The following is a 72089-nucleotide window of genomic DNA, read 5'->3' as shown; positions in this document are numbered from 1 at the left end:
TGACAAGGATAAAGGACTTAGCAGCTTATCTTGATATAAGCCTTGTAGTAATCTTTAATGGTTGGGTGAACACAAATACATTTGCCTTGATAAACACATACACAAAAAAATAATGAGTACAATAGGGACCATCACTGAACACAAATGCTCCAAAGAGTGCCCACTGATTATGTAATGATTCGCATGCTTGGAATTCACAACCTGTTGACAAATGATGGAAATATTGCATAAAATATTGGTTGGTTGGGTGAGGTGCAAAGAAAGTGTTTTATATATCAGAAACCAAACCTAGATTAACAAGGGAAGTATATCCATCCCAAAACTTTTTCAGAAGATCAGGTTGATCAACTAAAAAAGATTCCTTATCTGACAACTGTGGAGCATCTTGTTCTTTGGCTGAAGCAAGGAGAAGTTCATTTAGCAACTCCAGAACTTCATATTCCTGAGGATTTAACACTTATAGGTTATATATAGCTCACTTGCTAGTAACAGGACAACAATACTAGTGAAATTGTGCAAAAAAATTTGGTGTTTCACTAAAACATTTGAACTAATTAATATTAGTACATCAATTTTAGTTTAGGTTAAAATCACGAGAAACATAAGAAAACATAGACATGCAAAGGAAGATAGTTGCTAGCAGATTATCAGTATTTCAAGGTCAACTTAGAAAATGCATAACTAATGCATCTGGGGTCCGATTGAGGTGATCTTGGTCTTGAAATAACCATTAGGATGTCTAGTTTATGCTCACCAAAAATCAGCTTGAGACCACTTACCAATCAGTACAGAATTCACAAAGAGTGTCATGGGGTCAGTGACTACCAAAACCAGAAAAGTGAGATTTTGTGTAAAGCTCAAGACTCAAGACTCTTTTGCCAAATGAAGCATCATCAGTACACACAAAGCAACATTACTAGGGTCTACACAGAGTTCACAACCAAGTTTAGACTTTCCTTACCAAGAATGCAACTCGGTTTGGAGAAAAGCTCAAGGACTGCCCTGTATGAAAGCCACTTACTAAATATTATTTAAGGCAGCTTTTTGTAAAGAGAATCAACCTAAGCACTCACATAGTATACAAAAATGGCACACTTACATAAGAATATAAGATATGAGATATGAAATTAAAATGAATAAAGGACTACAATCAAACCCTAAAACTAAAATTTAGTTCATCAAAAAGAAGCAACAACACACTAAATTAGATCACTCTCTCATAGTTAGATTATGCCACAAATATGAAAAAGCAAAAATAGAATTTGAAAAAAAGAAAAGAAAAAGGAACATACTTACTTGCTGAAGAAGATCTTCTTCACTTGAATAAGGAGACCACGTACTGCACTATGGTAGCTAAGTTTCTCTTCTAATCATCTGGAGAAGCTTGTCTCATCTTGTCCCAACCTTGACCTTTTCTCTCATAGTCAATCTTGGAGTTAAAAAAGAAAAGTCACAATTGAGAAAAGTATTGTTACCATTATTTACCAAAAAAAAAAAAAAAAATTGTTCTTACCATGGGAACCACAAATACAACAAACATCAATGATGATGCTTTATTAGTAGTCTATAACACAACCCACTAATTTTCACTTTCACCAAGATGATTTCTGACAAGTAGACAATATACAACTTTGAAACACAACTTAAGCGTGCACAGGTGGAATAAATAACTATGGTAATGTTATCATATAAGGTTGGTTTCAAAAAATATCAAAACTGCCAGATAAGGCTTAACAAAACGGCATGGCTAAAATATTACATAAAAAAGTGCATTTCCAATATGCTCTCAAAACTTTAAGCATCTAGAGTTACACTTCATTTGATAAAGAATGCAACATATGTCCATTTGAGCTTTAGATAAATATCAATTGAAAATTAGAATGATTGGAATACAAAGCCCCTTACCAGTTCTTGTTGAAGCCTGCTATTTTGCTGAATAGCATCCTCAGTCAATCTCACAATAAGAGTCCTTGCTTGAACTTACCATTATTTACATAAGTAAGAAATAATAAGGGAGAAAGAAACTGAGATAGAAACCAACCCAAAATACCCATGCTCTGAATTTCCATGTGAGAAGAGCCACATTACATTACAAAACAGATATTAATCAACTTTGGAGTAAGATGGCACTCAGGGCTCGTTTGGTACGCCTCACTGTTAAAGATCGACTTCACTATTTCCTGGGACTGTCTCGGATTCTCTCGAACTGGCTTAAGCTGTCCTAAGCTGGACTAAGTACTGTCCTACGTTTGGTGCTGCAGCAGACTAAGAAGATGGACTGTTAAAATAATGATGACCTATGTTTGGTGTTGTATCGGACTAAAATATAATTTGTTTTAAATAATAAAATAGAACCATAATGAATTTGTCCTAATGCTTCAAATAAGTCTATGAACAAATCATGTTTGCTCCATTTTCCTAGTGCCCAAATTATTATTTGAATAATCATGCAAACTTTAAAATTTCATTATGATCCAGCATTCAATCCCACAAGAAATTAGAATACAAAGCTAGGTTTGAGGTCCGGACCTCCAATAAGATTGGATTTAGAAATTTAGGTTTGAGGTCTGGATCTCACCCTTGAGGACTGGACCTCCAGTAAGATTGGTGTTTAACACCAAGGCTTGAGGTCCGGACCTCTCCTTTGAGGATCGGACCTTCAGTGGTGAACTCAGTTTTCTGTCAACATAAAGCTGAGCAACCAAGACTAAACAAAAGGAAACAACATTTTGAACAACCAAAATACTGATTCAACTAAAACCAAATCAATAAACAAAACCCATATCGGTAAACAAAATCAATAAACAAAACCCATATCAATAAACAAAATCAATAAACTCATATCAGTAAACAAAATCAATAAAGATCAAGCAAAATAAATAAGCACATATCAGTAAACTCATATCAATAAACCCATATAATTTACCAAATCAATAAACAAACCCCATATCAGTAAAACCCAATCAAAAATGTTTTGAAGGTACGTTGCCAATAAAATACAATCAGATCAAAAAGATATGATACAATAAATCAATTCAGATTTACAGAAAACTAGTTCCAAACATCATAAAGTAATAGGATTATTTAGGCACCTTACCATCCACTCCAATTCTCAGTCCACATTTTGGGACTCTTTTGGGGTGAATTGATCACAGTAAAATCCACTAATGCAAGTGCTGATCTGTAAGTAGATACAACTCAAGAAATAAATAACAAATATTAACAATAGAAACTATGGTGAGCTGGCATGAGAATAGAAGCTTCCGTTTTTTGAGTGTAGAAGGCATAAAACTCATACCTCAAATAACAATTACAACAGTTAATTCTTGCACCAATGGAGAAACAATTCCAGTTTAAAAAACCTTATATGGCTCTCTGAAGATATTTATCACAGTCATCAAAGAAGAAACCAATACCTCTAGAATCAAAAGTAAAGTTCAAGAAATAAAGATATATCTTAGAAAAATGAAATAAAGAAAAAATCAACCACAGACCCATTCATCAGATCAACAAACCAAACCCTAGACCCGCCCATTCATCAAATCAACAAACCAAACCTAAACCCATTCATAAATCAACCATAGACAACCAAAGAAATGCCCAAATATCAACAAGATCCAAGACTAAATTAGCTAAAACAACAAAATTAAAGAACCCATAGAACTTAGCCAGAATGATGCGCGACAGGATCGATCTAAGGGGAGAAAAAATAGGAAAATTTTGGATCAATCTAAGGTGATGAGTGAGTGGAGTACGCAGCAGAGGAAGATGGCAAGAGAGAAGCTCATGAGGTTGTGAAAACGCAGCTAGGGCTTCATGAAGGGGTAGAGATACACCTCAGAGGAAATAAAGGGAGAGACTGAGAAGTGAGAACGAGAGACTGAGAGACAGAGGAATTAGTGAGACTCTAAGAGGGATTTGGCTGGGAGCTTGGGATCGAGGGACTTTTGTCTAAGTTAGAGGGCTGAGAAGATGAAGATTGAATAATTTGGGTTAAAGAGCAATGAAGAAGGAGATAGAGAAGTCAAAGGGGCTTTGACCAAAATGGGAGTTAAGGCGCGATAACTTTTTTCATTAATGCTAGCGTGTTTTACCAAAATACAAAGACCCGCAAAATTGCCAAATTTTTTTTAACTCAACCAACACAACGGTTTTGCCTAAAACTATTGTGTTTAATAAATCAGGAAAACCATAAGAACAAAAACCATGGCATATTATCATTTCATATAACGGTTTACAAAAAAGCGTTGTGTGGTAAATTAAGATAACGGACAAAACAAGAACCGTTGTCTATTGACCGATGTCTATTTACTATTTTGTAATAGTGGGAGCAGTGAGATCGACGGGCCCTTCGTGGCACAGAGGGGCTCCCAGTACTTGAGGAGGGCTAGACTACGTCATCGGGACCTGACTCCATTGTCTTCCACCTTATAAAATAAATTTTAAAATACAACTAATTGTTACAACAAAACTAATTTTAACATACAAACTAAATTATATTTCTCTAGCTAGATATATTTATCTAGATATATGTATATATATATATTTCTATCTCATCTAAATACATTTAATAAGTAAAATACATTTATAATTAATCTAAATTTAATAATTAAACTAAGAAGAACAAGTAAACAAAATTTTATAATTAATCTACATTTTGTAATTAAAATAAATTTTATATTTAAAAACTAACAAACTAACTAATTTACGTACAAACTAACTAATAAATTTTATAATTAAAAAACATATAAAATAACCAATTAATTTTAACATACAACAAACTAACATAATAAATATTACCTCGAAACTCCGCAATTTGTCAAATAAAATTTTCCTCACAATCCTACAAATGCACAACAAATGCAATCCACGATCCTACAAATACAAAATCCCCAATATTTAAAACCCAAAAATCAGAAAATTACACAAATTAAAAAGAAATAGAAAAAACCACAAATTAAAAAAAAAAAAAAAACACACACACACAAAACCACAAAAACAGAAAATTCAGAAAACTCACCAATTGCAATGGGGTGGTTTTCTTGCAGGTGGGTTTCGGCTTTTCTGCGGTGGGGTGGGATTTCTAGTTTTGGGTGGAGGTTTCGGTGAGAGAGAGATTTGGGGTGGGATTTCTGGGTGGTTTCAGGGATTTTTGGGTTGTGGAGTTGTAGGGGTCGAAGGTGGGTTGGGGTTTTCTAGGATGCGGGGAGAGAGAGTGAGGTAGAGAGACAAAGTGAGGGGGTGGGTTTCGGTGGGCCGGCGACGGGCCAAGGAGGAGAAAGGAGGGGGAGTTGGCGACGGGGAGGAAAGGGGAGGTGATGGGGAGGGAGAGCGATGGGGAGGAAAAGGAGGAAGAAATCACAGAGGGAAGGAAGAAAGGGAATCTATTGGTTTTAATTAAAAATCCCTAGGCAACGAATCCATTTTCTCGCCCAAAGGGAACTTAAGCCAAGAAATATACATTTTGTCACTTCAGGTCCCTTTTGGCGACGAAAATGGATTCGTCTCCTAAGCGAGTGAAATTTTTTGCGCAAAATTTACCAGCCTATTTTTCACGCCTTTGGGTGACGATATTATTTCATCGCCTACGATGCTTTTGGGCGACAAAATAGCCATTTCGTCTCCTAAGAACATTTTAATTACATTCGTCCATTCGTCCGCGCTCCAATACCTAACTTTTACATCTCTGATTGACCTAATTTTTTTGAGAGATGATCTTTGAGTGAGAAATGAACGGTTCAGATCTTTGAAAACATGATCGAGATGTGACTTTCTACATATAAATGAATAGTTTCAACACTTGAAGAGTATAATTCTATGAACTCTTTCATTAAAACCTTGTCGTTTTAATAATTGTGAAGACCACAACGTGATTTCAATGATCGGAGCCATTTATTTCTATGTTCATACTCAAAGATCATCCCTGAAAAAAATGGGCTAGATCGAAATTTATCTACTCGTTCGATTAGCATTAGAAAATCCACGATCATTCATCAATTCACCACTGTTATCTAACTTTTACATCTCTAATTGATATAAATTTTTGCAGGGATGATCTTCAAGTGAGGAACTAAAAAATGAATGGTTCGGATCATGAGAAACATAATTGAGATGTATGGTTGTACATATATAAAAATGCACACAAAAATGCACTTAAGACCTTTAGGCGACGAATCTCTTTCGTAGCCCAAAGTTCCCAGGGGCGACGAAATGTTTGGTTTGTCACCTAATGTCATTTTAGGTGACGAATTTACTTCGTCGCTCAAAGAGACCATGGGCGACGAAGGGCTGTCTCTTTGAGCGACGAAGGGCTTGTTTCCTCGCCTAAAGTGACTTTGGGCGACAAATCTATAGATTTCTCACCCAAAGTCTAGTTCCTTAACCATTTTAGTGCGTAACCTTAGGTGACAAACCATTTTCTTGTAGTGGACGAAAATGAGAATTCGTCGCCTAAAGTTATTTTAGGCGAGGAATTTGGGTTCGTCACCCAAAATGTTTTTTCTTGTAGTGGTAGTAGTCTTAGTCACAATCTCAATCGTCTACCTTGCCAGCAATTGGGCCTCACATTATTAACAGTCATCTTATGATCACTCGCTCTAACTACGAAATCAGTAAAAATAAGGCTCTAGTTAGTACTAGATATCCATTGTCCACTATTCTCATGGCTACTGTTGAGCTGGTTGAACCTACCTCATTCTCAGCAGCAAAAAAATTACCAAAATGGCAAGCTGCTATATTAGATGAATTCAATTTTCTTCAACGTAATGGCACATCTTATTCTCCAGATATGAACTTGGTGGGGTGCAAATGGGTTTATTGCCTTAAGTGCAAGGCGAATGGCACTTTAGACAAGTATAAAGCAAGACTTGTTGCTGAAGGCTATCCTTAGCAGCCGGGAATTGACTACTTTGAAACTTTCAATCCCATTGTAAAACCTTGGACAATTCAGGTTGTTCTTGCTTTGGTTGTTTAGTTCAATTGGATTCTTTGCTAACTTGACGTGAACATTGCATTCCTTAATTATTTCCTTCATAAAAAGGTTTAATTATATGCGCGCAACAACCACCTGAGTTTATTGATCCTCAATTTCCCAATCATGTATGCAAACTTCGCAAAACTCTCTATAGTCTCAAGCAAGCACCACGCTCCTGGTATAATCGTTTATCAGAATTTATTCTCACTCTTGGTTTTTCCAGAACTCATGTTGATTCTTCTCTTTTTATTCGATGACACAACACGTACCACCATTACCATCATATTGATTAATTTATGTTGATGACATTGTGCTCACCGGCATTGATGCTTCTTATATCTCACATCTAATTGGTCAGCTTGACTCTCAATTCTCCATCAAGGATCTCAGTAACCTTCATTATTTTTTGGGTATTGAGATTACTCGCACTGCTGATGGGTTATTTTTATCTCAGTAGAAGTATGCTATTGATCTTCACCGCTGGGCCTCTATGGATGGTTCTAAAACTTGTAGCTCCCCATTAGCAGCTTCTCAAAAACTTAGTTCTCTTTCTGGTGAACCATTAAAGGATCCTTCTCACTATCGTAGCATTGTGGGTGCCTTACAATACCTTACTCTCACTCGACCAGATCTTGCCTTTGTTGTTAATCAAGTTTGTCAGTTTATGCATGACCCAAAATCCACTCATCTTGTTGCAGTCAAGCGTATTTCGCTTTCTCAAAGGAACGGTAACTCATGGTCTCCATTATTCTCGTGGTGCCTTAGCCCTTCAAGCCTTTTGTGATGCAGATTGGGCAGGGGATACTGATACACTGTGTTCCACTAGTTGTGTCTTTCTCGGTCGTAATCCTATCTCCTGGAGTGCTAAGAAACAGCCCACAGTGGCTCGCTCATTAACATAAGCTGAATGTTTATACCCCACAGAAAATGGATAGCCCACATTTGCTTTTGTTTTAGTTCAAAGAAATCTTGTTCTGGGGTCTTAAAATATTATTAAAGTCAGCACTTGCATAAGGCTAGCAAGTTGAAATGGAAAAGAAGGGCTATCAAGCATCAAACCAAATCTCAGTTGAGAATGTTTTGATGCCTCTCGGCTCAACATAAAGTAACTCCAAAAAGTGACTCAGCTATTCTCTGTTGGTGTGAGTCAACACATGTGATTATTGTGTAAATATTAGAATTAATTAGGTGATTTATTAATTCCTGTATTTTAGTAATAGGCCCATGTATATAAACCACACTTTGTGGTCTTATTCAATTAAGCAAGAATATATTCTAAAAACCCTAAACCATTCTCTGTTCATGGTATCAGAGCCAACCTTAATCACCTCTCTTCTCACATAGGTATTAAGGTTCGGTCATGGTGGTTCTGAATGGCTTAAGGGTCTATCTTGCTCATTGACTTATTTAAATATATTACTCATCACTTTTCTTTATAGAGCCAACGTCAAAGACATAAACTTTTTTTTGTTTCTTTCCGCTGCGACTAGTTCCCCTTCCTCGATCGATTGGTTGATCTCACTAGCCAGAAGATTGCGTGAGTTCTCTGTTTCTGTTCTGTTCAGGTTGGATTTTGTGTTGCTGGTTTTCTGTTTGGATTGGGCGTGGCTGCGACACGGCTGGGCGACTTGCAGTGAGACACGACTGGCAGCGACGCGACTGCAGCGATGCTGCGATCTCTGCGGCTGTGCAACGCGACTGGGCTTCCTGCTGTGCGACGACCCGATCGCTGCGGCTGTGCAACGCGGTTGGGCTTCCTGCTGTGCAACAACCGGCACAGCCCTTGTTGTGCGATCGGTGGTGCGGTTGAACAGGTGGGTGTGACGCGCGGTGGTGTGCGTGCGATCAGTGGTGCGGTTGGTCAGTGACCGGAGGTGAGGGCTGTGCGGTGGGACTCTATCTGTGCAAGAAGAAAAAAAAAAAAAAAAAAAAGAGGAAAAAAAAAAATGCTGCTTTCCAGGGTTAACTCTGTTAGTTCCTCCAGCTTTGTTGTCAAGTCAGGTATCTCTAACTCTGCTTTGAGTACTTCTGCTTGTACTGGTAATGGTGCATGGATAATTGATACAGGTGCTACGGATCATATGACTTCTGATCGTTATGTTTTTAGTCATCTTTCATCTGTCTGTCCTAAACCATTTATTGTTAATGCCAATGGTGTGTCATCTCCTGTTCTAGGGGGCGGCACGGTATCCTTCTCATCTGATTTGTCTTTACATAATGTGCTGTTTGTTCCTTCTTTAAATTGTAACCTTATTTCTGTTAGTCAACTAACCAAAACTCATAATTGTGTGGCCACATTCTTTCCTACCCATTGTGTTTTCCAGGATATTCATACCAAGGAGAAGATTGGCAGTGGTAGAAAGAGTGGTGGATTGTACTATCTGGATAGTGGGGTTTCTGCTTCAGATAGTCGTGGCATTGTGAGTCTAGTTAGTGATAGTTCCTCCGAAAATCAGAAGAAGATTTGGTTGTGGCATCGCCGACTTGGTCATCCGTCCTTTAGTTATCTTCGGCGTTTATTTCCCTCTTTATTTCGTGGATTGAATATTTCCAATTTTAATTGTGAAGTTTGTGTGTTGGCCAAAAGCCATCGTTCAGTATTTCCTTCCAGTGCTACACGTATGGATGTTCCTTTTGCTTTGGTCCACTCGGATGTTTGGGGTCCGGCCCCGTGTGGTACACATAAAGGGATGAAATGGTTTGTGACATTTATTGATGATTGTACTAGAATGACTTGGGTTTATCTTCTGAAACATAAAAGTGATGTGTGTGCTGTTTTTCGCCTTTTTCATCATATGGTCCTCACCCAGTTTGCCTGTCCTGTTAAAGTTTTGCGCTCTGATAATGGCGGTGAGTTCGATAATACAGAGTTGACTCAGTATTTTGCTTCTGCGGGGATCCTTCATCAGACTTCTTGCGCTCATTCTCCACAACAAAATGGGGTTGCTGAACGCAAAAATCGACATTTATTGGAAGTCACTCGGTCCCTTCTTCTGGGGGGTCACGTGCCATCTCTGTTCTGGGGTGATGCCTTGAGTTCTGCCGTTTATCTGATTAATCGGACCCCATCTAGTGTCCTTGATTTTCGGCGACCTTTGGATGTTCTCTCGGATTTTGTCTCTCTACCAGGTATCCTTCATTTGGAACCCCGGGTTTTTGGGTGTGTTGTTTTTGTGCATTTACATTCTCATCAGCGATCCAAGCTCGCATCTCGGGCCTTAGAGTGTGTATTTGTTGGTTATGGTCCATCCCAGAAGGGGTATTGGTGCTATCATCCCTCTACTCAGCGCTTCTATGTTTCTATGGATGTCACTTTTCATGAACATCAACTTTTTCATTCTCCACGTCCACTGGATTCCACCCTTCAGGGGGAGGTTTCTAGTGAAGTGCAGAATCGAGATGATATGTTGTTCTTTGATCAATTTGCTTATGGGAGTAGTAGTGAGGAAGGGTCAGAACAGACTACTGATCACCCAATGTCTGAGTCTGCGGACTGCGGAAATTACTGCGGATGATACTGAGGATGCGGAAATTACTACGGATGATACTAAGGATGTGGTAGGACAAGAATCCACGAATTCTGAGCTTGAGGAATCACCACTCCATGATAGTACCGCCATCTCTCCTACTCCATTGAATCAATCTTCTTCGTCTATTGGGGTAACCGACAATACTCTTGATTCACATTCTGGTTCAGATCTTATTTCTAATGCTTCTAAATTTACACTTCCTCCTCGGTCTAACCGAGGAAAACCACCAGCTAAATATGAGCCAGATCCAAATGCCAAAGTTAGGTACTCAATTAATAATCATGTGTCATCTGTTAGGCTTTCAAAGTCATATGAATCGTATGTTCTGCAATTATCTTCTGTTTCTATTCCTAGTAGATTGCAGGATGCTCTTACAGATTCTAGATGGACCAAAGCTATGGCTAAAGAAATGGCGGCATTACAGAAGAATTCAACCTGGGAGTTGGTTTCTCTACCTAAGGGGAAGAAGACAGTTGGGTGCAGATGGGTGTTTGCAGTCAAACACAAAGCTGATGGGTCAGTTGAAAGGTATAAGGCAAGGTTGGTAGCAAAGGGTTATACACAGTCCTATGGCATAGACTACTTGGAGACGTTTGCTCCAGTGGCCAAGTTAAACACAGTACGGGTTCTGTTGTCTTTGGCTGCTAACAAAGATTGGCCACTCCTTCAGTTTGATGTAAAGAATACCTTTCTCCATGGTGATTTGACTGAAGAAGTATACATGGATCCTCCTCCAGGTATACCAGAGTTTGATAATACAAGATTGGTATGTAAACTGAAAAAGTCTTTATATGGTCTTAAACAATCTCCGAGAGCCTGGTTTGGGAGATTTACCCGTGCAATGAAGAACTATGGTTATCGGCAGAGTAATTTTGATCATACTTTGTTCCTAAAGAAAAGGGGGAAGAAAATTACTGCTCTTATCATTTACGTTGATGATATGGTTCTGACTGGAGATGATTATGAGGAAATCTCTAATTTGCAGAGGTACTTGTCTCAAGAGTTTGAAATGAAACAGCTGGGGGACTTGAAGTTCTTTCTTGGGATAGAAGTGGCTCGGTCTAAACATGGTATATTCCTATCTCAAAGGAAATATGTTTTAGACTTGTTGTCTGAAACTGGTATGCTTGGGTGTAAGCCAGCTGTCACTCCTATGGAACAAAATCATAGACTTTTTGAGTGTTTGGGGGCTTTGCCTGCAGATAAGGGGCGATATCAGAGACTTGTTGGAAGATTGATATATTTGTCTCACACTAGACCTGACATTGCTTATGCGGTTAGTGTAGTAAGCCAGTTTATGCATGCCCCGTGCAAACCCCATATGGATGCTGTGGAGCGAATTTTACAGTATTTAAAATCTGCACCTGGTAAAGGTTTGTTGTTTGCTAATCATGGTCATGTAAATGTTGAAGGTTTTTCTGATGCAGACTGGGGTGGTTCAGCAGATGATAGAAGGTCTACCTCAGGCTACTTTACCTTTGTAGGAGGAAATTTGGTGACCTGGAGAAGTAAGAAGCAATCAGTTGTATCTAGGTCGAGTGCAGAGGCTGAATACAGAGGTATGGCACTTGGAGTAGTCGAACTTTTGTGGTTGAGACATTTATTGACTAATTTAGGGTGTCCACCTACCAAACCTATGGACTTGTTTTGTGATAACAAATCTGCTATTGATATAGCACATAATCCTGTTCAGCATGATAGAACAAAACACATTGAGATTGATCGACACTTCATCAAAGAGAAACTTGAAGCGAAGATTATTAACTTTCCATTTGTAAAGTCCGAAGATCAGCTTGCAGATGTGTTGACCAAGGCTGTAGCAAATAGAGTGTTTTTGGACTCACTAGACAAGTTGGGCATGTGCGATATATATGCACCAACTTGAGGGGAAGTGTTGGTGTGAGTCAACACATGTGATTATTGTGTAATTATTAGAATTAATTAGGTGATTTATTAATTCCTGTATTTTAGTTATAGGCCCATGTATATAAACCACACTTTGTGGTCTTATTCAATTAAGCAAGAATATATTCTAAAAACCCTAAACCATTCTCTGTTCATTCTCATCATTCTTATCTCATTCTACAGCTGTCACCACTAAAGCTAGCTCACATACAACTATCTACCTATTCCCAAAAGGCAAATTATTCTCAGTCACACAACAAAGGAAAAGGCTGAATATAAAAATTAAAGGACAAGGCCTTTGAGAGAACGACAATCAAACCCCAACACAAACACCCAAAAACTCACACAATCTGAAATTAATTCTCAGCAACCTCTTTGCTCACCAAATCAGCCTAGTGGCTTTTGTTTCCCAAATCTGTCTTTATTTTCATTTGTCTAGCTTTTCAAGTTTCTTTTAGTTGTATTTTTTTTTTATGTTTAATCTAATTTCCTTGTATTTGGATATTTCAAGAACACCTCTTGTTCTTTGCATTTATTTTAATGTCATTTTCCAGTGAGCTTTTTTTCAAATTCATGTAGCCCTTTTATTTATTTTTCGTTGTTTATTCTCAAAGTCCTAGGCTATCTAGGCAAGAAAAGAATCTTGATAGATTTTTCTCGTTCCTTTCTATCTTTCGATCGTTTGTTAGAAGTTAGATTCAATTTGGTGCATTTAATTTAATTTCTAATTTTCGCATTTTATTTTATATTTTTCTAATCGGCTACTCCAAGCCGATTAGTGGCACGCCTGCACCCGCTCCAAAGGTCAAAAACGCAGCAGTCGCATAACGACGAGGCGTGTGGTGGTCCATCTTGGCCCTCCACGTGGCCGGGGTAGTTTTTAGGCCTCAACACTGAATATCGAGTTTTATGTCATGCTACCGCTAAGTTATTTTGGCTGCGTCAATTGCTCACATACTTATCTGTATTGATTTCATCTCCTCCTGTGCTATGGTGCGAAAATATTGTGACATATCTCTAGCCTCTAATCCAGTTTTTCATGCTCGCACTAAGCATAATTAATTTGATTAGTACTTTGTTGAGGAAAAGGTTCTTAGCAGAGATGTTGATGTACGATATATTTGTTCTCAAGATCAGCTTGTAGACATATTCACTAAGGGACTTTCCTCTCCACGTTTCAATCTTCTGAAAGACCAAGTTGATTATCTTGATCGGCCCATCAATTTGCGTTGAAGGGGGGGGGGGGGGGGGGGTTGTTGGACAACTCTCAGTAGCATGCTCAGAATCTCTCAAAATCAATTTAGCGTAGATAGTGTGATTTGAATTTTGAATATTATGTCAATTACTTAAATCTCTCCTATTGTTGTATGCAAATCCCTATAATCACTCTTTGATTGTTGTATCAACCCTATAATAAAAAGGACATGTTTACCAATGAATGAAAACACAAAGAAAACACTTTTCCTCAATTTTTAACTGGTTCATATATTTATACTTGACACTTGAAGAAAAGCTAGCTATATATTTTGGAGAGTTCGGTTCGCAATCTTTTTAGCCCAAATGATTGGCTTTTTAACCAGGATAATTGCTATTTCGTACGACAATCAGATAACTCAAATAATTAGAAACTCTGGGATGAGATGTGGAATCTCGATACGAAGCGTTCAAATCTTTGATGTGGTCCATCTCCAAATTGACTTGTTACCCACTTGTGACCATTTGAGAAGGATGTTTGCATCTCGGAAATAGTCGACGCAATATTGGTTTGATGTCAATGATGATATGATGGTATTGGTCCTAGTAATTGGTAGTTGAAATTAGAAGCAAATGTAGATGGAAATTAGAAATGAAATGGAAATGAATTCAAATGCGGATGAAAATGAAAAAAAAAATAAAAATAAAAAATTGTTGAAATTCACTTGAAATGAAATGGGAATGAAATTGGAATGTGGAGATATTTGACAAATAACTTATTATATATTATTATATATGGATGTAAAACTGTTTTTGGGGTCTTGGGAAACTATATATATATATATATAAAGAGTTGGTTGATTAATTTGTGCAACTCATTAGCTATATGCATTAGCCCTGCAGCTGCTAAACATCAATCAATATGGCACAAACAGAGATCGGAGTTGGAGATGGAATGAGGTGGTCTCTCAAGGGTATGACTGCGCTCGTCACTGGTGGTACTCGAGGCATTGGGTAATGCATGTTCATCCTCGATCGATGGTTTATTCTTGTGATTATATGTATATGCTCCATTAACTGTTTGTAAATTTTCCCATCCTCCATTACGATTAGGCATGCTATTGTTGAAGAACTCGCACGCTTTGGAGCAGTGGTCTATACATGTTCACGCAAACAAGACGAGCTTGATGAATGTTTGGAGCAATGGAAGAGCATGGGATTTCAAGTAGCAGGGTCTGTGTGCGATGTATCTTCAAGACCCCAGCGTGAGAAGTTGATGGAGACTGTTGCAGGTTATTTCAATGGAAAGATCAATATCTTGGTTAGTAAAAAAGTGGCAATGTTTGATTTGATCCATCTCCAATTTGTTTTTGTTTTTGTTTTGTTGCTTAAATTACGGCCTGAAAATAATGTTTTCTGTGAATTAAGGTGAACAATGCAGGTATATGTATACTGAAAGAAGCTATAGAATTCACAGCGGAAGATTACTCGATGCTAATGAGTACCAATTTTGAGGCTTGTTTCCACTTGTCTCAAATTGCATACCCTTTCTTGAAGGCATCAGGAAATGGAAACGTTGTCTTTATATCTTCTGTATGCGGGCTTATAGCAACCTCTTTACATTCCCTGTATTCGGCAACAAAAGGTAATTAATCCATATATGCAGAGATTCAAGGAAATGAATTTGCAAATCGTAGCAATAATAAGTACATATATTATCCTGCTGGCATGGAAATGTGGACTAATTCTAAGTTTCTTCTTCTTTTTGAATTAGGTGCAATTAATCAAATAACAAAGAACTTGGCATGTGAGTGGGCTAAAGACAATATCCGTGTTAATGCAGTCACACCATGGGTCATCAATACCCCAATGGTCCAAGCCAACGCTGTAAAACTCTTCGCTCTGTTTCTCTTCTTTGTTGATAATTTGTCATCTTTAATTAGTCTGTGTATCATAAATTATATATTATCTTTTTCTTGCAGAGATCTGAAGGAAAAGAACTGGTAGAAGGCTTTATTGCTCGAGCTCCAATGCGCCGTGCAGGAGAGCCTAGTGAAGTTTCAGCACTAGTGGCATTCCTTTGTTTCCCTGCTGCTTCATATATAACTGGACAAACTATCTCTGTAGATGGTGGATATACAGTTAATGGGTTTCCATGATTTTTTTACTGTATTTTGTCTCTTGTCCCTGTCCCATTAGTACTACTATTTTGTTGGGAATTTGACTAATTCAAGCCTTTACTAGCTGTTTACTCGTGTTTTTTTTTTTTTTTTTTGTTCTAGTTTGTTCCAATTGTCTAGAGATTTTGCAGTTGAACAAATCAAGAATTCAAGTTGTTTTGCTGGTCAAAGTTGTTAAGATTTGTTAGCATATCATATCTCCTATTTGTATGGTCCAGACCAAAAGTCAATTTAAAGGGCCAAGTGCTAGTCTTTTGTTTCTTTGGTTGATAAGTGCTAGTCTTTTGTAGTCAATTGAATTCAGAGTATTTTCCTACTCAAATCAATAAAAATTCAGAGCATATTCAATCCATTGAGAGTTATTTTCAACAGAGTTCGAGTTATCTTTTTAACATATTTCACATTTGTTGTGTCTATGAACTGTCTTTTATAATAAAACTTACTAGCTAGCAGCGTGCGTTGGTTTTATAATTTGATGATTTTAGCAAATTTAAGGGTCTCTCTTGTAACGCTTTTGTTTTTGTTTCTATTTTGATAATTGATAGAGGGTCTGACTGCCCAGGCCCATAAGTCATGTGAAGCCCGACCTTAATCGCTTGTCATAGCCAGTAAGAGGCCGTGGTGGCCCACCTTAGCCCATCGCTATTCCAAGTTTCTTAAGATGATTTAAGCTTGTTTTTTGAAAAAATACAGGTTGGATCAAAAAATAAAATGTACAACGAAAAACATACTTCAAAATATATTTAAAATAAGCCAACCCAGTAGGATACGAAGTTTTACAAAAATAACCCTACACAACATGACACCAGTAACGGTCATGTTTGAGAAACAAAACCCAAAATAGGATACCAACCAACTACTTGAAAGATGTTTCGAATATTTACAAACTGGAATAAAAAGGATAGATAAATAAACGGGTAGAAGACCCAGCAAAATAACAAGCTGATCATAGTGAAGAACAACATGTAGAAGACCTGAGGATCCCTAGCAAGATATACGAGTGCCTCGCCCAACAGGTTAATCAAGATCGTCAACCGGAACTTGATCTGCAGTCACAAAGAAGTGCAAAACAAACAACGTAAGGGGTAAGCATCACATACGATCATAGCTTCCCCTCAGGGGACCCTGGCTGAGTTTGAAATAGTAAGTAAAATACTTAATAGATATAGCCAGTGATAAAATAGTTCGAAAAGATTCACCAACAAACCAAAATCAGAGTTTAATCGTTGAATTCCACGAAATCTTTGTTGATGAGCATGCAACTTCTTAAAACGTTTATGGGTACCCAAAATATCATACCTGATGATCGATCACTAATGGCCAATTACACTTACCGTATCCACCTTGGTAATGTTGCGAGAGTATCCTTAACAATGGTAGTACCCCTTAAGCCTAGCCTCCCTTTAAGGACAAATCGACTAGCTCGTTCGTACTTACCTCTTCCGGAAGTTTAGGGGATTGAAACCCAAGGTCATCGTTTTTCATGACCCTTACTCTAAGATCATCATTAACAATATCAAAACCATGCAACAAATGCATACAAAAACGATGTAGAGTTCATAGGAAACAATATTTATTATCATGCATACATGCACAAAATAGTCCTAATAGTCAGGGTGTGAGAATCTCCCTACCTGGTGTCCAAGCTTAAACTTGCGCACTTCCACAGCACCAACATCCTTAAATCCTTCTTTGGGAAACGGGAAATCCAAATCCGACAAAATACTGACTTTAGTAAAAAGGCAACTTCAGCAGAGTTTCGGCATAACCTTTCCTTTCGGTCATATCTTCCCAAAAAATTCTAGGAACTAGTCTACTAAGACTAAGTCTCTGTATTTTTGGGACTTAGGGTTTTTACTTAAGTTCAATTTTATTTATAAGCTAGTCTGGAGGTTAACCAATTAACACTACTACAAAATAGCAATCAGACAACGGATATTCACCGTTGTCTGAGTTTATAATTTACCGTCGTCTAATCGAGTGTTGTCTATTCATACCCCCAATAGACAACGGATAAAATCCGTTGTCCTGGTGCACCTACACAACGGTTATAGATGTACCACCGTTGTATATACAACCATTAAAATCAATGATTTGGAGGATACCGTTGTTGAGTACCAATTTAAACATCGGTTTATATTTAATAACCGATGTGTATATATATGTTAAACAACGGTTATGTTAAGTAAAGAATTGGTTTTACAACTATTTTAGGTAGAAACACGAGGTGAAATAGTCATTAAAACAACGGTTTATTGTTAAAAACCGTGGTTTAATCTATTGAATAATATGTGTATTGCCATGTCTATAGGTTTTTCAAACTACGGTGTTTTATATGAAACCGTTGTATTCATGCATTAAGAAAATTGAATATTAACCATATAACCGTTGTATATACTTATTTGGTACATCGATTTTGGGTTAGAAACTATTGTATGAAGGCACTTAGCACAATGGCTTTTTGAGATTTGTGTGGTATGCTTAAGAATTAGACAATGGTTTATGATATTGAACCATTGTATGTTAAAGGTTAAGACCACGTTTTGGAACAATAAATTGTTGTATTATGTGCATGTTTACATCTGTTTTTAGAAGCTCTCAATTGTCTTTGATATATTACCACAATGCAATTATGAACATGCACAACCTGAGATGAGTTTTTTTGGTAACATCTAGATAAAAAGTAATCAATAATATTATCAACCTTGTCAATTTACAAAGTTAGAATGTATCAAAGAAATACATGTATATTATTCCTCCCTCACAAAATAAAATGTCTTGATGCCCTAATGACTAAGTCAATATATATACAACATAGATAAAGTAAAAATACGAGAAACCATTGCTGCCCCCAAAAACCTTCCATGAAGATAATAAGAGAAAAATAGACCGAGAGAGCAAGAGACTACTCATTGTGCCTTTGGTGCAGATGGACCGACAACCAAAGCATTTTGAGCTCCTTCCGTCTTTGAATCCCTACAAAAAAATAGGCAAATGGACTCATTAATTAAACAAAAATCAAAGTCTGTGAAAATAAGACACATCATTGAAAATTTCATTATAAAATAAATCATATGTCACTTGGGAAATGTTAAAACTCATGGCTGCATGAATATAATAGTCATTTAAATTTAAATTGACAAGGATAAAGAACTTAGCAGCTTGCCTTGATATAAGCCTTGTAGTAATCTTTAAGTTAGGTAATCATAGAAATCTAATAAATTAACCTTTATTATGAATCCTCACCTCCAAAACCTGGAAGCCTTTAGTTCCAACACAAGGACCTTCTCTAATCTATTTTCTACTATATATTCATAAAAAATTAAATATGGCAAACTGAAGTAAAGGCATTGTTTAGTCCAACCAGATTGTCCAATTTACTAAAAGGAACAAACCCCTGTTTCTTATCAAGTCTGCACTACTAACACCATTTCCATCAATTGAAAATATGGCATGTGTTCCTACAAGGACAAGAAACACAGAGTACGTTGAATAATATGAGTTGACAGCTACATGTGTTACCTCAAAGTCTCAGAGAGGAATGATTCATTATGCAAGTTCTTCCTAGAAATTTAACCAGGTCCAGGACTATTTCATTTAATAGCATAATACTACTGACCAATTATTTATTAGGAGAGGTAAAACCAAGAAAACAGAAGGAAACAAGGCCAAGTATTTTCTGCCAAGAATTATGTTATGGAAGAAGAACAACATACTCGCAATTTGCCATTGTCAATGTTTTGAATGCAGGTCCAGGCAAATAAAAATGAATACTAGCCTACCATGGTTCTTTAACTTGAGAGACAAAATATTATAAACTTGCAAGTGCCAAAGCAACATAAGCATATGCGCCTTACCTGGTTGAAACAGAGCCCCAAGCCCCTGCTATAAAAGTTAGCATATATATTTAACCATAAACATGCCATAGTCAAACCTGTTATCAACAATTAATTGAAGACATTTTAATTGAGGTACATATTTCACATATACATATGAGTAAGTTTCTCATCATTGATTTTAATTAAATCATATCCCACTTTTAATTTGCCTTCAAAAATATGCAAATTAGCTTCATTATTTTACATCTTTTCCCTGCGATACTAGTATGACTATAAAACTTCAGACAAATACATTTAGCATGTATAAGCAAATGCCGTTTTTGTTCTCTACATGAATGTTGTGTGAACAAACAGAGTTTAATGAAAGAAAAAATGTATCTAGGCGAACAATCAACTAGTGACCATCCAACAAATTAAATAAAATCTAGGTTCAGTATACTAAAGCATGCCAACATGCCGTAAATCAAGATGCTTGGAAGAGATGAAAAGCTTACTAGTACGTATTTCCATACTTCTTATGCATATCCTGTCAAACATAGAAAAATAAAATAAAAATAAAAAACATGAAACAACCAGCAGATTTCAACATGTTGAAAGTAGGTAAATAAATCAATGAAACAAACGAAAAATATAAGTTAGCAGGTTGCTGCAATGCACTGCTTCCATTTTCTCCTTGATTCATACAACTAACACCAAAAGCTTTTTCCAGATAGATTAAAACATCCTGAAAAAGAAGAATTGCAATGAGAATCAGTCGGGAATCATAAACGGAATACAGACATTGAACTAAAATAAAGGAGACATGTACAACTTCAAAGTCAAGCATCAAGAAATTTGAAAATGAAAACAAAACATATTTGAAGGATTGCATGCCACCTTGGTTAAAAACTAAATTTTCCATGGAAAAAAACAATCAAAGCCAGTGGGCCAGAACAAGTTCCAGTCCAAATAAGAACAAGTTAACAGTTCCCCAGTATGTATATATAAGCATGGATTTGGGTCCCCCAGCATCAATGACATACAGGTTAAAATGAGTACACATTTAAAATCAATCCATTAGAGTTAAAAAGCCAGGAAAAACTCAAATTAACACATACACACAAGTTCAATGTGCACAGTATGCTTATTTAACCACACAAAAATGACTACTTTCCGCATGCTACAGCATGAGATGCAACACCCACCACATTTAACAGGCTGCATATACTTTAGGTATTTATTAGAGCAAACTAGCGCATATGGCAAATTTAAGTTAGTTAAATTCTTCCCATAAAACAACCTGGAGAAGCATAAGTAGATCAGTATACTACAAGGCTAATGGAATGGTATCACAAACTAGGGACATGTTCATCAAATTGGCACGATACCCCAATGTGACAATTTGTGATGTGAGCTTCCACACTTAATAGGACATTTTACATGATGTCACAATTTGTGATGGGTTCAAACTTTAACCTCATCCAATCAACAAACTGCATTGCAAACCAACAACATTTATAATCTTTGACAAAAGGGGTTGATTTATATTTGGTGAAGTGCTTGTTCACCTATATTGTACTTCGAACCTTCCATTTGTTTTAGCATAATATTTTTCAGTTTCTTCAAAAAATAATAATTTACATTAACTAAAACATAAATTTTGAGAAATAAAGCAAAATTAAAATATACAACACAAATTTTCTATCATAGATAAAGAGCAAACAACAAAAAAGTGAAGCTACAAGTTAGATTAAACTTGGACCAGAAAAATTATCATCCTGAATTCTACAAGGAACATCTCCCAATGTTCACCTCAAAACAGGCAAGTTCAACTCTAACTCAAATATCTAACATCAATACATCATCACCAAAGAGTGCTGGTCCTTGATTCAATAAAATGAACAAAAGCAACAACTAATATACTTAAGAAGCTTTATCGCGAACAATATTTTTCAATATACACTAGTCAGAGAAAAAAAAAGAAAAAGGATCACCAGCATGACACTAAGGTTCAGGCTTTGGCTCATATTAAATTCTAAAGTACCATCCCTAGACAACAATGGTAGAATTAAATGGACATCATGCAAAATTATAAACAGAAGCAACAAATTACACTATTAGCATTAGAACTTACAGCAGATTTCGTTGCATAATGGCAAGCTAGCCCAACATCCAGCAACAAAAGACAAATATTAAGAGCAGTTTTCTGCATATGAATAAAGAAGCACATAAGCCAGCATTAAAACTGCAAAAATAATATTATTTTAGGTAATAATTAGTTTACCTCATCTATGGGTCCTCTATTTTGGAACAGAGGTTCAACAACAGACAATGCCTTTGCATAGTCGTGAAGATGGAACTAGATAACCGCCTATATAAACCCAATTTTGAGACAAAAGTTTCAGTCAAATTAGAAAGTAAAAAAATTTTCTTTTTTTCTTAGCTAATATATTCAACAATTAATATGGACAGTAAAAACATGATGAGTTAACTGATGAAATTATAAAGTCCCATACAATGTTTAAGGTAGCAACGTAAGTGTCAAACTCATCCATGTAAACAGTGGAAAATGGATGTGTCATTGTACTACTTTCTTTGGACCCCAAAGTAACTTTATCTCCAATATTCCCAGAAGACTCCACCTGTTCCGCAGATGCTCGAGCGAGCTCTTCACTTCGCTTCTAAACAATAAGAAGAAATTAATAATAGATATAAGTTGAGATGAATTTATCATATCGACAAAAAAACAAAACACAAACCAGTATATATGCTCCTGTTGTTATAATATAACTGCAATAACTAATAAGTATATATGGATCTTCAAAAAAAAGTTATTTTTAAATGGATGGCACTCAATCTAGGAAAATATCATAACAAGAGAAATAAGAAGCAGCAAAAATGCTTACGCTGCCCATTGCACCCCATAGCTAGCAAATACTGAGGAAATGGCCGGGAGTCTCCGGATCTATGGCAGAAAAACATATTTACATCAAAATAAAAATTAAAAAGAGAACACCAAGTTTTTTTTTATCTAACCATCACACTCAAAACACGAACAGGGAACCCTTGTTAGGCAAATCAGTTTTGTTTTTTCCAGACCATCATAGACCACAAAAGCCCCAAAAACCCCAACTCGATCTCTTAACCCTAAAATTGCAAAATCGATTTAAGTTTTGAAAACCCTAACCTGTCACAAGAAAGAACGCACCAAATAGAAGCTTCCTTCAAGCTCAGATCCACAATGCTCCATCTTTGGAGTTCCATTTTTACGCTTCAGAGAGAGGGAGGGAGAGGGAGATAGAGAGAGAAAAAGAGAGAGAGGAGACCGAGAGCGAGCGAGAGAGAGAACAGAGGGTTGAGGGTTTTGTTTGGCGAGAAAGAGAGGGTGAGAACTAAGGGTGAGGGTCGAGCTTCAATAATAAGGAAATAAGAAGAAAGAGCAGATCGATGGACGGCGAAGATGGAGATCGAATGGGGGATGAGTTTCTGAATGTAGGTGAAGTCTCAAAGCGCGAGGACTTAAAGCGCGAGTATCTGAATGTATCTGAATGGGCTTTGACCAAATTAGACTTAAAGCGCGAGGACTGTTCATTAGCGCGCCTCCGCTTTTGCCCAAATACAAAGACCCGCAAATTCTTTATTTTCTTATAACTTACCAAATACAACAGTTTTGTCTAAAACTATTGTGTAATAATTTAAGAAAAATCCCAAGACCAAATACCATTGGATATTATATGTTCATATAACGGTTATTACAAAACCGTTGTGTAATAAATTAAGATAACGGATAAAACACGAACCGTTGTCTATTGACCGATGTCTATTTATATTATTGTAGTAGTGTAAAGTCCAACAACATGACCAAGACATAACCAGGTCAGTACAGGGGAGATTGGGGGATCAGTCCCAGTATCCTTAAGCCGGCAGAGCAACAGCAGCCGATTCTGACCTCGACATCACACGCGTGTTCGGTTACTTTAATAAGGTGGCCTCAATCTATTATTAGATTGATTAATTAACGAGTAACTAATTTATGCAACCAAAGTAATTTAATCCAACTTAAACTTTATTTGCATGCTTCTTAGTAAATCTATTTTCTTTTAGTTAAAGCAATTTTATAATCCAATTTGATTTACATAATTAATTGATTATAATTAATCCAACTTTAATCAACTAATTATGTAATTAAATCCACTTAAGACATGATTAATTAATTTAATAAATCCAACTTAACTAATTAATCATGTACAATTAAATCCAACTTAACTAATTAATCATGCATAAAAACCTTAAAGAGAAAGTAAAGACTAAATACCTGGTTTGAGACCTCCTTAACTTAATCTCTACAAATAGAATTGCTAAAATAAAAATTAAAGCCTAATAAGTAATTAACATCAAAATAAAATAACTTGATCGAGCCCAAGAGTCTTACCCAAAGACCTTTCCAAGGCGAGCAGAAAATTTGGCAGAATTTCCCCATAAATTGCCAAAATTATTTGTTTGAGATGTTCCTAGGTGAAAAATCCTTTTGGGCACCCAAGAAAACAACCCAAACAAATATTTTAAACTTAAGAGACTCTCAACAAGTGGTTTGTCTCAGAAAACTTTGGAAAAATCACAAAGTTTTCAGCTGAAGGTGTGGAGTGAAATGGAGGGGTGGTTCTCTATTTATAGGCTTGAAAGAGTGGAAAAAAACTAGTGAATTTTCGATGTGGGATAAGGGAAAAACCATACCAAGTCTGTGGGGAGCAAACAGGTCGAAAAACAGGTAAAAAATAGGCTGGGAGCGAACTGGGTCGAGCGCAACCCATGGAGTGACGCGCGAATCCTGCTAAGTCTACAAACGGGTAAACAGAGTGGGTCGAGTGGATCCGTGCACACAGCTGAGACCGGCTCCAGAAGAAACAATGTGTCGCATGGCAACGTCCGGTCCAGATGCTGCGTCGTCTGGAAGTCAGCAGACGTGATTCCGCTTACATCGAAACTCATGTGTGAGTGATCGTACACCAAGGCACATTCTGGAGCGTTGGATCGTCAGCAAGGAACGTCCAGGATTGCGCCACATCAGCGATCTGTGTGAAATTCTAATTTTCGGATTTTCTTTTATTTTTTCCAACTTCAAAAATCCACCAAAAATACATTCGAGTTCCGAAAATTCCTACAGACTCGTGAGGCTGAGTACTAATTATATATGGCCTCAAAACAATATATTGATTTCCAGAATTTTTGAGAAAAATTCAACTTGTCCAAATAAAATTTTAAAAAATCAAATAATAACCAAAAACAATTATTAAACTTTGAAAATTCGTAACTCCTTCATCTGAACTCCAATTTCGACGAACCAAACGTCGTTATTCTTAGAAAAATGAGCTCTACGCTACCAAGGCCCACTCTTAGTCACTTGGTCTTCAGAAAAATTCATCAACTTAGAGAAATAAACGTAACAAACTAAAAATAACAAAATACAGAAATTTTAGGGTCTCACACTATGACTATTGGAAGGTCATGATGAGGACTCTCTTGATTTCTCATGGTCTCCGGAAGTTTGTTCATGTTTGGTTTGAAGAACCTGATGAAGCCAAGGTCTTGACTGTAGGGGAGAGAACGCTACTGGAAGACTCCATCAGAAAAGATGCCAGAGCTCTCCACCTTATTTAGTTGGGTTTGACAATTGACATATTTCCAATAATTAGCAATAAGATCAAAGCCAAAGATGCATGAGCTGTCTTGGAGAAAGAATACAGGGGAGCTACAAAGGTACGAGCTGTTAAACTCTAGTCTCTTAGAAGAGATTTTGAGTATACTAGGATGAAATCACTACAAAAAAAATAAATAAATAAAAAGAGCTTAAGCGATGAAGTGGTTTCGTGCCCAAAATACGATTTCGTCACCTAAGGTTTTGGGCGACGAAATCACTTCGTCGATAGATTCGTCACTCAAACCTCGTCGTACTAGACATTAGGCGACGAAATCATGCTGTCCTCTCCTAAGACTACTTTCGGAGACGAACCAAATTCGTCTCCCCTAGTTGATTTGGGCGACGAAGCTATGAATCGTCGCCTAAAGATACCTTAGGTGACGCATATATTCATCGCTCAAAGGCACTTTAGGCCACGAACCATAATTTCGTCGCCCAAAGATACCTTGGGAGACAAAGACGAATTTGATTCGTCTCCCAAGATCTCTTTGGGTGACGATTTCATTTTTCGTTGCCTAAAGTACCTTTGGTTTTTTATTCACCTAAATTTTTTTTTACTTTTAAATTTTTTCTAATTTTTTATTTATCCAAAAATATATAACACAAATTTATTAACAAATTTTATATTAACACAAATTAGCAAAAAATTCATAATTATATCCAAATATCCGTACAAACGATAACTAATGACCCTAATGGTCAATCTATCATAAGTTGGTCGCATCATCGGAATCCTCGGCTGGCGGCGGCGATGGCAGTTGCATTTGAAACCCCGGTAGGTACTGGGTGAACATCTGATGCATTTGTGTTTGCATCTGTGCCTCCATCTGTGCCTGTGCCTATGCATGTATTTGTGCCTACATCTGACTCATATGTGTCTGTATCAAGGCCTCACGAGTCGTCTCTCGAAATCTAACTGATGTTGCACCTGCTCCACTCAAGCGGTCAGTTCGGCGACGACTACTTATGGTTGAGAATAAGACAAAGAAGATGATGAGGTGCTGACGTCACGAACCTGACCATATCCCATGCCGCGTATCTCCCTACCAGGCCTAACACTCAGTGTGTCCATCATAATACGAAGGCCAACATCAGGATCAGGTATTTGGATCGACTCCAACGGAGTGTCAGGAGGGTGCTGGCTGATCAACTCCTCCAAATACCTCGTCCTCTTGGCCATCATTTCATCCTTCAAAATGTTATACACAAGTTAGAAATTAGGAATTTAAATATAAATATAAAAATTTGTAAAAAAAGTTAAAAGATAAAAAACTAACTTGTTTCGCTATGGGTGCATCACAGCCAGGTCGGACATAGACATCCGTGTAGGTGTCAATCTCCGAGAATTGCAAACCCGCCTGAAAAAGAAAATAATGTTGTCAAAGTCTCAAACAATACTAACGAATATATATGTATTAAATTAAATAAAGACGTACCTGAGATTGAGACTTCAACCGATATGAGGTGGGTTTCGAACCACCATGATGTTCAATCTTTGTTGGCGCTTTCTGGTTCTTAACATTGGCGGTCGACTTCTTCTGTTAAATATTAGGCAAATTGTAAATGTGTTAGTGCATATACAATAAAGGTAAAACAAAAGAAAATAGTATTTTGAAGTCTTAAAATCACTATAGGAAATTGAGGATTAGGCAACGCCTTAAAATTCGTTGCCTATTACGAGAATAGGCAACGAAGTTTTTTACATACGCAACAATCGTGTACTTAATATAGGATAATTAATTGGCAACGATCTCTATAGCATAGGCAATGATGTTTTGGTTGTGGATTATGAGAATAGGCAAGGAAATAAAAATGGGGTTGCCTATAATTTGGAGGGAAGGAGGCAGGAAGTTTCACAACGATGAGGTCGTTGCTTATTTTTTTCAAGTTGGTTGCCTATTCATTTGGCGGGAAATTTTGGCGCCATAATGAATATAAAATAGGCAACAACTGTTTTTGTTGTTGCCTATGCATATAGGCAATGAATGTTCAAGAGTTTAGGCAACAAATTGGATTTGTTGTTTATAAAGTTTAGCAACGACTACTCTATAATACGCAACGAACATGAACCTAATGTTGAAAAATGGCTTCGGTAAGATCTGAGCTCCTGCTCGCTTGTTTATCTTTCAGTAGCTTGTAGATCTGCATATTTCCTTACTCATATCAATTCAGAGACGATAAAGATACATCATTAGGTGAGTCACCATCAGAGTAGAAGTTAAATTTTTATGTTTTTGGAAATGTATGTTAAATAACGGATGGTCCTAGATCACATATTCTAGCATCATTGACTTTTTTACATTTGTTGTTCATTGTAGGACCCAGAGGTGATATTCGTTCCTACTTGGAAGGATTAGCTTTGGCTGACAATGTTCAAAATTATGTGGAGCAAAATCCATTAGGTCAACGAGCCATAGAGTTATAGGCTACGTTTGTTTTGTTGGACTAGGCCGGATTGTGTTAAATAACCCAATGAACTCATGTTTGGTAATGCCCTGTATTATTTTAAGTGGGACTATCTACCACCGCTTCTTCTAAAACAGAGGACTAAGCGTTGGTAAATAGCGAGGCTTGAAGACACCTCGCTATCTAAGAACTGGATTACGCCTCGCAAAATAACACAAACCTGGAGGTAGCTCGCGCGTCCATCCTTCATCTTCAGTTTGTGGGTAAGCTCTCTCTCTCTGCTTTCTTTCTCTGGTAGTCAATTCTTTTCTCTCCCTCCTCTCTCTCTCTCTTGTTCTCTCTTGTTCTCTCTTGTTCTCTATGGACAAGCTTGATTTAGAATTGATCTTTTGGGTTTCTGGGTTTTTTTTTGTTTGCATTGATCTATTATTATTTTTATGGGTTTTTTCTTCATTGGATTTTTTCTTGGATATCAGTCGAGATTCCTAACATTCTGATTGAAGCAGGTAAATGGGAGAGATGAATATAGGAGCCAAAACTCAAATGAAAAACAAAACGAAAAAGGAAACAAACGTGTTCATTGGGTTTGGTGCTGGGATCTATCTGTTTGCCTTGTGTGATTGCTGCAACTTTTCTTATGTTTGTCTTGTGTGATTGCTAGGATCTATCTACCTTATAAAATGTTTGGATCTTATAGGTCTCACCACTAATTAATGCTTTTGCTGGTCAATGGTTTTGGAAAAAGAAAAACAGTATTTGATTTAGCAAAAAAAAAAAAAAATGTTAGATGAGTAATGTCATTAGATAGCATTTTTTTAAATAAAAAACAAATTAATCAATTATTTTGGACATTAAAATTATGAAAAATTTGAGAATTAAATATTAACCCTTCAAACTATATTAAAAAATGGATTGTAATTAGATAAGATATATTTATTTAACAAACAAATACATAAAGTTAATTATTTTAAGTCTTGAAAATATATTTAAAAAAAAAAAGATAATAAAATTGTTTTTATTAATTTAAAAATTAAAATAATTATAGTTTAATCCGGTCATCCGGCCATGCACCAAACATAAGACAGTGTTATTTAGCTTATCCAGTTTCATAATCCGACACAGCATCAAACATAGGATAACATTTAATCCAGCTTACTCCAGTCCAACACAGTCCAGCATAATCCCTAAGAATAATCCAATCCAACACAGTCTAGTGTAACAAACGGAGCCATAGAGTTATAGTGGAGGAAGTATGACCATCTCGAGATTGATGCCATTTGGTTTGTATTGTCTCAGTTTTTTTTTAGACAACATATATACCAATCAAATTTTTCAAAGCTCTTCAATAGATTTTGCTCACCAAATTCTTTACTGTTATATTTACATTTTATTAAGTGAAATGTTTCATCTAACACACCAGAGTGAGAAACCATTATTGTTTATGCATGGTGTGTTGATGTTCTTCAAAAGTTCACTAATATTCTGAAATGTTGGCCAATTGTATTTGAAATTTTTTGAAATCTGCTTAGATATGCTAAATCAAATTTATTAGATCTTAATTTAGATGAATTAGGCTTAGGAATTGTATTGAGATTAAATAGTTTCAGTTCATAAAACAATTTCAGTTCGTGAAACAATTTCAGTAACACTATGAGTTTTTTTATTCATTGTTCCTTTTCTTTTTTGTTGATCTCTGATTATATGCTTTAATTTAGATGGATTAGGCTTATAAATTGTATTGAAATTAAATAGTTTCAATTGTGAAACAGTTTCAGCTCGTGAAACATGAGCTTTAGATGAATTTTGAATGAAATTGTGGTTCTGAAATATGATAAATCAAATTTGTAGGGGGAAACAGATCTAGGCAGCCACTAGAGGCAGAGGCGGCTGTCGTGAACTTGGCGAGCGTGAGGTGATTGGAGATTCGAGATCTAGACGGTGACGACGTAGTCTAGTGTTTGAGTTTGAGATTAGAGATCTTGACGACGACAACGACATAGCCTAGGGTTTGAGTTTCAGTGAATTCAGTATCACTAAATTTAGTGAACTGAATTTGAATTCATTAAAATTGAATTTAATGAATGCATTGAAACTAAATTTAGTTTCACTGCATTCAGTGAACTGAATTTGAATTCACTGAAATTTAATTTAATTTCAATGATTTCACTGAACAGAATTCAGTTTTATGGTTTCAGGATATATACTGAATTCAATATCAGTGATTTAGTTTTTAGTGAAACTGAATTTAGTTTTTAGTGAAACTGAATTGATGTAATTATTTTTCTTTTGTCAAGTAAATGTGTAATTATTATTTTTTTTCCATGAAAAATAATGATGTAATTATTTTTTTATTCTAGTTAATAATAATGTAAATTTAAATTTTGTTAGTGTAACAGAATTTTTGAAATTCAGTTTCACTAGCTGATCCACGTCAGAGCGCGTTAGGATGCGCGTCAAACGTGTCAACACGAGCGTCAATATGCGTTAGAAGGGTAAAAAAGGCATTACAAGTTTTAGGAGGTTTTGAGAGAGTTTCTAGATAGATGGAGGTTTAGGAAAACTTCTAAGATGGTTAGGGGTTTAAAATTACGGACTATTGTGAAAATCATGAGGTTCAAGATCTTGGGTTTATGTATTGTTTTTATAATAGATTTTCTAAATTAAGTTTACAGTTTTACCATTTACCTAGAGTATTTTACGATGCAAATTATCTCAGGGAGAACTTCAATATAAACATATGTATGACACATTTATTACTCATTTATGCTTAATAAGCTAATAAGTGCTTTTGAAAAGGACTTCTATTTTACTTCTAAGCTTATGTGATTGAATTGATTAATCTGTTCCTATGGAGGGTAAACAGTTGAAGCACTCATTGAAAATGAATGCTTGCTAGCTTTTGTAAGCCATCACACTTGTTCCAGTTTACAGCTTGTGGGGTTGTCCAAAGAAGATAGCAAAGATTACTAATCTGTTTTGCGTACGTATCTATACAAAGACAAAAAATCAGGAGTAAATAATGCTAATTTGGTCAGCATATCAAAGTAAGAATAAAAAAGTGAAAGATATTTGAAAATCATGTTGCAGCACAATAATGAAGATTTTGTAATCAAGCAGCACTAGTACTATTACTAGCACACCCATAACTAACATTTTTCTTATTAATGGATTCGTTTATTTAAAAATCATGGTTGAAGATTGCATATCTGTACAAAGCACATTTAAAAAAATCCAAGACAACCACAACTAAGGAGATTCAATTTAAAAAGGAAAAAATATTGAGGTCGTGGAGGACCTGAGGGGGCGAGCCAGTCTTTGATTGCTTGTGATTCGGGTTGGGGTTTCCTAAGATTGTGATTTATGAATGGGAAGGCGTGGTGCAGAGGAGAGAGAGAAGGGGGAGTGAGAGAGACCAGATCTGTATTTTAATATTAATAGATAGTTTGTTCTCTTCCTATTCCAAATGTATGTGTTGTTTTTTATTTGTTTTAAAACATGAGGATTGCACAAAGATATTTAAAAAATTATTATGGATGAAGATTATTGATCCCCCTTGTTCATGGCCTTGTTTAGATAATCAAGTTTAAGTTGAGGAGTGTGTAATTTCCTATGTACGTAGTTGCTTTCAATGAGAGCATTAATATCATGTCAAGTTTGGCTGGCTTGGACTTGATTTTTTAATGAGTACTCATCAATAGATGTGGTTCATGAAATGGTTAAATGAATCATATGACCAGCTTTACCCAGGCACATGGGTGACTGCTCAATTGAGATCATCAATCATGCAACATGCACAGAAAAGAAGACAAATGTCACATGGTTTGCTGAGTGTGATTGGAACAGAATCACAGAGCGAAGATTTGTGCTCTATCTTAAAAAAAGAGATCTTGTGGGTTAGAGTGTTAGACAAACAGTGCACCAAACGATGGGATGACCTCCAATAATTGGTTTATGCTTCGATTAACATGCAGAAGTAACATGCAGTGCACCAAACAGAATCACAGATCGCAGAAAACTGCAGAAGTAACATGCAGTGCACCAAAAGAGACTGACAAGTGGTTCTTGCTTCGGTTCCTGGAAGGGCAGAACCCAACTTAGGATATTGTGAGTGACATGTGTGAGACTGACAAGTGGGGCCCACAGTCTTAGGATATTGTGTGTGGCGAATCGTGATTACTGATTAGGATGCCATGCAAAGACACGCTCCGGCCATCTTGAATCATTTGTTGTTCAGGCACTATAAAAAAGATGGGCCCAAACACTACGCAGAAAACTGCAGAAGTAACATGCATGCTACCACAGGGATTTCTCTTTGATCGATCATTGTTATGGATTTTGGTCACTATTCATCGATCAATGTACTTTCTTATCAACTATATCTGATCCAACGTCATCATTATTAGATTGGTTATAGCTTCTATGATTAAGATTCATTCCTATGCCTTACAAGGATACAACCTAAACTCAAAAACACAATCAGGTTACATCCAAAGTCATTATGGATCACAAGAAAAAATGATTACAAATTCTATAAAATCCTAGAAAGCAATAAAATGATTAGCATATATTCACATACTAGCTCCCTTTCGAAGACCATCTGTAGAATTCTCAAAGGCTGCTTTTGTTATTAATCTTAATGCAGAAGCTCCAGCTCCGGATATAACCAAACCAGTCAGGAAAGACTGCATATTTACAACCGCAAGAATAATCAAGAAATGAGTGGAAAACAATGTACTGCAAAGTCAAATTAACATAGTAAAATTTATTGTTGTTCCATGTAAAATTAACTTAGCATAGTGAATTAGTGATCCTATGTTCAGGCTGACCTCATTTTATGAATGGTTGTTTCCATATTTACTAAAACAATAAATAAATAATTTTATTCTAATGTGGGAGTTCTTACAAGTTACAGCTATCAAAGAAATTCTAATGAAGTCTAAACATATGTATCTCTAGGATGACCAAGAGAATCCAAGATTGGACAAACTCTTCATTAAGTTATGGCGGCAGATTACAACTGATTCAAAGTGTTCTGTATGTTATACAAAGTGATACAATGCAAAAAGTTGAAAAAATTATGAGAAATTTTCTCTGGGATGGTCAAAGACTGGGGCGCATTAAAGCTAAATTTTTTTTTGGTTCAAAGGAGATACAAAGTATCTTGTTAGTAGTACAAGTTACAAGTTAAAGGCGTGTGGAAAGTTAGTAACACCAGGACTTGAACCCAAGACTTGATACCTCTCTTACTAAGAGAGTGGCCAACTCAACCAAGTTGAGTTGGTTAGCAGAACTAAGGCTAAAGTTAAATGGACAGATGTATGCTTACCAAAGCAGGAGGGTGGATTAGGACTTAAAAGAGTGAAAGAATGGAACAAGGCCTCAATGACAAAAGCACATATGGGCTATGTCTCTCAAGTAAATTAACAACCTTTGGTTCAAATGGATTCATACTATACTTTATATTAAGAGGTAGATCTTTTTCGGCACGCCTTTACCATCAGATTTCTCATGGACACTCAAGAAGCTCTGGGAATTAAAGGGTGAAGTTCAGAGCTTCACTAGTCAAAAAATTGGGATTGGCATCTCTACATATATATATATATATCTAGTTTGATAATTGGCATCCCTATATAAAAATCTCAGAAGTGTTTGTTCAAAGGGAGTGGAAATGGCCCAAGAGGAGGAATAAAGTATCAATCGAGATTGAGGTTTGCTTGGGAAATTTTCAGTTGAATCAGCAGCAGCCTGATAAGACTGAGTGGAAGGTTTTAAATGGCAAGTTTACTCAGAAGTGCTGGAGAGAACTGATGAGAACCAAATTAAAGGAGCTAAAGTGAACTGGTATAAGGTTGTTTGATTTCCAAAAATCATTACCAAACATGCTGTTGTACTCTGGTTGGTCTGCAAGCAAAGATTACATACTAAGGACTTGTAATCAGAAAAAGTATGCACATTAATTTCAGACTTTTGCTCTATCCTCTGTGTAATAATTCAACTGAGGACAATAAAATCCCACTAGCAGAGAGTCAAAATCTAATGCCACAATGGTCGTCCACGGTACAATCTTTTTATTCCAAGACGAATTATTTTATTCATGATTAGTACAGTCTATGACAATAATAAGGTCTAAACCACAGACATGCAGAAACACAGGACAGAAACAAATGAAATACAATCACTTATAGAGGTGGATTGGAAGTCGAGGTTCCGGGATAACGGTAACTGGGACTTCAGGACACGTAGTCAGACCATAGCGTTCCACCATGCATATATCTTCAGGTTTCATACCCTCGGGAAATTTCCAATTGAAACCATGGAACACATTGGCAACTGTTGTTCGAACAAGTCTAAGTCCGAGGTTGTAGCCAGGGCACCTTCTTCGGCCCGAGCCAAATGGCAACAGGGTGAAATCCTGTCCCATCATACTTATTTCCCTGCCCTGCAAAAACCTTTCCGGCTTGAATTCATAAGGATCATCCCAGTGGTCAGGGTGCCTCCCTATGCTCCATGTATTTATCAGGACAGTTGTTCCTTTAGCTATGTCATAACCTGCTACATTGCAATCCTCAAGTGCGAAATGTGGTGCCAGCAACGGTGAGAGTGGATGTAACCTCAATGTCTCCTTAATAATAGCCTCTAAGTAAGGCATTTGGGGGAAATCATTTTCTTGCACCCATCTTTCTCGACCAATTACTCTGTCAAGCTCTTCCCTTAACTTCGTAAGGACTCGGGGGTGTCTAAGAAGTTCATGAATTGCCCATTCCATTGTGACTCCAGACGTGTCTGTGCCACCAGGCATTAGATCCTAATATAATATAATTTAGGACAGCAAGAAATAATTAATTAGAATTTAATTGATACCATTAAACACAAGAAAGCCTAATGAATATAAATATACAAAATGCAGTTTTAAAAATGAATAAATCTGATTTAGACAGACAACTAAACTTAAAGGTTGGTTTTGACATGAAAAAACAAAAGAAAAATTGCTTCTTAAAATCCTTACAAAAAATACTACTACGTAGTACGTACTAACAGAGAAATTAATTAAAGATGATATACAGGAAATATTATTTAACCTTGAAATTAAGAAGAAGAATATAATACTAACATGGACTAACGCCTTGACAGCTTCCATGGTGAGCTTAGCCTCAGGATCAGTATCCTCGTCAGAGAACTGCAGCAACACATCTACCATGTCTTTAGGAAGAAAATTCTTGCCTGCTAATTCCTTCTTGGCCTTGTGATCAGCAAGCACGTAGTTGTGAAAAGCTTCGAACTTGTCATTCAAAGCCTTCATTCGCTTAACAAATCCCTGCAGGTCAAAGATACGCAGCCACGGTATCCAGTCGCCAATATTGAGTACACCATTAAGCACCATCCACTCATCTATCATCTCATGAAACTCACTTATTGACACAAGTGAAGTGTCAGTTTTATGGTCACTGAAATACTTGTCGCTTAATACCACCCTGCTTATGCTGGAGAGAGTATAAATCCTGATATGGTTTTTGAGCACCACTGGATTTCCTCTCTGAGCGTAAAGTCCGGAAAGGAATCTACGCCTTTCCTCAACACGAATATATTGGAAGGAATCAAGCCTTTTGGGAGTGAATAGCTCTGTTAGGTAAACTTTGCGTGCTTTTCGCCAGTGTGGTCCATAAGGCGCCCATGTCATGTCTTGGTAATTGTAACCAGTGTATTTGCCAGAGGCCAGAGGAGGCCTAGAGGCAAACACATGATCATGTGTCTTTAGGAATTGTTCTGCCATTTTGGGCGATGAAGCAACCACAACTGTGCCGGAACCATATTTTACCTGCATAATTTCTCCATACTTTTTGGCTAAAAAGTGAAGAGATATATGTGGGAGGGTACCAAGCTGGTGTAAATTGCCAACAATAGGCCATGGTTTTGGACCAGGTGGAATTCTTTTTTTGGGATTTCGTTCACGAAATTTCTTTAAGATAAAGGCCATTGCTGCTAGCCATGCTAAGGCTATAACTACCAGAGTACTCTCCATTGGTTTTGGTGGGGGAAAGCCACACGAGGTTCTGGTGTGTGATCACTCATCAGTGCAGTGCATTTATTTATATATGGTAGAGCCGTACAGGCTCTAACAGGGGAAGGTCTATTCTGTATTATTTTTTTTAGTAAATATATCAATTGGGAAGTGAGACTGATATTAATTTTGAATTTTGATGGTACCAAACTCCCAATTGTTTCTCTTTTTTTTGTGTTTTTTTGTGGTTAATGATAGTCCCTGTTGGTAGTTAGATAAAATTAGAAGGAAATCTTTGATGTAGTATCTCCATGAGCAGCATTCAAATCTATTAAGGGATGGGCAGTTGACCCAGTGGCTGGGTAGATACCCACAACCCCAAACTCATCCCATTTAAATTTTGATAGGACTGGGCACGGGATCATCCCATCCCAAAGTTTTTTATCGGTATCGGTATTGGTATCGGTATCGGGATGAGATGATCATTTCAGAAATGGTCCCATGTCATCTCATTCTATATCCATACGAAACCATCCCATCCCAAAGTTTTTTATCGGTATCGGTATTGGTATCGGTATCGGGATGAGATGATCATTTCAGAAATGATCCCATGTCATCTCATTCTATATCCATACGAAACGGAACGAGATGGTATGGGATGGTGCCAACCTTTTAAACTTTTTTTTTTTTTTTTGTTAAAATAACATATAACCGCCTTTTTTTTTTTTTTTTTTTTCAGTCAACACTTAAGTTTAACAACCTAGAATTTCCAGAATATATGCAGATCAAATGTAATTCAAAATTCAAACCTAACAAATAGAAATATAGAATGCCCAAATTCATAATATATGTAATTGGGGTTTCAAACTTTCAATTAAAGTTACTATAGCATATGTTATAAGTTATATACTTATATAGATTTCAATTGATGTAGTATCTCCATGAGCAGCATTTAAATCTATTAAGGGATGGGCATTTGACCCAGTGGGCAGATACCCGCAACTTCAAACTCATCCCATTTAAATTTTGATATACCCATACCCATACCCATGTCATACTCATTAGTATTTTCATAGGTATTATCCATACCCGCCCCACCAAATTAATGGGTTATCCAAACCCAACCCATAACCCACAAATTTTTTTAAATAAAATATAATTCTAATATAATAATTTAATTTTTAGAGGGAAACACTTTATTATTTCATTAATAATCTAATCTTAGCCTTGTTCTTAGGGTCCTTCACCACAATGTCATCCTTGCCATACTTGTCTACCAAGTTGCTCTCTTCATTAATCCTATATCTCTAATCTTAATCACAAAGTGTGATGTTCTCGACATTCTCATCATCAATGCAAGACTGCAAAGGGCCCTGCAACAATTCAAACAATACAACTTAAAATTTGAACCTAATCATATAAAATTACAGCAAATGAATTATAACAAAGTATACCAATCATTAGCACCAAAGAAAAAAAAGAGTATACCAATCATTTTACTCACTCAATTCAACATCTTAATTCATCACATGTGAAATCTCCAAGAGTTGTTGTAGAACTTGAACCTAATTAATCATATAATAACAAGAATAATTAGTAAACATAGAGGAACAAATTCACTTGCTATACTACATACATAATTCATTTCCAATACCTCTTATTTCATTCCAAAGCCAATCCCGAGTACACATTAAAGCCTCTTTGGTATATGGTATATGGCCTAATCTACTGGTATTAAGGGATCAAATTTTACCAATTACTCTTTTATTTTTTAAGTTGTAGTTAGATGAAAAAAAAAAAAAAAAAAAAAAAAAACTTTGATGTGGCCATCTTCAAATTGACCTGTCATGACCTGTTTGGATGGCAGAAAATAGAAAATTACAAATGAAATGGAAATGAAATTCAAATGCAGATGAAATGAGAAATAATTGTTGAAATTCACTTGAAATGAAATGGGATACATCATACATATATATGCCACACATTGGGCAGGGATTAAACAAGAGCTTGGATCCTCAAAATGGAAACGAGTACTACAAAGCCTCATGCTGTTCTGGTCCCGTGGCCAGCACAAGGCCATGTTAACCCTGTCATGAGATTTGCCAAGCTCTTGCATTCTAGAGGCTTCCATATCACTTTTGTCCACACAGAGTTCAATTACAACCGTTTAATCCGATCAAATGGCCCTGATTCTGTAAAGGGCTTGCCTGATTTCAGGTTTGAGACTATACCTGATGGAACGCCGCCACCATCAAATCCAGATGCAACACAAAATGTTCCTCTGGTATGTGATTCATTAAGAAAAACTTGTTTTGGTCCTTTCAAAGAGCTCTTGGACAGGCTTAATAAGAATGCTTCTCCGCCCGATGTGCCTCCTATTTCATGCATAATTGCTGATGGAGTTATGAACTTTGCTATTAGAGCTGCTGAGGCTTTGGGCCTTCCTGGGGTTGCATTATTTACTTCTTCTGCTTTCTCCTTCATTGGATATTTGCATTACCCCGAACTCATCACAAGAGGGATTTTTCCATTTAAAAGTAAGTAACTATTACACTAATCCATTTAAAACATATAATATTTGTTGTATCTTCATTTTCATTTTATCTGGTAATCTTTTTTTGGAGTGAATATCGAAGAACAAATTCGTTTTGCAGATGATGACTATCTCACTGATGGAACTCTTGATACCCCTGTTGATTGGGTCACTGGTATGGGCAATAACATACGCCTGAAGGACCTTCCAAGCTTTTTCAGAACAACCGATCCCAATGACATCATGTTCCATTTTATGAGAGAAGAAGTAGAGGATTGTCTAAAAGCTCGTGCCTTAATTTTCAACAACTTTGAGGAATTTGAGCAAGAAGCCTTACAAGCTGTCATATCTAAATTCAATTTTCCAAACATTTATTCAATTGGGCCTCTTTCCTTGCTAGAACAAAAGCATGTCCCGAAAAGCCTATCTGAGTCACTCAATCCAAGTTTATGGAAGCAGGAAGCAAAAGTTTTCGAGTGGCTAGATAGCAGAGAACCTGAGTCTGTTTTGTACGTGAACTATGGATGTGTGGCAGTAATGTCAAGCCAGCACTTTCAAGAACTGGCATGGGGGATTGCGGATAGTAAGCAGCCATTTTTATGGATTATTAGACCTGATGTCGTGAAAGATGGACCGGCAATGTTGTCCGAAGAATTTCTGGAGGAGACTAAGGATAGAGGATTGCTAGTGAGCTGGTGTGCTCAGGAGAAGGTCCTAGGCCATCCTGCTGTTGGTGCATTTTTGACACATTGTGGTTGGAACTCTATGACAGAAGCTATATGTGGTGGTGTGCCTGTGATCTGTTGGCCTTTCAATGCTGACCAACAAACGAATTGCCACTGCGCGTGCACTACATGGGGGATTGGGATGGAAATCAATCTTGATGTGAAGCACGACGAAGTTTCATCACTGCTTAAGGAAATGATGAAAGGGGAGAAAGGTAAGCAAATGAAGATGAAGGCTCAAGAATGGAAACAAAAGGCAGAAAGAGCTACTGATGTTGGGGGATCATCTTATATAAACTTTGATAGGCTCATCAAGGAGGTTCTTCATAGTGAAAATTAAGCTATTAAAAAGGCCAATCTCTTGATTCGATCTATTCTACATTTTATATGCTAGAAGTTGTACGATTTGAGCTGATGAACACCATCATTTCATCTGAAGTCTTTGAACTTGTTTCTTCTTTTCCTGATTTGTTAAGTTTTCTGGTTGTTTTCCATTATCTATGTATTTTTGCCGAGGAAATTACATAATCAATATTGCTTATTTGTTCTTTAATTTTGCAATCTTTGGACATGCATCTCAGAGATGGTATAGAAGATGAGCAATACTTATTTGATGGCGTGAGTAATGGTCTTTTGTGAGTATTTTACGGATGTTGAACTTTTATGAGATGTGCAGTATCACCTGGCATATGTGGAAAATGAAAATGCGTTATATTTGTCAGATCATATTCTCTCTGCTCTAAGGATTGTGGATCGCACCATGCCTGGGGTTTGAACCTGAGACCTCTTGTGCACAACCTTGGTGCCTTGACCACTGTGCTACTGATGGTTTCTTGTTAGAATACAAACCATTTAATATATATACTCTAAATGCCAGTGTTGGTCAATTTTGGGGTAATTAGGAACTTGAAATTTGAGGGTTTAAGGACTATTTCGGGTTACCTTTGAAATTTTGGTTCCTGGACAATTGCTGGACAATATCCACCCCTTTGAACCCCAATTGAAGTTTGCAATTGAAAAGGTTGAGAAATTTTGAGAAATTGAGAAATTTGAATTTTGTACCGTCATTTTGAACAGCGACGGAGGTGGTTCTGACCACCCAACTGTCATTTCATTTATCTAGCATTATTTTGAGTATCATACTGAGTTGGTTAATGATTTTGAATAGGTGGATGCTACTTGGGTTGACGAAAATTTCAATTTCACTACAACAAAAATGTCGATAGATATCAGTCGTGGACTGATATCTATTTGGGTAGCCATCTGATATAGCGCGTCGTGATATCTAATGTTCACATTTTAGATATCAGTTTTAAACTGATATGTAAACATTGTTTATATATCATTTTTGATATTATTTCTGATATCTATAAAATCTGAATATCAATAATTCTGATCAATACATATCGTATTTGAGGTAGAATATGATATAAAACCATGATATCAATATCAGGTTTCAGGTAGAATATGATTTAAAATCTTGGTATCAATATCATATATATGATAAAATCTGATATGTAATCTCAATATCAATATCAGGTATGGAACATACTATGATATCTAAATATTGTTTATATATCAGGTCTGAGAGAGAATCTGATATCAAAATGACATAACGTTTCAGTTTTTAGACCAAAACTGATATTGTTTATTATTTCAAGTTTTAAAAAAAGATTTGGAATGTATGATATATATTAGTTTTTTTTTCACCTAAAAAGGATATCAATGAATTAAATATACAATTGTGCCTGTAATTTGAAATGGCCTGAAATTTGTGCAAGTATAAAATCTTTCATTCCCATATATTTCATATTTTAAGCACCAATAACATTCAAAGTACCCAAAAAGGGATTACAATATAATATCCAACAAGTAGTTATATAGTTAAGGAAATACATAAAGAATTACTAAGGTATGACTGATGGTACTAATTTGAAGATACAAAAGCAGACAACTTCATCTAGCTAGTGGAGTAGAATCATTCACATCTTAAAGTTGTGTTGATTGAGACTAAATATACATAAGCTCTTCTCATGAACACTAGACCTGCAAAAGCATAATGCAATGGTCTTTAATATTATTGGCTAATATACTGAACAAATGGTCCAAGATTTAAAACAAAATCACAACAATACACACAAGGAAAGAATCTATATCCAATGTTGTACATAAAAAATAAAAAAGTTGATAGTGATGAATATATATATATATATTAAGGTTTTGACAAGGTTAAAAATATCAAGAGTTGTTTACAACACAACCAAGAAAATATATGAACTATGATACTCATCTACAACTTTGACATACCTAATTCATGAAGCTTTAGCAAAGTTACTAAGCCATTTATAAGCATTATAAAATCATGGACAAGCAAGACCAAATGGAAGGGCAGGTACATTTAGAAATGGCTTCATATTCAGTAATAACTAGATAAGAAATAAATAAACAAAAATTATGTTATTTTTTTTATACAATTTACCATGAAACTCAAAGTAAAAAAAAAAAAAAAAAAAAAAGAAGCAGAATGAGGTGAGGAAACAAGTATTAAAGTACTATAGTAGGACACCTAAGTAACTCATTTCTTTCTTCATGTTTTCAGTTTAATAGGAAGGTAGTTTATACTGTTATCTTTACTAGTCATACAAAACTCTCACGTAATCTTCTCAAAGATTAATACTTAAACATTTTCTATTACCATCAGAACTTGTGTAAAGGCATATCACTCATAAAAAAATGACTTAAAACCAATTAAGTCCCAAATTTCTTGATAAGCTACTTAGATACAGCCCAAAGGCCAAGATTTAACTCAAAACAACTACAAGCAACTGGAAATTAAAGGTATTTATGGTAGTGAGAAGCTACAATGCCAAATTATTAGCCAAGTAACTCAAAACTCTCACAATACGAAGGAAAGGTAAACAACTTCCACATATAGTTACTTAAAACCCTTGTGTGCCTTTGATTAAAATGACCAAAAAACCCTTTTGATGCTTATATAACCTAGAACAGTCTCAAATAGAAATAGAAAATTAAAAAAACAAGTAGAGGGAAGTAAATTCTTCCATCACATAACTTCAGTATCTTAGTATGTCTCAGTAGAGGCAAGCATATAAGTAGAAACGCAAATATGGAATAAGTAATCTTGAAACTAGCACACACTATTGGTAAAATATAATTAGGTTACATAATGAACTATAAAAGCATATTTAATATGGTGTAACATAAAGTCTAAGGGACTGCATAATAGAAAAATAAGAAGCAATAGATTTGGGTCAAGAATGTTACTTGCTATTTTTAATTCATGGACAACATTAGGTGTGTCTTCGCACAAAGGCGGTTGGACTCTTAATTCAGTCAGCCTGACCTGCAAAACAACAATCAAGACAACCCAACCCATACACCAACAGAAGCTACAAACCAACTTCACAATTCTTGCATAAGAATAAAAACCAAACGAAACAAAGCCAAATGGCAGAATTCAATAGAACTAATTCTTTCACCTCAAATAAAAATCCAATTCAAATCAGGAAAGAGATCAACAACCAATTCCCATTATCACAACCACAACCCAGAAAAGAAATTAATTTTACATCCCATGTGTACACATATAAGTAAGAAAATACTATGACTTACTAGACCACGAACAAGCCATCTTCATAATCGTTGCAGATTATAATCTGCAAATCAACTCAAAACACATATAGAACACCTAATCAACCAATTATTGAAAGAATATAATCTGCAAATCGACCAATTACCGATGGCTTTATTAATTTCCACCTTCTCCTTGCCAATTAAACTTGCCGTTTGATGCACCCCTCGAGACACACACATAAATTGATAAATAATAATGGATATTTGGAGTGATATATAATAAATGCGAGGAAAAATAATGAATATGCAGATGGACCAAGTAACCATGCAACAGAAGTGTCTAAATTATAATGAAAGACAGAGAAAAAAGAATTGACGGAGAATATCCTTGACTTTACATTCCTATTTTATATAAATATGCACTAGGCAGTCAAAATTGATTGGATACCACAATGATTTTCCACTATGATTAAAAATGAAATGCAAATCATGCAAAACAAGGTTTGCATGTCTAACAAATGTGAGTATGCTTGACTATACATGTAAACGTCCATACATACATAGATAAATAAATACATACATATACATATATATACAGCTGAAAAGATGAAATCTCACCACTGTGCATCTCAACTGTTTATATCTGATTAAACAGCTAAACAGTTGTTTAATCAGAATGTTTAATTTCAAATGAATGATTAACAATCAAATCTGAAATTGATCCATGTCAGGCCAAAATCAAGCAGTCCGATCAAAACAAGAACACTCCAAGACTAAAGCTCAATTTCAGTTTTGGATTCAAATGACTCAGAATTGAGAAATTACCTTATCGATTGGAGCACGAAGAGATGGATCAGTTAGCGGTTGCTTCAGCGATTCAAGGTTGTTAAGCATCTCCTTCAGTTCCACCTCCATTGCCTTTCTCTCTCTCGCTCTCTGAAGCTTGATCTATTTTTCGAAAACAGTTTGTATTTTATTAGTCCTAAAACTCAGCAAGTGTACTAAACAGAAAATCAGTGGAATCCAAATCCACCACAAAATCAAACACAAAACTGCTCTAAGCCACAGACCCATCCCAAAACCCAGCCATAACCACATTCAGACCCAAAATTGATGTGGGAAATTCTTAAAAATTAAAAAAATTAAAAGCTTAAAATCAAAGTACACCAAATAAATTTGAAACCCTAAATGAACAGAATTGGAAGACAGAAGAATTGAAGACAGAGAAGGATGGAAGACAGAGAATGCAGGGAAACCCACATACCTTTCGAACTGGAAGTCGACGCCGCAACCCTAAGCCTGAAATTTGGAGAAGCTTCTCTGGCGACCAATGACAGCCGCTGGTAGATCGAGCAGGTGTGGGGAGGCGTACTAGGTGCGAGTGTGTGACTCTGAAAATCAGTGGAATCCAAATCCACCACAAAATCAAACACAAAACTGCTCTAAGCCACAGACCCATCCCAAAACCCAGCCATAACCACATTCAGACCCAAAATTGATGTGGGAAATTCTTAGAAATTAAAAAAATTAAAAGCTTAAAATCAAAGTACATCAAATAAATTTGAAACCCTAAATGAACAGAATTGGAAGACAGAAGAATTGAAGACAGAGAAGGATGGAAGACAGAGAATGCAGGGAAGCCCACATACCTTTCGAACTGGAAGTCGACGCCGCAACCCTAAGCCTGAAATTTGGAGAAGCTTTTCTGGCGACCAACGACAGTCGCTGGTAGATCGAGCAGGAGTAGGGAGGCGTACTGGGTGCGAATGTGCGACTCTGAGTGTGGTGCGTTTGAGTGAGGTGTTGTGCCTGCGTGTGTGCTCCTAATTTTCCTTTTAGGTCAACTTTTTTTTTTTGGGTCAAAGGTCAACTTATGTAGTTAAGATATCAGTTGACTTTTAATTAAACTGATATGTTAATAATATAAAAAAAAACAAAAACATTTTATATCAGGTTTGTTTAGGTGTGTTTGGGTGGCACGAGGATACGTAAACTTATAAAATCAGTTGACAGTTTAAACTGATGTCTTTATAAATTCTAGAAAAAAGAAAAATATTATATATCAGTTGAAAAAGATCATGTGATTTCTAATAAAGTTTAGAAATCAGCTAAAAAATTATCTGATATTATAATTTTTATAATATCAGTCGCTTTCAAATCTGATATAAAATGGGTGATATCTATTGACAGTTTTCTTGTAGTGTTTGGATCGTGATCGGACACCTTTTGGGTATCAATTTAACTCTCAGACAATTCCCAATTAAGGTAGGCCACATGCAGGGTTTCTTTTGGATTTATGGTTGAATTTGAGAACGTGGGTGTCGTGGGTTGGAGCTGGGAAGGTTTTGGAATAGGGTTGAAAGTGTTATAGTTTTAGAGAAAACGATTTATAACCGTTATGAAGAACGTGAGTTGGGAGGAACATTTAGGTTATCACACACACACTTTTAATTGTCGTTCAGTTGAGGCTAATTTTATATTCCAATTTGTGGTTTATATGTGATACTATCGAGGCGCGTGACGATCCGGTGGAGGATCGGAGCTAGATTTCTCACTATGAGTGGACTTCTATTTTGAAAATGTTTATGAAAGTTTATGATTTAATTTATAAGTTGATGGAGAAATAAGAATTTTTGAGTTAGATGTTTGATAAGTTTATGCAAACCTTATTATTTCAATTTTTTCATGATGTGAGTTTTATTTGGGGATTTGATGTATAGATTTGAAACGTTGGGCTATCAAAAATGTTCACGAGTGATTTTTTTTTATTTTTTATGGTTTTTATATGTTGACTTTATTGAGCTAGGGGTTCTTGATGTTGATTATAGCTTCTCTTTCTTATGTTTATAATTTATTTTATTTTGGGCCTTTTGCGAGAAAGGTGGGATGGTTTTATACCGACTCGTTTTTTTTAGAAAAGTTTTGTAAAAGGTTTGGGAGTTGAAATTTTAAGATAAAGCTATGTGATTTGTTGAGTTATTATCGACTTTCAAAATCACCATTTGTAGTACCTTCCAGATTCTTTGATTAGATATGTCTTTGGGACCTATCACGGCTCACATATAGGCTTTGGGCCGTGTGTCGGGATGCGCGCTTAGCCTTTTGGGAGCCGTTCTGCGTGCATATAGGACCAGGATTGCCTGCATGTGTATGGATTTTACTCCGCGCGTGTGTATGGCTAGGATATTTTCTGTCTGTGCGATGCAGGAATTCCACACAGGTATATGATCAGGTTTCCGGGTACAAACATGGTGGGATTTTAATTGTTATTCCAAGAGTGACTACAATATGGCCAGGTTTAAGTGAGAAATTCTTTTCGAGTTTTATTAAGACTTTCGATTATGATGTTTTTCTGACTCTTTTAAATTATAAAGTTGTTTATTGAAAAGTTGTATGTTGATTTATTCAAATTCTTGAGTTTAAATAGTTTTACAACTTTCTAAAAAATTGTGAGATGGTTTTAAAACTGGAGGATTTCAGAGAGTGATGTGAGGTCTTAGAGTTAAACTTGATTTTAAGGATTTTGGAAGGATAAATAACTTTAATACTTTATTTCTATATTTGGTTCACTCATTGAGTTTATCTCACATATTCTCTACGTCTTGTTTTAAATATTTCCCCCAAGGTAGTAGCGGTGGTGGAGGTTGAGTCATACACATCGAGGCACATTTTCCATTTCCTTTCCTCCAATCTTGTAGGCGTTGTGTCCACTTTGACTATTTCTTTTAGCTTTACTAAAAAACTTGTTGTAATAGTGGCTCTAATAATCGTATTTGGACCCTTTGGCTAGATTATGTTATTGATGGGTTTGAGACCTCTTTTTGTTGTGGTAGAGATGGTTGTTGATTTATTAGAAGTGTTTTTCTTCAGGTTTTAAAAATTGGGTTAGTCCAATTTCAGAGAAGGTTCTGCCGAATTTTCGGTAGGATTTTTCTTGAATTTGGATCCTACAGGATCACCCGAGTTTCAAGGTAATATCCGGGGACAGTCTTATCACTCAATGTCATCCAACTCTATGCAACAAAATCCTCATAAACCATAATCCACAAAACTATTCAAACCTAAATTTAATTCATATTTTTCTTACTCTTAACATAAAAACTATGGTAAATTATAATTATATACCTCAACTATATACCACTTTTCAACTTGGTACCTCAAGTTCAAAAAGTTGCATTAGGTACACTAATTACAAAATTATGTCAATTATTCTCCAATGACATCGCTTCATTCTCAGGTCTACAAAATAATAATTCATTCTCATGCAATCATGCTTATTACTCTCCATAATTCATTATCAAATTTCTTTAATCAATACACTAGTTCCTCAATCAAAACCAAATGAATCTTTAATAATTGTTCAATAACAAAATCATGAAATTACCTCAATCATCACTTAATTAATCATCACACCAATTTACACCATACCCAACATTGTGACACCCAAGAAATTCTTATATTAAGTTCTCTTTGTATTCAACTCTTAATTCCAATCGCTTTCCAATAAATCAACCAATTCACCAATTTCTATCATACTCATGGAATCTTTCCTAAGAAAAAGGTGAGTGGGATCCTTATCACAATTTGTTTAACATTTTATCTAATGTGATCCATATTCATTAATCAAAATATTCGCCTATTGGTATCAGAATTTCAGTGGCAAGTCGTTTCCCCTAACCCAAAAGCAAAATCGTAATTATATGAATACATATATCGTTTTCTCACTAACAATCACACTTCTGGCACAACTAACTACCTACCAACACTCTAGAAGCATGCCACACTCATCTCTAAAGATTACTTTTCCTCAATCAACTATGAAGTCACAACCTTAATAAATACTAAATTCCTCCATAGTATAGATCCAATCACCAAAAACACAAATCCTAAACTTTAAGGGCACTAGAACTCAATGATTCAAACTTATTCCATGTAATTAACTCATCTCCACCGGCTCTACCTGAGGCTATCCTTACACTTAGCATGTCTCCACAGGTTCTACCCAAAGTTGTCTAATCCTTGGGCTCTGATACCATTCTGTCACGTCCTAGACTCGGGGTCAATGTTTTAGCATTTCCCCGAATTCAGGATGTGATATTGGCCATGTGTTGCCATTGTGACCAATAAAATAGATACAGAATGTAAGTTTTCTTGTACTAAACCACTCAGAGTAACTACAAGATTTAATTTTGAAAGTGTAACTAATTAATACAATATATATAATTACAAAAACTCTTGCATTAAGAATAGTTGACACAATTTCCAAGTATAAAATCTAACTCTAATTTCCTTCCACATGTCCAACCTTTTAGTTTTCAGGATCATAACTTGCAAAATCTATTTAAGAGTGAGCTCAACCATGGCTTAGTAGGGACAAAGACCTTTATAGATAAATAACCAAACTAAACTAAGTGACACACAACATGTTATCAAATAATAAATTAAATGATAATGCATGAATGCAATGCTGACTCCACCTCTATTCCTATTAATTCTTATAATAGAACAAACAGGCCTGCACGTCCCATACCATGCATTTTACTATTGTGGCCCCGAGTGCTCTTTTATATGAACTAACACCCATATTCATCTCATTTCCCTCTTTTGTTAGTCATCTTGTTCTAACAGTTGGTCACCAGTAGCCCTTACAATGGTTAGACTCAACTACACAAAAGACTATTTCCATAAATCCACACATTTGTATCATCTTTCCAAACACATAGTCCTTGACCAATTTCATAACATAGTCCCTGCATAAATTAAATTTAATAAAGTCAATCACAATAAAGGTTCCCCAAGACCCCCTACCTCGAACTTGTGCTTAATTCTCTGCTAGAAGTTGTCTCGTACCTCTCAGTTGTCCTCTGAGCCTAATCACGTACAAGAAAATACCAAAAACCCACAATTAAATAATGAACAAAAGGTTGCTCACTCACTAAACTTAGTGTGTGTAGTGCAATTGCTAAGTTAGGGACCTCAGATCACAAAACGGAGGCCACCATCGAACTCAAATCAAAAAGCGCAGAGTCACCAGAGTAAAAAACCAGAGTCTCTAGAAGCCGCCGCAAGCACCACCACGCACCGGTGGTGCGAGTGGGGGTGGCTAGAGGTTATTGTTCATCGCCTTCAACCTCCCGCCCCTGTTTTCCAGATTTTGCTTATTTGTTTCTCAATTTTGCCCTAACTTTTGACCCTCAAACCTCTAACATATTCATCAAACTTACTCGTTTTAAATCTATGAATCTCAACTTTACAGCAATATAAAGATCACTCAAAATGGACATGTAAAACTCCATATAATGGGCCTCAAAGTAGACTACCCGAAAACTACCAATTTCCTAGAAAATTTGCAGACTTTCCAACTTTCAACCCACTTCAATTTCCTTCAATTCCCTTCAATTCCAAAACCCCAAATTGGTTTCTTAGGCTACTAGAAATGTGTTTTAAACCCCTCAATCCATTACCCAACCTCAAACCAATCTAGAATTCAAAATTAAAATAAAGAGCACAGTCCCCAAAATTACTAAGGACACCCCATCCGAAAATCACTTCAATTCTCCTTCAAGTTCTAAGGTGTTTGTGATCCTATCAAACTCTAATCATTTACTTAACCTCACACAAATTATAAATCAAACTAACTTCAAATTCTAACAAAACCAGAGCATATGGAGGTGGAGCTTACCTTCCTTCTCTCTTTCTTTATGTCTATGTTCTTTCTCCTCTCTCTTTGTCTTTATTCTTCTTCCTTTCTTTCTCTCTTTCTTCTCCTCTCTTTCTCCCTCTCGGTTTCTCTTTCTTCTTCTTCTTCTTCTTCTTCTTCTTCTTCTTCTTCTCTCTCTCTCTCTCTCTCTCTCTCTCTCTCTCTCGGGTTGGCTGGGTTCTTACTAGGTTTGTTTTTCTGTTCTAATTTGTGTTTAAAACAACCCCAGCCTTATAACCACCAAACACACACCACTGACTCACTAAAAAACACACACCGCCACACACAAACACACACCACACTTAACTCCCAGCCACTCACAAGAAATACACACACTTAAACACTAGAAGTTACTAGACTAATGGGGAATTTAAAACTGATTTTGGGTTTTTAAAACCCTTGAATGCAAAATTACTAAAAAGTCCCTCTACCTTCATTCGTAACTCTCAAACCGTAACTCCAAATGGCGTTATGTTTGTGTCTACGTGCTCGTTGACACGAGACCTTTTGAACAAGACTAAAATCAAGGTCGGGCCTTTCCTAAATTTTATTGATCCTTAATAGCCCGCCAAAATAACTTAAAATCCAAATTAATTACCAAAATTAATTATGAGGTCCAAAAAACTTTCTTTAAGATCCTATGAACTCATCTCGATTAATCTTACTTTTCTAAAACTTCAAATTCATTTATTTACTCTCGAAATTTCTTAGATAAATTATATTGCCTCCAAATTAACAAGACAATTATCAATAAACCACAATTACTCCAAAATAAATTATAAATCAATTTTCAGGATCTCACACTATGATCCCTATATAATTTCAATTGACAAATTATAGTCAATTCATTGTAAATCAGAATACACAGACCAATGTACTTCCAAAATTCAAAATCTAGACTAACTATACCAGCTTTCAGTTAGGAGGATGATTAAAACGACATGTTGCCCCAAATCTACAAAGGCATGTTCCGATGTAATAAGAACAATTTGGCTCTCCAGTCCACTCGGGGTATGCCAACTTCCGGTTAGGAGGATTATTAAAACGAAACGCTGCCCCAAATCTACAAAGGCCTGTTCTAATGTAATAAGAACAATTTGGCTCTCCAGTCCACTCTGGGTAGGGCTCAAGTTCCATTGTTTCACTTGATCTCAAATTGATTTGGCACATTGCATCTGAAATAACATTATATGAGTAAGTTTGTGAAAATAATACTCACCCATGCACCCAGTAGACCGGTGGTGCTTTTTAAACAAATCAAAAACCATAAATGACAAAATGATTTGTGATTGTGATCAAATAGCAGATTGATGCAATTCCTCAAGGGATAGCACCTCCATAATGTTACTCTTTTTTCATAATTGATGGCTTATCAATTCAGCCAATTTGCAATAGAAAAGTTGCTCTTTTTTCATAATGTTGTTACAGAGGCCATTTGCTTAGGTAATAAGAATAGATGTCTCTCTCTGCTGCAGCATTCCATTACTGATTATACATATTTTTCATTACTGATTACTCTAAGCCTATTATGAAATCCGTGAAATTAAAGGAAAAGAAAAAAAGATACTCAACATAAGAGCACACCGTCTCATAAGAAAATATTCAAATCACTTATTCGACAAAGAATCCGTCAAAATCATTAAATATTAATGTCCAAAACAGCCAAATAATACCCAATAAAAATAACAGGTTGGAGATAGGAACATATACATGTACCTTATTTGAAGGACTGAATATAGGACAACTTTAAAGAGGAAATGCAGGTGACTAAATAAGCAAGAACTATGGTTTCGAAAGAAAAGGACTGAATACCTCCTCCTCTTTAGCATTCTAATATATATGCCATTTTCTAGCTTTAACACAACAAACTGACATCCCCTTCAGAAGAGGAAGGGTTCAATTGATAACCATACTTCAAATGTTCTATAATACATAATTCAACAAACTTTAACAGGTATGAGTATCTAGATACCCTTAAGAATTTCATATCCAACTTTTGTAGATACAATAAACACAGGGCAAAGATGAAGTATCTTCTGTTATATGCATATTTTGCATGCCACTTATTAAGTATTCAATAGTACAAACTACATACAACATCAAAATTTTACCTATAAAACTCATATTTAGCATATATCTCATTCACGTATTTTCCTGAAGTCCTTTAAGTCAACCAACCTACATAAAAACCATACATAAAAAAAAACTAATCCTCAACAACAATAATTTCTGAAATAAAAGACTTTTGGAGCAAAGGGGCAAATAATCCATACAGAATAATTTTTTTAACCACAGAGGAATAATTGGCACCACTTGCTTTTAGTATTTCCCCATATTTTTTAGAACCTGCAATAATTCCATAAACCCCAATATGTCAAAAACAATATGCCAAGTAAGCTATCAACTTTACCCTCTTTTAGCAAAGATGATGACACAAAGAAATTAAAACAGCAATAGGTTTAAGTTAATTAAACATCAATTATGATAAGAAAGGTAACTTCTCCTTCACGAACATTTGTGAGAAGCATTAGTATAAGATGCTTTCAACATAAAGACATATAGATGATTAACAACTACCACAATATGTATAAGCAAATCAAGGACATATCACCAACCAAAAACACCATAAAAATCGATGAGTTCGAATTGAGACATGCGGTATCAATAGTAAAGGTTGGAGACGATCTTCCCCACGTCGACACGTCGTGGCGATAGAAGGCGTCGACACATCGTGGCGATAGAAGGCATCGACACGTTGTGGCGACGATGACTTGGTGGTGCAATGTAACAACCCGACCCGAATTTCATTGAAAATTTAAATTTTTAATGTTTTGGACTTAAGGAATCTAAAACGAAGTTGAGTTGTGGGACCCATAAAAGTTTTTCTAAATTAAATTGGAGACAATTTAATGTTTGGAGATTCTTGGATATTCATTTAAGGCTATAAGGTTGATTGACGAATTATTTTAAGCCATTAAGGATTTATTGGAATTATTGGGAATTATTTGGAAACGATGAAACGAAGTTGAATAATTTTGGAGTGTGATTAGAAATAATTAAGGTTGTAAGGATTGTGGTGAATCAATTTAAGAAATAGATGTTTATGCTCTTAATGGAAAATTTGGGCTTTCAAGAAAATAAATTGAAATGTATACCTGAAAACAATGATTTCGACATGGTTAAATGGAGTTTGAGCTCACGACGAGTAGGCGAAGTCGGATCTTTTATTCGAGTTTCGTGAAAGAAATTATTGATGTTTATTCTAGAAAGGGCATTTTTGTAATTTTAAAACCCCAAACATTTAGTTTAAAATCAGCCACACACACACACACACACTCTCTCCTCTCTTCCTCTCTTCTCTCCTGCACCCCCTGCACGCACCAGCCACTGCCCAGCCCAGCCTTTCCGGCCACCTTCCTGACGACCCAAACCACCGACTGTTGAGAGTAATGTAGAGCAATGTCCCAAATCGGAAAACTATAGCTTAATATATGTGCTTATAAGTCTTGGGCCTCTCCACCTATTGCCAATTGATTTTGGGTTGGATGCTCTAATTCTATCATGGTATCAGAGCTTGGTTATCCGCGTGTAAGGCCCAACGGCCACACATGCTCCCACGTCACCCAGTACAATTTGTTCACGTGTAAGGCTCACAATATCCCCACACGTGCGGGGGCGTGTTGAGAGTAATGTGGAGCAATGTCCCAGATCGGAAAACTAGAGCTTAATATATGTGCTTATAAGTCTTGGGCCTCTCCACCCATTGCCAATTGATTTTCGGTTGGATGCTCTAATTCTATCACCGACGAGCTCCTCTTGCCGGCGCCGACCCTGCAGGCTGCTCCCCTGCGCCGGCCAGCCTTCACGCACGCGGAAACACGCCGGAAACCACCAAGCTCGCCGCCCCTTTCTTCATCGAATCCGGCCACCTCCGACCTCCAATCATTCTGATTTTCGATGGGTTTTCTTCCCTTACTTATGAGTTTTATTTCCCCTATGTTCTTGTTGATATATTTTGAGTAATTTGAAATTTGGATTATAGGATTTAGGAAACCATTTCGGGTTCCCTTTGGATTTCGGATTTGGAGGTTGTTATTGATGTTTGTTTTGGACAAATTTCATCCCAAGGAACCCCAATTGTTGTTTAGAATTAAAAGTTTGAGTAGATTTGAGGAATTTTGGATTGGAGCAGCCACTTTGGGCAGCACCCGCAGTGGTTTCGAACCCCCACTGTCATTTCTTGAATGTAGGATTATTTTTAGAGCCTTTGCTGAGCGAGTTGTTGATCTTGGCTAGGTTGGAAGTGATTGGAGAAACCGAAATTTAAGATATTTTGGACTGAAATTAGAGACCTTTCTGATACAGAAATCACTCTAGGACGATTTTCTGATTAAGGTGAGCCATGTGCAGGTTTCTTTTAAGTTTAGGATTGGTTTTGGAAGTGTAAGTGACGTTGATTTGAGCCGAGAAAGTGTTGGAGCGAGTTTAAGTGTTAATGGGTTTAAGTGAAGAAGATTTCTAACCGTTGGGATGAACAAGAGTTTGGTGAGACGTTTATGTTTCATACACACACTTTAAACGTCGTTGAGCCAAGATTAACCTTATGTTTTATTGTTTGAGTTAAATGCACCAATGGTCCATTTACTTTCATGTTTTTCCCAAGTTAGTTCATGATTTTTTTTTTTTATACCAAGTCAGTCCACTTTCTTTTCGACGTTTACCTACTTGTTCCATTCCGTCAATTATAAGGGTGGGCACGGTACCGGGGGGGGGGGGGGGGCGAGACCTTCCTCATCCCGATCCCAATACAGGAATTAGTTTCGGGATTGGTATCGCAACGGGATGACCATGGTACCGTTTCAAAACCAAATTATATGGTATGGGATGGGTTCGGGACCAGTTGCAGGGAAGGGCATGGTTGAACTTGCCGGCTTCCATCTCTTCGATCCTCCTTCATGGGTGAGAATCCGGGCAAGGGAAGGGCATGGTTGAACTCTCCGCAACCTGGAGAACAAAACCCAGGTGGTCCGGCGTCTCAACTCGGCTGGGAACGCTGATCGCCGCCGCGATTGTACAATTGGGTTCGGGGATGGGTGTCAGTTTTGGCTGAGTTTCTGGAAAATCAAAGGCTATGAGGAGATAGAGGAGGAAGAGAGGGAGATAATGGTGGTGTTCTCATCGTCATCAGTCGCCAGACAAGGAGGTTCTCACCAGAGATGGTGGCTGTCCAGAGAGAAAAGGAAGACTGGAAGGAAGGTCTGTCGTCTGTGTGTGTCGTTGGAAAAAGAAAGAAAAAAGGAAGAGAGAAAAGGAAGAGAGAGAAAGAACAATGAGGGAAAAAAGGAAAAAGAACGAAGAAAAAGGGGGGCGGGGCGCTGGAAGAGTGGAAGTGGATTATTATGGGAATGGGTGTTATTGGGTGTAGTCAAGTCTAAGCTTTCTAGTATAGACTTGCCCAAACAACCAACTAAAATGTGACATGTAATAAAAAAAAAATATAAAAAATTAATTATATATATTTGGTACGGGACGGGACGGGATAGGATTGAAATGTTGATACCATTCCCATCCCATTGTATTCGGGACCGGTACAGGATCATCCCGAAATTCACGGGACCTAAACGGGATGAAACCTTAACAAGATGGTACGGGATGGAATCGGTATGGGTTCGGTATTTCGATTTTAATGCCCAGCCCTAGTCAATTATGTTATAAATTCTGTTAAAATGAAGGACAAAATTGTTTTTTCATATTCAATAAATTTTTAATTCTATTTATAATTTAAAAAACATTAGAACTAAAAAAAATAAAATAAAAACCCAATAATTAAATTTAAAAACCAAAAAAACAAAGAAAAAAAACAACACACCCTTAGATGGATCAACAAAGAAAAATAACAGCCCCCACAACTTCTTCTTCTGCTTCTTCTTGTGTATTAATTCACAACTTGGCTTGCATTAATTCACATACACAGCCCGCACAGGCCACAACTTCGTGTGTATGCAGTAAACCCATACACACAACAAAGAAAAATAACAGCCACATACATTTGGCTTGCATTAATTCACACACAAAATCCAAAATTATGTAGTAAACCCAAAATCCATTTAATTGCAGTAAACCCAAAATCTAGTTAATTGCAGTAAACCCAAATTCTTCATGTTGTTTGATCACACCCATAGCCATTTCTTTTCCCTTTTTCTTCTTCTTCTTCCCTGATCATACCCATAGCTGTTACTTTTTTTTTTCTTCTTTCTTATTCTGCAACTTCCCATGATCTTCACTCATGCCTAGCTACAAAAATAAAACTAAAATAATTAAAAAAAAAAAAAAAACAAAAGAAGAACAAGAAGCCCAGGTTCCACCCACAACCCGTAGCCCCTCCTCCCTCCCCACCATCTCCATCCTCACCTGCAGAAAACAAAAAAAAAAAAATTGGAAAAAAATAATGGGAAATAAAAAACAAAAAAAATCAAACCCACCATCCCTTCCCCTCTCCAACCCATACCCAGCCTATACCCACCAACCATAACCCGCTATCCACCATCGACAACTCACCCACCCACCACCCTGCACCCTCTCCTCCCTCTCACTGACCTTCTTTACCAGCCCCACCACCAAACCCGGCCAGTGACCCCCTCTTCCCCCTCTCCTATTACTCTCTATTTCTCTCTCCCTCTATTTTCCCCTCTCACTATTCTTCTCTCTCTGTGGATGTGCGAATCCAGCTTCGTCTTCTTCATTTGCAACCAAATCCATTTTCGATCTGCCCCTTTTGCCAAGCATTGACTTCACCCCATCTCGATCTGCCTCTGCTTCCGCCATTGGAGCCTCGGTCGACGAAGTTGGGTGCCTCGGGTGACGACACTAGGAGCTTCTGCTTCCGCCATTGGAGATGAGAAAATGAGGTGGAGGGAGGGAAGAGGGTGGCTGGGGATTTACGATGGGCTTGGTTTCTTTGTTTTACGATGGGATTTACGATGAGACCTATCACAGCACACATATAGGCTTTGGGCCATGTGTCGGGATGTCTTGCCTTTTGGGGGCCACTCTGCGTGCACGTATGACTAGGTTACATTGCCCTGTTTGTACAGGTGTATGGCTAGCTTATTTCTGCCCTGCTTGTACAAGTGTATGGCCAGCTTATCTCCGCCCTGCCTATGCAATGCAGGATTCTGCGCACACGGGTGTATGGCTAGGTTTTCGAGTATAGTGGGATTTTATTGTTCTTCCAAGATTTATTACAATATGGGTTTAAGTGATAAATTATTTTCGTGTTTTATCATGATTTTCGAGTATGACGTTTTTATGATTCTTTTAATTAGAAATTTGTTTTATTCAGTAATTGCACATTGTTTTATTCAAATTTCTTGCGTTTAAATGGTTTTATGACGTTCTTAGAAAAAGATTGTGAAATGGTTTTAAAATTGGAGGATTTCAAAGAGTGATGTGAGGTCTTAAAGTCAACTTGATTTAAAGAATTTTTGAAAGGATAAATAATTTTAATGCTTTGTTTCTATATTTTGTACACTCACTCAGTTATCTCATATTTAAATTTCTTGTGTTGTTTTAACTTTTTCCCCCCAGGTACTAGAGAATGTCGAGGTCCAGCGATACCACGTCAAGGCATCGTTATTCCATCCTCAGTCTAATCACCTCGTGGGCGCAATGTTTCCATAAGTTTATTTTATATCCGTTCAGTTTGTTAATTTATTTTAGTTTGCTTTGATGACTCTGGGTTTGGATGAATAAGATTTATCGATTATGAAATTGTTTTTGGGTCGGAGACCCTTTTGGTTGTGATAGAGGTGGTTGTCGATTTTTAAACGTGTTTTCTTCAGGTTTACAAGTTGAGTTAGTCCAATCGAATTTTCGGTATAATTTTCCTTAGTATTGGATCCCACAGGATCACTCTGGGTTTCAGGGTGGAATTCAGAGACGGTTCTGTCATGCAGTGCGGCGGGAGTTAGGTGAAACTAGAGGAGGAGAGTGAGGAGAATAAATTCAGATATCCGAAATTTGAAGTCGACTGAAGTGTTTTACAAAAAACTGAACAAAGAAAAGAGCATAAAGAGAAAGAGAAGGAGAAAGTGTACCTAGCTACAATCCTCCCCACGTGGCCTACCATTCTCTCTTTTTATCCCGAGCTCCTCCCCACGTCGCCTTTGAAAAATCGATGGACTAGAACGTGGGGAGGGAGAGGATGCCTGTTTTTTATTTTAACTTTGTTTTTAATCTGTTAACTGTTAATTTACCTTTTTACTCTTATTATATCTAATTGCTCTTTAGAAACTTTAGTGTTTTAAGCTGGGGCAGTTTTGAGGTTATCGAATGTTTGACCTTTCTCCCCCTTTTGGCTTTATATATATAGACAGACTAGTCTCTTGGCACGCGCTCTCCACGTGTCAATTGACGTTTACATTGTGTGTTTTTTTTTTTAATAAATTCTCACCACTCTCTCCACGTTTTAAGGTAGTGGGGTGTTTTTTGTTTTTTACATTTTATTTTAATAGTTACATTTTACAACTACACCTTTATTTATTAGGTTGTTTTAGGCTCCGTTTGGGATTGCGGTGGAGGACCCAAAAGCTGCTGTGGATAACAATTCTCAATCATCTACAACAATTTTGGTGTTTGGTAAAAAAATAAAAAACTGCTTTTCCCCACAATTCTCAACTCCCCACAACAAAAACAGAAAGCAGGTTTCTAAGTGTTTTTGAAAGCTGTAGTAAATCACAGCAATAATGAATATTTTATTTTACCCATAATACCCTCATTGATTTATATAATTTTTATTTTTTTATTTTAAATTAAAAAATATGTTCATTGTTAGTTATATTTTATATTGTGATAATTAATTATGATATTTTATTTGTACGATTAAAATTATAATATACCTAAAAAATAATAGGCATACTTATTTAATAATGTTGTCCTTAGAAAAATTAATGCTAACAAAAATTTGAAGCAAAAAATTTTAAAAACAAGTAACAAAACATTTTATTTTTACCAAATAAATAAGTAAAAGACACTTTCAGCATCATGTCCATTTTAGTAATTATACACAATCACAGCACTTTTACATTAACATTTACCAAACACTTTGATACTATTTTTTGTACTCACAGTATTTTGAAAACATAGTTTACAAACACTTAACTGCTTTACTTTACAGTTGACTTTACTTCATAACTATTTTACTTCACAACTGTTTTTCCTCACAGCAATACCAAACTGGCCCTTAATATGACTGTTTTGTTGAATGAATGGTATTTTAGGGAATCTCATTTTTTGTGTTGCTTGTAACACTAAATTCTTTTCCTTGCTTTATAATAGTAAAGATAAATAAAGTCAATTTTCTTTAAAAAAAATAAATAAATAAATAAAGAAATGCAAGATATTTTACTCTCTTCTTCTTTTATTAATTTTTTTGTCTTTTTCTTATTAAAGATATTTGATTTCTGAAAACATGGTTTCAGAAAAACTTAAAATATAATATTGATAATGATGCATATAAATAGCTCATCCATGCATGTACATACTTGCAGTGCTTAATGCATATTTTTGGTTGTACTTCCTCTTTATTAGTGCGCATTACTGATTAGTTTTACTTTCTTCATCGTCTTAGTTAATCTTGTTTTGTCTTAATCTTGAGTTTAATTAACTATTATGATGGAGGGAATAATTAGGTGCCTCAAACTAATACTAATTAATTGTGGTGCTTTTGGTACTCTTGAATATCAACCCTTCCTTATCCAATGGATTCAACTCAGGGATGATGCAAAACATGAAACATGATGATGGTGAGTTGCAGAGAGAGGGATAGGCAAGCACACTCCTTGCAATCAAACAAGGCATTATGGATTACCACAACGGATCTGTTACGATTGCATTTAATGTTTTATGTTAATTTTTATTTTGTTGTTATGTTGAATAATAAAGTCTTGGGTCTGTTAGGATAAGAAGTTTGCTAGGATAAGGAATAGTGAAGTAGTGTTAACGTTCAGTGGATTTATGGGTCAGCAGAGTCTTGCCGTTGTTTGACTCACAAGTCCTATTTTTATGTATGTTTTGCTCACACCTATGGTGAAGAACCCTTGGATAAAAAGATTAGAGAATTAAAACCCAAAGTAACGTTTAATATTATATGAGGCCACGGTTCCCCCATTAACCTTTATCTTTCCAGGTTTCCTAAATTATTCAATATAGGTTTCCCAACAAGAAGAAGGCCAATCCTCAGTACGCACCAGGATCACTCTCTTCATGGGCCGGAACACAAGCCCAAGCCCAAACCAATGATTGTTACAAATGGAAAATGGGAAGGAACCTACTGTGACTCAGCCAAACTGGTCATGTTAACAAACTTGATCTTGGACACCAATCCTTGGGAGGTAATATTAGTCCTACAAATCTGCAATATCTTGATCTCAGTGGCAATGAGTTTACTAATTTAGAAAGCCTAAGCATATGATCAATATATGCACACTGCTAGTTCCAGATAATGGTGGTCTCCAAGATGACCACATTTTTTACCAAGCATCCCTTAATCGCCGCCTGATCAAATTTATGTTTTAGTTTGTAGCATATATATATGAAACTCTGAGATAGGCTTTCTGTAGTAAATTATGAAAATCTGGGTTGAACTAATTAAAAAATTGAAGACGAAAACACAATGAGATGGGCTTTCTGTAGTAAATTAACTGCAGAAATTAATGTCTAAAAAATGTAAAAACTAGCCAGAATTAGTATTCAAGGCAAACAGTACGTACGTTGATTAAATAAGTCTCAATCAGGTATATTGCTGACAATTAACAATAAGACTCAAATTCTTACACATAACATGTATGGAGTTAATAATCACTGCAATAATGCTTCAAAGCTCCTACACATAACATAATTGTCCGTGGCAACTTTGCACTCTTCAACTGAAGGGAAGCATTCATGCTGTGCTTGTCTCAGAAATGCAGGAGCCACCTAATTAAAGATAAAAGTAAACAATTAATTGTAAAAACCAAATTAACATCCTAATGAATGAGAGAGAGAGAGAGAGAGATTACCACTTATCTATTAAGCATCCCATAATCGCCGCTTGATCAAAACTACCCTCACATAAAGCCAATCATTCAGAACATTCAAGAAGTTGCAGTATTTGTACCTCCATGACCTGATGAATATCAAACTCCCACAAACTCCCCAAAATCCCACAACAAACCCAACCGCCATACTGATGTAAAAACCCTTCGTTATAACCTCATCCTCCTTATCTTCTTGATTTCCAAAGACAGTACTTTGATCTGGACCTGTTTGGTGATCTGGATCAGCACACATCTTTTGAAGTGGAGGTCCACACAGTTGAGCATTTCCAGCATAGACAGAGGGATCAAAGCCCTGCAGCTGAGTTCCTTTTGGAATTTCGCCGGACAAGTTGTTATATGACAAGTCCAACACAGGCAGACGATCAATTCGAGAAAGGCTTGTTGGGATTCTGCCATCTATCTGGTTTCTTGACAAATCAAGAGCCTCTAGTGACTGCAACTTTCCAATCTCTGGTGGTATTAGACCTGTTAAATGATTTTTCGACAGGTTTAAAGAAACCAACCCAACAAGATGAGTGATTTCACTTGGAATCTCCCCGGTTAATCTATTGCTTGAGAGATCAATTCTCTTTACAAGCCCCAAAGTATTTTTGTATGAGTACATTATTCCTTTCCACATGAAGGTTGCATCATCCTCATAGCTATCAAATGGGGTAAGTGGGTTAGTATCATCTGGCTTTGTATAAGAATGTGTGATGGTTGGAGTTGAATTCCCATTAATTTGAGCCAAAGTAGTCAAATTATTGATGCATTTGGGTATACTTCCAGAGATGTTGTTCACAGAGAAATCCAAAATCTGTATGTGCGCTAGATAACATAATTGTGAAGACAAGCTTCCGCTGAAGTGATTAGATTGAAGCATAAGGATAACCAAATTTGGAAGGCGAACCCCTATCCATTCAGGTATTGATCTCGACAGTTCATTCTCTCCAACATCAATAACTTCCAAGTTTGAGCAATTCTTCAAAGATGAAGGCAAGTCTCCCACAAATCGGTTTCTTCTCAACTTCAATGTTTGCATTTGATATAGGGAGCCTATTGTGGTAGGAATTTTCCCAGAAACATTATTGTTGCTCAAATCAAGAAAGACTAGATTTTCCAAATGCGTCCAGCAATCAGGAAGTTCTCCAGAAAGATGGTTGCTTGAGAGATTAAGAAAGAATAAATTCCTAATTGCAGGTGCACACATGAAAGAAGTTGGCCCTGAAAACATGTTATTGGAGAGATCCAGATATGAGGCTTGTGATAGAGATGAGGGAATTGGACCTTCCAATTGGTTGGAACTGAAATCAAGTTTTGGGGAAAAATATGGAAACTCAAATGTCAAATTTGCAAGTGTTCCTCTAATTTGGTTGTGAGAGATATTCATAAATAGTAAATCAAGAGACAGAATATCCAGAAACCAGCTTGGAATGGTATCAGAAATACCAGCATCAGAGATATCAAGTTCTATAGTATTCTGAGTTCCAAGCCATTTTGGGAAATTTGGACCAATCTTGCAAGACCTCAGTAAAATGGAATCCAATTGAAAAGGAGGAATCCAATCAGAACTGACGTTAAAAACTAGTGAGTTAGAGGATAGATGCAAATCCCACAATTTGGAGAGTTTTGAGAAATGGTTTTCTGTAATCACTCCACTCAAAGAATTCCCACTAAGATCGATATACTCCAGTTTGGACAATTGTCCAAGACTCTCAGGAATTCTTCCGCTTAATCGATTTTCATCCAAATATAAACTTTTCAATGACAACAAGTTGGTGAGATTAGGAAATGACCCAGTAAGATTATTCCTAGAAAGACTCAAAGTTTCCAATGAGTTTGGAGTGCATGTGGACAATATTTGAACAAAATCAGAAAATTGTCCACTGAGACTATTGTTGTTAAGCCACAACCCTTCCAGACTACATAATTTGCCGAAAGAAGGCGGGATCCTACCTTCAAGATTGTTACTAGAGAGGCCGAGACGCGCAAGAGAACTCATGTTTTCGAAAACATCTGGAATTGGACCACTTAAATTTGTGGATGAGAGCTCAAGATGAGCAAGGCTGGTCAATTTGAAGTTGCACAACCATTTGAATATTGATGAAGTGAGGGCATGGTTGTCATAAAGATCAACATTGGCAAGAGATTGTGAATAATTTATGTGAGAATTAAGAGTGGAAGAAAGAATTGGAGGAGGAAGATCACATCCCACTAACTTCAAGCTTCTTAGATTAGGGAGCTGGCTTACTTTTTCCGACCAATCATAAACAAGACTGAGGTTGACATGACTTAGGTACAAGTCTTCTAAACAAGGAAGATGGGGAACCCAATTAAGGCTTTCAACAAGAGTGAAGTTATTACCAGTGAGATCAAGATATTGCAAGCGGGTAAGGTTTCCAAGCTGATATGGAATTTGGCCACCAAAATTAGCCCAAGAGAGATCAAGGTACCTTAAATTTCGGAGCTGAGAACCAAGCAACTCTGGAATTTGTGTCCCATTGTTGAAGGCAATGTCACTGAGGTCCAAATATTCCAAATGCCGCAGTTCCATGAGTTTAGGACTAATCGTACCTTGCAAAGATTGGCCTCCGAGATCAAGTTTAATAACATGACCAGTTTGGTTGTCACACTCGATTCTTTCCCATCTGCAGCAATCATTGTGTTGAGCTTGTGTTCCGGCAGCCCATGAAGAGAGTGATCCGTTGGCGTCATCCACAAGGCCATGTTTGAATGCAAGCAGTGCTTTCCTTTCGCTCTCTATGCACCTCATCTTCATCATCGTCACGTTAGCATCGATCCTGTGGCATAAGGATGGGTTGATATGTAGGAGTAGCAAAAGCACCATAATTAATAATATTGCATTAACATGTTTCAGACACCTAATTCTCTCCATCATAATAATTAACTAAAATCAAGAATAACTAAGATGATGGAAGAAGCAGGATTAATCACAGTATTTATAGACCAGTAGAAGGTATAACGTACGTGTTTGCATCAGTGCTGTATATATAACCTATCCTCTTACACAGTTATACCATATAGATGATGCGACACTTCACTCACTCAACTTTCGAACGGTAATTTATACATGAAATTATTGAATTGGAAAGAAAGAGCACTGCAAGCTTCCAAAAATAAAAAAGTACTGTAACGCGTTCATACATATATACAAGCAGAAAAAGGAGCAACGTACAATGGACGGTCTACAAAGTCGCAAAAGCAAGTGTGGAAACAAACATTTTCCATCACGCACTAAGTTTCCACACTACTTGATGAAATATATCTAGAGTGTTTCGTCATCTTCAGCGAGCACCCTAAAGGAATAATGTACAAATATGTTTTGTCTTTTTTTTTCCACTCCTTGACGCATATGTATGGTGTAGATAAATTTATTGAGGATGCAAGTCTCTACACGTTCTCAACCTAATGTAATCTCATAATTTAAAAGGTTGTTGAATTTAGATATCAAAATTATAATATTTTTTCATTTTAATTACTAAAATATTTATGTCATTTTACTTTATATACTAAATTTCAGTTTATATACTAATTTTAAAAAATATGGTTATATTGCTAACTTTTTTATTGATTTTTTAGTTTTTCCATATTTGCAAGGCTTAAACTTTAATATTTAGTCTTTGGGTTATAGGACTTAATCCCCAAGCCTACATCAAAGCATTAAACTCTTATAAATTTTGAAATTTTATTAATTTGAAATAGTTACAATGGGTGACTGTTCGACAATCACAACTGTATAGCAAACTAATTTGTGACTTAATTCAAAATTTCTTGCTCTAGGTAAGTACCTAAACTAAAAAAAATTAGTATCTTACTGTTTTTTTGAAAAACTATTGATATTTGGTATTTAATTAATCCTAATTTTCTATAATTTAAATTGTTCACTATTTAACCCGCAAGCTTTAAAAATTATCATTATAAAAAATAAGCCAAATTGAAGACTATTTAATTATCTAACTGTCATCAAATAAATAGGCGAAGAACAAAACTGGAATGAATGTAATAATAATTAAATGCCTATACGACTTCAATTTGATTGATTTTTGGTATATATGATATTTGAAGTAGGGTCAAAAAAGTAAATGTTTTGGATTATGAAACTACATGTGTGGTTGGCTTTGTTTTCCTTTATTAACTAGTTAGATTTAGAATATTAATTTATAATTTGTCTAATTTTTGTATAAATGATCATTGAATCGAAACAAAAAATACAGACCATGGAAACAAAAACTTTCTATGACCCAAGTTTTCATGTATTGCCTTGACTTTGAAATTTTCATGTATTGACTTAGACTTTGAAATAGTAGTCATTGAATATTCCAAACCATCAGTAATTGACTTGAGTGATCAAAAATGCAAACTGCCCGCTACTTTCCAGATAAAGTTGTCTCCAAGATGGCCATAAAATTTTCCATGCCATCACGCAATGACTTTCCAAAGACAAGAATAGACGGTTGGAACTTGGACAACTTGTATTACATTTTCCAATTGTAATTCTGTACTGATTTATTTATTTATTTATTTATTTATAGCGAAGAACGGAGGGAATTAGGCAGCAATTTTTCTGAATCTCGTCAGTGTTCTTTGTGCGTGGTTTAGGGTGCGTTTGGTAACGTATTTGAAAACTGTTTTCTGTTTTACAAGTTTAAAAAAACATAAAAACACTGTTTGGTAGCACGTTTTGACAGTTTTTATAAAACAAAATTTAAAAAACAGATTCACTTTTTAGCCTAAATTCTCAAAACACACTAATGACGTTTTACGTGTTTTATAAAAACATAACCCTAAAAAAAGTGAAAACACGGGATACACTTTTTACGCCTTTCTACTTGACGTAGTCTCTCATCTTCGATCACTCTCAACGACGTTCTGTTCTCCATCAAACCAGGTATTACGAAAACCTTTTCTTAGTTCTTGATTCGTTCAAGTCTCTGTAAATCTCACTTGTGTGGTAGATTTTCATGAATCTTAGTGTTGGTTTGTATTTGTCTCAATTAATAGTTTGTAAAATTTATTAAAGCCCTAATTTAAGAATAATAGGAATCGATCATCTATGTTTGTATCTGAGTTTACTTTTCTGCTTATAATTTTTTTTTTATGCTAATCTTTGTTCATCTGACTTCCACTCTTTACTATAAAATATAGACATGCTTTATATTTCATGCGACCTTCTTTTACTACCATTTGACATCAATATATATAGCTATTGCCTACAATAATGACGAAAAGATGAGCACATATTGTATGCCTTTCCTTGTATGTATGGTCTGCTAGAAAGTACATGTCACTCTTTTATAATCTAATTAAGTCTACGACTCTTTCTTTCTATTTCTTCTTCTTGATGTTTCTTCTTTCTTTTTCAATTTTTTTTTTCTAAGTATTGTCTCTGTAGCTTTGTATAGTTTCTTTTTGAGTCATTTTTGTTCTTGTTTCCCTGTTATAAACACAGGCTGAATAAGCTTGTCAAACTTATACTTTCCTCATTGCCTCTTGTTATTATTATTTTTTTATATTAATTTTATATTATTAGTTTGCTATTCATTATTATTAGAGCAACATGGTAGTGTAACAGTTTCTTGTGATTGTGATTTCAACACATATTAGGCTAACATACTGTTTGGAACCAAATGCCAAAAATAAAGGTTCAATTCATTTGTAAATGAGTTCTAATGTCTGAAATAGAATATCAGACTTCCAAACTTGAGACAACAATTATGGGAACAAGTCAATTTGGGTCAATTAATGCATAATTAATTTAGAGGGATTTCTTCATTAGATTTGAGAGCTGATGTGTGTTGATTTTTCTTGCTTATTTGGGTAGATGTTGGTTTGGTTGCTGCATTGTATAGTTGCCTTAAGCACTTTGTAGTGGACTCATTGTTCACTGTTTATGTTGTAGTTGCTGGGTATACTGTATTAAAATCTCTGTTTTCTTTGTACCAAAAAAATAAAATCTCAGTACAAAGTATTAATTATTTGTACCTAGTTTATGTGTGTGGTCTTCATTTAAGCTCAATATACATGGGTGGTGAGTTATTTCACATTGGTGCATGAATATTATTTTTATAATAATGTAAGAGTCATCAAAATTTAGACACTAAATAATATCTCAATAGTATTTTATATGTTAGAAATAAACGAGTTAATTAGCGTGGAGCATTGTATAGCAACAAAGAGCATTGTGATGATTTATCTCATAAAAAGAGACTTGAAACACCAGCCATTTAACAATGCTATATTAGGCACTTTTTAGGCGCAACATGTGTCTTGATTTTTCCCTTATTTGGTTAGATGTTGGTTTGTCATATCAACTCATTTTACTGTGATCTGATAGTAGTTTAACCAAGGTCTTGGTCTTCTATATTTTCTTCTGAAGTAAGCCTTGTCTTACACGCATACATGGTTGGAATACTCTATTTGTGCCTTGTTTATGTTTGAATGTTTTTCTATTAGGACTGTGGGGATAATGAGGTATGTATCTACTTGTTTCATTTGCTTGATATATTTTTATTTTCCTTAAAAGGAGATGGCTTCCAATGATGTGGATTTTGATGATAAAGCTGATTGGTCTGCAAAATCTGAGGGAATATTTATCCGAATATTGTATGAACATGTGAAGAGGGGAGATATGCAGACTTCGACTTTTAAAAAAAAAATTTGGCTAGCTATAAGTGATGAGTTGTTTGCAGAAAGTGGCAAAAGATACAATCTGGCACAACTTAAATCTAAATTCAATAGATTGCGTAAAAAACATCGTGAGTTTTCAGATCTCATTGAGCATACAGGATTTGGGTGGGATCCTATTGCAAACACTGTGACTGCTTCAGAAGAGGTTTGGGCTTCTTACATCAAGGTATTATTTTGATATTCACAAAATAATTTATTTAATTTTTATATAATTCACAATTGTGTTCATGTCATTGATTAATATATATTTTTTAATGGTTTGTAGAAAGTACCAGCAGTGAAGCCATATCGCAAAAAAGGCTTAGAGCACTATTCACTTTTAGGGGAGATTTTCAACACCACTACTGCAACGGGTCAGATGCATTATTCTTCTAGCCAACTACCTCCTAGCTCAGATGATGAGCGTGAATTAGAAGAGAACTTCCTTAATACTGGGGTTCATATGAATGTTGATGAAGATGTTGAACCTAGTGATAGTGGTAAAGGAAAAAGAAAAAGTGTTTCTGCTCCATCATCTGACCGTCGCCCAAAAAAATGGGACAAAATGGAAGCTTACTTGGAGGTTTGCAGTGAGGTCATGAACCAAAAGTTGCAGCGCAACAAAGAGAAAAGTGTAGAGGAAACTAGTAAGGAGATGTATACAATTGAAGAGTGCATTCAAATAGTGGAGGCAATGGGAGACATTGAAAATAGCCAGTTTATCAAGATGATGGATAAGATTGTGAATCTGGAATGGAGGAGACTTTTCCTAACCATGACCGAAGAAAGAAGGAGAGCTTGGTTGGCTAGTCTCTAGGATTACTATCTAGATGTGTGTTTGCACTTCTTTTTTATGTGTGACTTGCATTTTTATATGCTTGGTTATTCGGTACTGATGTTTGTTATGTTTTAGGCTTTTTGGTACTTATATTTGTTATGTCTCTGAATATTCGGTACTTATGTTTGTTCTGCCTTTGAATGTTTGATACTTGTGTTGGTAAATTTTATGGATATTTGTGGGTTATGATTCTTATTTGATGAATACTTGTGTTGTTTATTAAATGAACGATGTGCTTAGAATTTATTTTGGTTTTCGATACGTGAAAGGTACCAAAGATGGTTATTGACAATGAGGATAGTGATTCAGATCTTGAAGAAATGGCGCAACATATGATAATTTGCATGCATATTTATGAATATTGGCAATCATATGTAGATCGAACTCCATGTAATACATCTGCATTATCAGGGCCTGAATATGTGCAAGAGTTGTTGCATGGACATCCTGATAGAATGTATAATTCATTCAGGATGGAGAAGCATGTGTTTCTAAGGTTGTGTCAAACTCTTGAGAGCTTAGATTTGTTGCACAATGATAGACATGTGGGTATTCATGAGGCATTGGCAATTTTCTTATTTATAGTGTCACATAGTGTACGCATGCGAGTTGCTGCTGAACGTTTTCAAAGATCTAAAGAAACTATTCATAGACAGTTTAAGCGTGTATTAACAGCTTTATGTGCATTATCACCGCGCATTATACGCCCACATACTCGAGGAACAACTCCTCCGGAGATTCTGAACAATCCTAAATATTATCCGTATTTTGAGGTAATGATAAGTTATATTTATTTATGGAAATTCCTTAGATTATTGTATATGTCATTAAGTCTAACTATTTATTTATTTTTTCTTAATTATAGAAGTGTATTGGTGCAATTGATGGGACACATGTCGCTGCATGGGCACCCGCACAAAAACAAACATCATATCGTGGTAGGAAGGTTCTTGTCTCTCAGAATGTCATGTGCGCATGTTCGTTTGATATGATGTTCACATTTGTTTACACGGGATGGGAAGGGACTGCAAATGATTCTAGGGTGTTCATAGATGCAGTTACAAGGCCAGAGAATGAGTTTCCTTTTCCAGAGGAAGGTATAAATAAGCACGTCACTCTTAAATTTAAAATATTACCTATATTATTGTGACATTCAATTAATAAACAAAAATTACAGGGTATTATTATGTTGTCGATGCTGGGTATACAAACATGCCAGGATTCTTGTCACCCTATCGAGGTGAACGATATCATTTGCGTGATTACAGGGGACCTCGTCAAGCACCAAGAGGTCCTATGGAGTTGTTCAATTATAGGCATTCATCATTGCGTAATGTAATTGAAAGGTGTTTTGGTGTGCTAAAAGCACGTTTTCCTATTCTGAAATTGATGCCTAATTACCCTCCACGTAGGCAACGACGGATCCCTATTGCATGTTGTGTGTTACATAATTTTATTCGAAAAGAAGCTCATCGAGATAGAATGTTCGAAGAATTTCAAGTAGAAGACATGATATTTGATGAAGGAGAAGTGACAATACCAAACATAGATATGTCTCCGGGAAACCTTGCACAAATGACCACTTTAAGAGATAAGATTGCATCAGACTTGTGGCGTGATTGTGGTCCAACTTCATGACAATGTTATCATAAATTTGGATATGACTATTTTATCAAATTAGGTGCATTATTATGAACTATTTTGTTCAAATATGTATGAGATGATGGTACTTTATTTAATCTATGGTATTTATGATTATGAACTATTTTGTTGGAACATATATGGAATGACTGTACTCTATTTAATCTAAGGTATTTTTTAGTTATTTTGTTGACAAGTAACTTGTGTATGTACGTATATATATATATGTTTTTTGTACTAACATATTTGTAAATAAAAAGCAAAGTAATTAATAGTAATAAAAAAATATATTGTTATGTTTTTTTATTAAAAATAAATAAAAATTTCTTAAAAAACATATTTCAAAAACATTTTTACCAAACACATATTTACTGTTTTTACTATTTTCTGTTCACTGTACCAAACATGTTTTCACTGTTTTTGTTCTCATAAAGCAGTTCTCGGGTTAAGCTACCAGACGCATTCTCAAATCTCAAAAATACATAATTCAATTTCTCGTTTTCGTTTTTATAAAATTGTTTTTCAAAAATCGTTCTGTAAAACGTTACCAGACGCACCCTAAATTCTTTTGAATTCCTTTTTTAGCTTAAATTATTTGTAAATTATTACTTGCTGTGAATGTAAAGTTTTTGCAGCTCAATCATTATTAACTTCTCCAATCTATCTTCTTCACCGATCTTCTCATTTATTATTCTCATTCTGTAATATATTTTTATGATCGGAACTGTTCATTTTTTAAATCTTTTTTTGAGATCATCTCTTAAAAAAATCAATTAAATCAGAAATCGTTTGGTCATATAATTGTTACCAAATAAACAAACGGTAAACTAAACTGTTACCAAAACCGTATATTTATTTGATCATAGTTGCATAAGCAAACAATATCCGATTTTGTTGATTTTTTTGCAGAGATAATTCTTACAGAATGATAAAAAAATTAAACAGTTATGATCATAAATTTATACTGCTGAATAAAAATTATAAAAAAAAAAGTCAATTAAAAAGATAAATAGAGAAAGTAGATAGCATTTGTCATTCTCGCAATTAATATATTACTTGAATGTTTTGTGTTTTTCTTTTTTATTAGCATTTATATATTACAGTGAGATATGGGTATCGGAAGTATGAGATGGTATGTGGAAATTTGGTATCGGAGGATCATCCAAAAGGAAACTGTGAAAATGACACTGGCGCATGCAAGTGGAGTGCACAAGAATATCGTTCTTTTCTTCCATGACTCATTGTTGCATAAGAACCACAGAGTACCTGCCACGACTGGAATGTAACAGAGTACCAATTAATGTTCATGGAAAAAAGAAATTTCTAGGAAATAGCAAGTATAATTGACTTGACTTTAACGTAGTAATTGAATCTTCCACCCTTTTAACAAGGGGACTCGATATAACATATACCAGACACATATTGGCATATCAAATTGTACGTGTAGATAACTGACAATATCACTCCTTAATCTTTGGATAATTTTAATTAAATAGCCCCTTTTAACCAATATTAAGCTTTTTTGACCCCTTAGGCCTAAAACTTAATTTTATAGCTCTTTTGTATTTTATGTGATCAAAATACCTCTATATATATATATATACTTTATAGATCGAGAATTCCACTAGTAGAACGTCCACCTTCTTTTTTCTCTCTCCCTCCCTCCCTGCTTGATCGAAGGCTACTGCTAGAAACTCATGGCTCAAAGCAATTGCAAATCTATTTCGATATAAAACTTAATTTTATAGCTCTTTTGTATTTTATGTGATCAAAATACCCTTCTCTATATATACTTTATAGACCGGGAATTCCACTAGTAGATTAGAACGTCCACCTTCTCTCTCTCTCTCTCTCTCTCTCTCTCTCTCTCTCTCTCTCTCCCTCCTTGATCGAAGGCTGCTGCTAGAAACCTATGGCTTAAAGTAATTGCAGATCTATTTCGATATAAAACTTAATTGTATAGCTCTTTTGTATTTTATGTGATCAAAATACCCCTCTATATATATACTTTATAGAACGGAAATTCTACTAGTACACAAGAGCGTCCACCTTCTTCTTCTCTCTCTCTCTCTCTCTCTCTCTCTCTCTCTCTCTCTCTCCCGAATTCTACTAATACACTAGAACGTCCACCTTCTTCTCTCTCTCTCTCTCTCTCCCTCCCACCCTCCCTCCCTCCCTCCTTGATCGAAGGCTACTGCTAGAAACCAATGGCTTAAAGCAATTGCAAATCTATTTCGATATGGATTGATCATTGATCTTTGACATAGTAGAAAAAGAAGAAAAGATATTCGCTACTTTCGATATGATTGAATAGATCTATTTCAATAAGCAATGTTCTATACCTTTGCCATCAAGATCTATTAATTTTAACCTTTTTATTATGACTTATGAGATAATAATTGGATCTATTAAATTGATGGGATATCATTTAATCAATCTATCCATAATAATCAGGTTGATATGCAATGTTCTATACCTTTGCCATCAAGATCTATTAATTTTAACCTTTTTATTATGACTTATGAGATAATCGCTTGGGCAATTCGATTGGGAAATATTGATCTTTGAAAGATATGCAATAGATAATTGATTT

At 35.9% G+C, this 72089-nt stretch overlaps 6 protein-coding genes across 7 annotated transcripts; 4 read left to right on the top strand and 2 right to left on the bottom strand.

Moving 5' to 3' along the window:
- The first annotated feature begins 14445 nt into the window (after positions 1 to 14445).
- LOC147286196 (tropinone reductase homolog) lies at positions 14446 to 15847 on the top strand. The gene is made up of 5 exons (XM_086238909.1): positions 14446 to 14616; positions 14716 to 14923; positions 15031 to 15247; positions 15377 to 15489; positions 15585 to 15847. The coding sequence occupies exons 1-5, from the start codon at positions 14525 to 14527 to the stop codon at positions 15759 to 15761; spliced, it is 807 nt and encodes a 268-aa protein (XP_086095035.1). The 5' UTR covers positions 14446 to 14524; the 3' UTR covers positions 15762 to 15847.
- Positions 15848 to 33852: 18005 nt separating this feature from the next.
- On the bottom strand, positions 33853 to 35739 carry LOC147286195 (flavonoid 3'-monooxygenase-like). The gene is made up of 2 exons (XM_086241091.1): positions 34816 to 35739; positions 33853 to 34509 (listed from the first exon to the last, which is right to left on the bottom strand). Exons 1-2 carry the CDS (start codon positions 35722 to 35724, stop codon positions 33880 to 33882), a joined length of 1539 nt encoding a protein of 512 aa, XP_086097217.1. The 5' UTR covers positions 35725 to 35739; the 3' UTR covers positions 33853 to 33879.
- A 1976-nt stretch (positions 35740 to 37715) lies between these two features.
- Positions 37716 to 39612, top strand: LOC147286194 (linamarin synthase 2-like). Its single transcript, XM_086239787.1, has 2 exons — positions 37716 to 38240; positions 38358 to 39612. Exons 1-2 carry the CDS (start codon positions 37724 to 37726, stop codon positions 39299 to 39301), a joined length of 1461 nt encoding a protein of 486 aa, XP_086095913.1. The 5' UTR covers positions 37716 to 37723; the 3' UTR covers positions 39302 to 39612.
- A 20101-nt stretch (positions 39613 to 59713) lies between these two features.
- LOC147286193 (receptor-like protein EIX2) lies at positions 59714 to 63315 on the bottom strand. 2 transcript variants are annotated; one of them, XR_015121901.1, is made up of 3 exons: positions 60313 to 63315; positions 60089 to 60229; positions 59714 to 59809 (listed from the first exon to the last, which is right to left on the bottom strand). XR_015121901.1 is itself a non-coding variant. In XM_086241697.1 (2 exons), exon 1 carries the CDS (start codon positions 63227 to 63229, stop codon positions 60323 to 60325), a length of 2907 nt encoding a protein of 968 aa, XP_086097823.1. In that variant the 5' UTR covers positions 63230 to 63315; the 3' UTR covers positions 59980 to 60229; positions 60313 to 60322. The 2 variants fall into 2 exon arrangements, 1 of the variants encoding a protein (XP_086097823.1); XM_086241697.1 differs by lacking the exon at positions 59714 to 59809 and having other exon boundaries at positions 59980 to 60229.
- Positions 63316 to 66877: 3562 nt separating this feature from the next.
- LOC147286192 (L10-interacting MYB domain-containing protein-like) lies at positions 66878 to 67834 on the top strand. Its single transcript, XM_086238918.1, has 2 exons — positions 66878 to 67204; positions 67304 to 67834. The coding sequence occupies exons 1-2, from the start codon at positions 66878 to 66880 to the stop codon at positions 67832 to 67834; spliced, it is 858 nt and encodes a 285-aa protein (XP_086095044.1).
- Positions 67835 to 68133: 299 nt separating this feature from the next.
- LOC147286191 (uncharacterized) lies at positions 68134 to 69493 on the top strand. Its single transcript, XM_086240695.1, has 3 exons — positions 68134 to 68628; positions 68721 to 68952; positions 69033 to 69493. Exons 1-3 carry the CDS (start codon positions 68134 to 68136, stop codon positions 69491 to 69493), a joined length of 1188 nt encoding a protein of 395 aa, XP_086096821.1.
- The last annotated feature ends 2596 nt before the right edge of the window (positions 69494 to 72089 follow it).

This window comes from Dryas octopetala, chromosome 4 (assembly GCF_963921425.1).
Source record: "Dryas octopetala chromosome 4, drDryOcto1.1, whole genome shotgun sequence".
Lineage (NCBI taxonomy): Eukaryota > Viridiplantae > Streptophyta > Magnoliopsida > Rosales > Rosaceae > Dryas > Dryas octopetala.
The sequence above is the reverse complement of the archived record's forward strand: the minus strand, read 5'-3'. Positions and strand labels throughout refer to the sequence as shown.

Bases quoted from the DNA above. Each gene is read 5' to 3' on its own strand.
- LOC147286192 (XM_086238918.1), top strand. From the start codon at position 66,878: ATGGCTTCCAATGATGTGGATTTTGATGATAAAGCTGATTGGTCTGCA. The intron at 67,205-67,303 runs GTATTATTTTGA...AATGGTTTGTAG, and splicing joins TTTGGGCTTCTTACATCAAG to AAAGTACCAGCAGTGAAGCC.
- LOC147286193 (XM_086241697.1), bottom strand. From the start codon at position 63,229: ATGATGGAGAGAATTAGGTGTCTGAAACATGTTAATGCAATATTATTA.
- LOC147286194 (XM_086239787.1), top strand. From the start codon at position 37,724: ATGGAAACGAGTACTACAAAGCCTCATGCTGTTCTGGTCCCGTGGCCA. The intron at 38,241-38,357 runs GTAAGTAACTAT...TTCGTTTTGCAG, and splicing joins AGGGATTTTTCCATTTAAAA to ATGATGACTATCTCACTGAT.
- LOC147286191 (XM_086240695.1), top strand. From the start codon at position 68,134: ATGGTTATTGACAATGAGGATAGTGATTCAGATCTTGAAGAAATGGCG. The intron at 68,629-68,720 runs GTAATGATAAGT...TCTTAATTATAG, and splicing joins AATATTATCCGTATTTTGAG to AAGTGTATTGGTGCAATTGA. The intron at 68,953-69,032 runs GTATAAATAAGC...CAAAAATTACAG, and splicing joins GTTTCCTTTTCCAGAGGAAG to GGTATTATTATGTTGTCGAT.
- LOC147286196 (XM_086238909.1), top strand. From the start codon at position 14,525: ATGGCACAAACAGAGATCGGAGTTGGAGATGGAATGAGGTGGTCTCTC. The intron at 14,617-14,715 runs GTAATGCATGTT...CATTACGATTAG, and splicing joins GGTGGTACTCGAGGCATTGG to GCATGCTATTGTTGAAGAAC. The intron at 15,248-15,376 runs GTAATTAATCCA...TTTTTGAATTAG, and splicing joins CCTGTATTCGGCAACAAAAG to GTGCAATTAATCAAATAACA.
- LOC147286195 (XM_086241091.1), bottom strand. From the start codon at position 35,724: ATGGAGAGTACTCTGGTAGTTATAGCCTTAGCATGGCTAGCAGCAATG. The intron at 34,510-34,815 runs GTTAGTATTATA...ATATTATATTAG, and splicing joins CTGTCAAGGCGTTAGTCCAT to GATCTAATGCCTGGTGGCAC.